This window comes from Neopelma chrysocephalum, unplaced genomic scaffold (assembly GCF_003984885.1).
Source record: "Neopelma chrysocephalum unplaced genomic scaffold, ASM398488v2 Primary Assembly neopelma1_69, whole genome shotgun sequence".
NCBI lineage: Eukaryota > Metazoa > Chordata > Aves > Passeriformes > Pipridae > Neopelma > Neopelma chrysocephalum.
In genome coordinates, this window is record NW_020897729.1 from 7,156,919 (window position 1) to 7,228,190 (window position 71,272).

The 71,272-nt window shown below is 42.6% G+C and overlaps 4 protein-coding genes across 9 annotated transcripts in view; 3 read left to right on the forward strand and 1 right to left on the reverse strand.

The window, feature by feature from the left end:
* The window catches only part of NCEH1 (neutral cholesterol ester hydrolase 1), a 20,006-nt gene extending 6,707 nt beyond the window's left edge, over nucleotides 1-13,299 (forward strand). Inside the window, exons 2-5 of the mRNA XM_027685476.1 lie at nucleotides 2,396-2,630; nucleotides 4,512-4,581; nucleotides 6,984-7,155; nucleotides 8,576-13,299. Coding sequence (XP_027541277.1) covers nucleotides 2,396-2,630; nucleotides 4,512-4,581; nucleotides 6,984-7,155; nucleotides 8,576-9,193 — 1,095 coding nt within the window. The 3' untranslated portion in view covers nucleotides 9,194-13,299. The remainder of the gene's footprint in view (nucleotides 1-2,395; nucleotides 2,631-4,511; nucleotides 4,582-6,983; nucleotides 7,156-8,575) is intronic.
* A 22,229-nt stretch (nucleotides 13,300-35,528) lies between these two features.
* On the forward strand, nucleotides 35,529-43,134 carry TNFSF10 (TNF superfamily member 10). Of its 2 annotated transcripts, none has more exons than XM_027685575.1 (5): nucleotides 35,529-35,673; nucleotides 39,503-39,655; nucleotides 41,136-41,178; nucleotides 41,871-41,987; nucleotides 42,685-43,134. In XM_027685575.1, exons 1-5 carry the CDS (start codon nucleotides 35,551-35,553, stop codon nucleotides 43,128-43,130), a joined length of 882 nt encoding a protein of 293 aa, XP_027541376.1. In that variant the 5' UTR covers nucleotides 35,529-35,550; the 3' UTR covers nucleotides 43,131-43,134. The 2 variants fall into 2 exon arrangements, with proteins under 2 accessions (XP_027541376.1, XP_027541377.1); XM_027685576.1 differs by having other exon boundaries at nucleotides 35,530-35,673; nucleotides 42,688-43,134.
* Nucleotides 43,135-49,984: 6,850 nt separating this feature from the next.
* GHSR (growth hormone secretagogue receptor) lies at nucleotides 49,985-55,265 on the forward strand. Of its 2 annotated transcripts, none has more exons than XM_027685577.1 (2): nucleotides 49,985-50,788; nucleotides 53,708-55,265. In XM_027685577.1, the coding sequence occupies exons 1-2, from the start codon at nucleotides 50,035-50,037 to the stop codon at nucleotides 54,010-54,012; spliced, it is 1,059 nt and encodes a 352-aa protein (XP_027541378.1). In that variant the 5' UTR covers nucleotides 49,985-50,034; the 3' UTR covers nucleotides 54,013-55,265. The 2 variants fall into 2 exon arrangements, with proteins under 2 accessions (XP_027541378.1, XP_027541379.1); XM_027685578.1 differs by having other exon boundaries at nucleotides 53,756-55,265.
* Nucleotides 55,266-64,362: 9,097 nt separating this feature from the next.
* The window catches only part of FNDC3B (fibronectin type III domain containing 3B), a 191,468-nt gene continuing 184,558 nt past the window's right edge, over nucleotides 64,363-71,272 (reverse strand). For all 4 annotated transcript variants that reach the window (XM_027685560.1, XM_027685563.1, XM_027685562.1 and 1 more), the window contains exon 26: nucleotides 64,363-67,899. In XM_027685560.1, the coding sequence (XP_027541361.1) occupies nucleotides 67,588-67,899 (312 nt within the window). In that variant the 3' untranslated portion in view covers nucleotides 64,363-67,587. The remainder of the gene's footprint in view (nucleotides 67,900-71,272) is intronic.

Genomic DNA, 71,272 nt, shown 5'->3' on the forward strand with positions numbered 1-71,272 from the left:
AAATAGACATGAAAGAGTGTGGTAACCTGCAGAGGGCCGGGGTGCTCTGAGATTTGAAGAGCAGGGCAAAACACTTCCCGGTAAACACCACTAAATAGCCTTGAAAACAAAACATTCCTGATTCCAGGGAACATGTGGTAATCTTGTCTACAAAGAATGTGAACTAAAGTGGGAGAAAGCAAAAATGAGACATCTACTGCAGCACAGTCAGCCTGAAAAAAAAAAATCTACTAAAACGTTGTTTTCTCTGGCAGTATTTCTAAAACTGCTTCCCAGTGTTTACCTTCCCTGGGAACCTCCATAGGGCACAGGGAGGATCAGACCTTTATCTGGTTACATCGGTGGCAGCCCAACAAATGGTGTGCCAAATTATTAATAGATGTATTGCTCTTCAGATTTCAAACTAGAACTGGGGTTTCCTGTGGGAATTTTAAGTAATGATGGGAGAAAAGCACGGGCTGAAACTCATGAGATACAAACAGCCTTGTGAATTCAGGATTTCTTCCTGCCAGGTGGATACTTTGTGTTTCTTCTCCCAGAGAAAAGCCTTGCAGTATGAAGAAATGATATACCATCTAAAAAGCAGCAAACATTTTAAAATTTGGATTCCCACCAAACCGTCTCAGCAGGGTGACATTACCACAAGTTAAAGCAAGAAAATAAAGTAGTTTTTGCAAATTCTGGTTTTGGGAGTGGATTCCTCTCCCAGCTCACATAACAGCCCATTGTATTTGGCATAGTTTTAAAAACAAATAAATATCAAAGCTCGTCTTTTTTCTACAGCAATGTAGAAAGTGGAAGTGGGGCTGTGCAGGGCCTTTTCTGAAAGCAAATATTTCAATTTTTTTACATTCAAACTAATTAGGACAGAAAAAAAAAATTCCATGTAAGAGGTTGTGGCTGTAGGAGATGGATCTGCTTTGGCAGGGATGCTGATGAGTGCTTCAAAACTTGCTTTTCCTCTGGAGGTGGGGGTGTGTGCACAGTTTTTGTGCATGTTAAACTATGGCAACTATCTGTTCTTCACCTTGTGAATGTGGTCAGACCGGTACCTGGGTGACCCCATCGATCAAGTGTCAGCATCTTTAATTCATTGGAGCAGTTGCAGTGCAGTAGTGGGACTGGCAGAATTAAAACAGCAAAGTGGTTGTGTGTAGGAATGCTCTATATAACAGTACAGCTCTTGTTCCAAGTATTTGGCATCTGTTCATGAAATAAAAGGTCCCAGCTGGCAGTTTTCCTCATGGTAGTGTTCCTACAGGTGTACATTAGATATATATTACTTTTAACTCCCAGCTCCATTGCCTTGACTGAGAAAGTTGCACAAAAGGCTTAGCTGATTATACAGTTTCTGAGCTTCCTCACTAGGACAGAGATTAACTTTTCAAAAGGGGAAACCCCCCCACTACTTTTTCTTTTTAATGGCCTGTCTGGACATTGTAGTCCCCGGGGTCCTTTGGCTCACCTTTTGCCACCCCTTCTGCACCATCCAGGGAATGGGAACAAGTGTGCACCACAAATACTGTGCAGGTCATATGTGGGGAGCAGGTCGTGACCATTTCAGCTGGAGAAGTGCCTTGAATGGTTCGCTGAGAGAAACAGGTTTCTAAACCGTTCAGGGCAAGATTTTAAAAATAAACATGAAAATAAAAGTACTGAGTAGCTAAAGGGGATAAAATCTGTCTCCTTCTACTGTAAGGGGAAAGAAAGATCAGATCATTCTTCATTTTCATGGTGTTTTACCCCCACAAAAAAGTAACACACTTGAGTCTCTGGGGTTGGAAAAAAGTATCATTAACCTGCTGTTGTTCTTGGATAGTGTTTCAGATCCTTCCCAATTCAGCAGGAAAACAGAGGATAAGACAATAAACACCCTTATATTCCTTTAAGACTATTGCTGTTTTCAAATTGCTTTGCAGTCTTTGGGAACTTTCTTAATTTGGAAGTAGAAAGACTTATGCTTTGGGGTGGAACAACCGAAATGCTCTGCACCTTTCCACCAAAAAACATTGCCTGTGTGGTATTGCCCTCTGCTGGCACCGGTCTGTGGAGCTTCACAGGTCCCACAGTGGAACATGCTGGTGAGGTTTGTCCTCTTCCAAGGTGTCTTTCAGAGGGCCTGAGTGCTCCTTCACAGTTGTGGTCCACGAAGTGCTCATGGCTTGATTTTTTCTGACAACAGAAAATCTTGTATGGGCAGCTTTTTGTTTCAATAAAGCTTTAGAAGCACTAAAGGTCCTTGATAATAACTCATTTTCCAGTGAATATTCTAAGAATCCATATTCAGTTTCATGTAGGACCTGCCCTTTGAAGACAGCTACATTAAACATCAATGTGGTATCATACGATATGCTCTGAAGTAACAGAAATTTTTCTTCTTCTTTTTCCCCCCTAGGGCCACCTGATTCACTATCTGAGATTCAGCCATCACTTGATAGTTCTGAATTATTTGATTTCTACCTTTGATTTGTACCAGCTGGAGTCTGTCTCCTCTGAAGACATTAAAGTCACAGATACTGTTTTTGACGGTGTGGAAGTCAGAGTGTTTGAACCTCCTGCCAGGGGAGATGAAAGCCTCAAGCGCGGCGTTGTTTACATCCATGGAGGAGGCTGGGCCTTGGCAAGTGCAAGTAGGTATCTGCCAGTAATTAAATAGGGTTCTGGTCTGCTTTTCTCCTAGCAGAAAAAGCCAAAAGCTCTTTTTCCTGCCAGGAATGACAAATATGCTGAATACCTGAATTCAGTAGTAACTGTCTCCACTCTGGTAGATCAGTTCTAAGGAGAGAGGGAGAAAAACATCATGAACACAGAGTAAAATATCTTATCTGCACATAAGCTGTAAAAGGACAAAAAGGTTAATTTTGTTACATCCTGAGAGGACAAAATAGCTTATTGTTTAAATTCCTGGGATGCCTGAATGGGCTTCTTGGGCCAGTTCCCCACTTTCTGTGGTCATGTGCACAAGTCAATCCTTGGTGATCAGGATCCAGTGACTATCCAGTGTAAGGGGTTTGCCCCATTTTCACAGCATAATTAGCAGAAGAGTGAGCTGATCAACACTGCGTGTAACAGCCTTGCTAATGTTTGGTTCTTCAATAACACATATCTGGGAATACAGACTGCTGAGCACAGACAATGGGCAGCAGAAGGGAAACACGTAAAGGTTGGTTCCTGTCCCGTGGTCTGGCCTCCTGCCTTAGGGAACCACAGCCACCACGACATAATTACCTTGAAAATTAATGCTGTTTACTGCAATTAACTTGGTAACCACAAATATGATCTGAGAAATTAAGGTACAGCTATAGGCAAGGATAAGGTAATCACTGATCCCTTCCACATCCTACCAGAGGAAAACAGCCTTGGGAGGAAAACGGGCAATGTGGTTCCTGTGGCTGCTCTGAGATCCAGATCTGATAGGATTCTTCTCCCTTTTCCTTCCCCATTGCTCCTGTGACATCCTGAATTCCATACAGCCCTGATGCCTTCTGTGGCTTCCTTTATAGGAAAAGAATATTTTAGGTGTTTTCTGAAGTGATCCAAAATGCAGACTATATTGACTGCATTTGAACTATGCATGTACAAGTCATTTAGACCATGATTTAAGTGAAATTTAGGTTCCTGAATAACTTTAAAATCTGGCCTTTACTTGCCTTTGGAAATCCCAGTCTCTTTGTCCTATAGTTCTGTAGCAGTTAAACATTTTAATCCTCTTCCTACGGAGGAATTGTGCTTTGAGATGGGCTTTCTTAGCCCTGCCTAAGCAATGTTTGTTAACCTCCTGCCTGCCTCACTTGTTCTTTAACAGTTTGCATATGACTTTTGTGCAAAAAGTTCATATTAAATTGCAGTGCTTTGTCTGAGTGATTATAACTTGGCTATGTCAGATGTATCCTGAGTCCAAGGCACAGAAGTTAATGACACAATTGCTACACCTAAATATTAAATTCTCAGTCTAGATGCTTTAGGAAACATTTAGTGTCTCAGTGTATTTTATAGTACCAGGAACCAATGATTAAGTAACTGGAAAGGAACAAAATTAAAGATAATCAATCCTCTGATAAATAGGATAGCTGTGATTAATCCTCCCTTAAATGAGTAGCTCAGTCGACATTAATAGGGAGACTCATTTGAATCAAAACAATGCATGCTATAATAAAATGAACCACAAGCAGTGACTCATACAGTGATAACTGCCTCTGGATGCTAATGCCCCCAAAGCACTGAGTACCTTAAATTTTGCCCAACTGAGAGAATTGTGATAGGTGGGTGAAATGAGGTGCCTCAAGTCACCAAGAAACAGATGAAGAAGGAAACATTAGGCTGCAGGGCTTCTGAAGACATGAATTATGTTCCCTCTGCTACAGTATGCATTTGGCACTTGATCATTTGCAAGCTGATCTCATTTACTTTGCTTATATTTGTGTGATGTTTGTATATTTTCTGGGAAGGCTCAGGTGCAGCTTTGTGACTATTGACTCTTGTGTCCCTAACACCATGTCCTTTCATGCCAGGAACAAGCCTTTACATCAACCTCTGCAGAATCATGGCTGACTCTCTCAACGCTGTGGTTGTCTCTATTGAGTGAGTAATCTAATGCTAATCAATTAATTTTAAGGTATTAGAAATATGTAACATAGTTCTTTTAGCTTTTGCCTTGTCACTGGCTTGTGTATAAGGCTTTAACTGGGACAATAATTCTCTACACCAGTCTGATATTCTTATCCTTTCAAAATTGCAACAAAATGGCATGGTATAAAAAAAAATCATTTGGGTTCCTAATTATTTTAGAGGTCATTTCAGAAGACAGAAGTGTGGGAAAAGAAAGTAGCACTGAATTCAGTTGGACAAATACTAAAAAGCAATGTTAGTGCATCTTGCAGTTTTACCTGCATGTAAAGAGTGTAGCTAAAACCTAAGATCACTCAAGTACCAAGTTATGATTCTGTAAATACTTGTGAACTTTAAAAACAATCAAATAAAATCAAACTCATTTGGACATGATGTGTACCTGAAAGAGGGCTGAACCACATCTCTGTGCCTCCTCATGTAGAAAGAGGGACTTTTCCCATCCTCAATGGCCACCCCCACTGCTGCAAAGTATATTATTAATATTATATTTAATGTTTATATATGTATCGTACTAAATACATCCATATTAAATCCCCCACAAATCTGTCTATAACCCACAGTTTCTAAGCCATATTGAGGAAGGGTCAATATAAAAATTAGCAAATCATTTTACCCCTGGTCATTAACCAGAATACACTCTGGGGTCTGGCAGTTTTCTGTTGCTTTCTCAATCTCCCACTGTCCCAGTCACCTCTTTTAAGCCTTTGCTTCCCTCAAGATCAGAAAACTGCCAGACAACAGAGAAGCAGGGGTGCTTTTTTAACACCCTGAACAATTCCAAGGTAAACAAACCTCTCACTAGCTAACTGCATTACCTAGATGACTCCAGCTTGATTGGTACTGTTCCCATCTTTATTGTCACCTTCAATATTTTCTTTTGCAAACCCAATCACTTAATATAATTCTCAAGTTTCCCACCTGCAATTCGTTACATACCAAGCTTTGTGATCTAATTGCGACTTAATTATATGGAGTTGATGTTACTCATTTAATACTCATTATAGTGTACTTTAAAGGGTTGCCTTTTCTTTTCTTTTTTTTTTACTGCTTTGTTTTTTATTAGTAGAGACAATGAAAACTAAAAAAATCAGTTGTTGGTTATTCCAGACGAGCGGCGATCACAGTATTGAAGAGTTCCTTATTGTTCCTTTTCTGATTTATGCTGATATAATTCTGCCTATTGCTCTGAGTTACTATTTACCTCCTGTCTTTAACCATTATATCCTTCAGTCAAGGTGTTTGTTCTCAATTAGTCAAGTCTAATTAGATTTCTCATTGGTTTAATTGCTCATCTCACTTTCACAATCTAAGCACAGTCCGTTACACAGTTTTGCAAGGAGCTCCCAAAGGACACTCTCACATTCCTATATATGCAAGATATAGATTGCTTTCCAAAGGCAGGTCACAATTGGAGTGTGAAAGTTGTAATCTAAGTTTAAAATTTATTCTGCATATGAAACTTCTTTAGCTTACAGTCTAAAATTAGCTTAAAATCAGAAAACTGAATTTTGGTTTGCTCGGCTCTGCTGAGAATGTGTAAAAGCTGTTGTTTGAAAAGCTACAAACAGAAGACGTGCTTTGTAGCATAAGGCCTGGTTACAACTCTGAGATTTCAAGTTATTCAGTAAATACAAAGAGACCTCTTCTGCACTGTTATTTAGAAGCTGAGAAAACCTCATACCTGGGATTCAGCTGCTGGCTCCTCCTGGCAGAGTGTTTGCTCTCTCTGTGCCTCAGTCTACCCACCTGCCCAGTGGGTATATTTCTGCTCCTCTCCTTGACAAAGGAAAGGAATTATCAGATCTGTTGCATTGGAGCAAAGTGGTATTACTCAATTTTTTGGCTCTTGTTCATTTCATGGCACAGAGGTGTATACAAGGTTTGTTTTCTCCTGAGCAGAGGTAAAAATTTGGGGAACAGAACTGCTTAGGTGTTTGACTCAGCGGAGTCTGTTGGGTGAATATGATTTACTCTTCTTTGTACTCATGAAGGTGGGAATTTGGATCAAAACCAGACTGAGTGTAGTGACTCCCTTGCCAAGGGTCTTTTAAGTATTAATTTTTATAATGCATGATGAAGTCTTCTATTGGGAAATCCTAGGAAAGTGCTGCACAGTTTTATACTATCTTGGTGTTATTTATATCTAGTAGGTTCATTTTAATCTTTCTGAATAGTTATAATTAATCTAACATTAATTATAAGATTAAGTTTTACATAAGTATTACATACCTCCTACTTTTTATTTATCCTAATAAAATAGTCATTTCCAGTAAGGATTACCTGATATCACCTGTTAATCCTGAAGGAGAGGTACAGTGATGGTAATTATTGTCTCTCACCCCTTTGTTTTGTAGATACAGGTTGATTCCAAAGGCGTGCTTCCCCGAGCAATACCACGATGCTCTTCGTGCTACAAAGCATTTCTTGCAGCCTGATGTCTTAGCTGAGTATTCAGTTGACCCGAGTCGAATTGCAATCTCCGGTGACAGCGCAGGAGGAAATTTGGCAGCTGCTGTGTGTCAGCAGGTAACATCCAGTGTCTGTTCTGTGTTACAGTACAACAGCCCAGGTCAGCCATGCAGAGACACTGACGGATTCTTTGTGCTGCATCAACACAAGGTGATGTGCCAACCCTAAAAGCAGGATGGTACAAAGCCAGCAGCTCACAATGTGAATCACTTAGGGTCCCTTCTACCTCAGAGTATTCTGAGAAATTTCTGTCTTACTACAGTTACGAGTTGTTATGGACCAGATTTTAAGAGCAAGTAGCTAAACAACTTTTTTTTTTACCCACTTTGCTGGTTAACTCTTTATTTTTCTAAGTAGGCATAATTTATCAATATAGCTTCCTATTTTTAGATAATTGTCTCTGAAAATATGTTTTTATTTCTTTCAGATACAAAGGAAGGACAGAAAGTACAATACATGAAGCTTAATTCTTCTGCTAAATTGTCTTCCTGTAGCATTTTGCAATTTTAAGGAAATTTTTTTTATATATCTGCAGTTTAAATGTAAATTAAATCTGAATTTGATCTAGTAAAGATTTTAAAGGCAGCCTGGGGCAAGTAATAATATTTTTCATGGTTGAGTGAAATATTATTATTACTAACTTTCCCATTGCCATAACCCTTAGTGATAAGAAACCAGATACCATGTCCAGACAATTAATTATCATGACAAGCTTGCAATATTGAATTAGGGTGAAAAAATTAATATGAGACAATTACAATAAAAGTTTCATTATTGAGGACTGATAAACATGATAATACCATGTTTTGGAAAAAGCATTCCTAATTCAATTTTCTGATGCATACTTCTTTTTAAACAAGATAAGATAGAGAATTGAGTATCTTGTGTAGAAGATGAAACAAAGAGCTTGCTGACTCTTCCAGAAAGACAACTGGGGGCACCAAATGAATAATTGGTAGACTCAAATCAAATGCAGGTGGCAGGGTCAATTCAGACACAAAGAGGTACTTCTGCGCCTGGTGAGCCTTTGCTAGAGTAAACTGTGGATGCCAGCAATCTGCATTTGCTGAAAAAAAAAACAGTTGGATCAATTCATGGAAGAAAAATCCATGAAAAGCTGTTAAGAGCATGAGCAGCTCCTTTAATTCAGGAAATCCTTCAGCTGCCACTTGTTAAACTGGGCACTGTGTTAGAGAAATGCCACTTTACACTCTTTTTTTTTTTAATCTTGTTACACCCTTCAATAAACTTCTGTCACTGATTTCTGTTGGGAACAGGATACTGGGTCTGCCTGATGGCCACGTTACAAGAGGAGAGGAGGTTAAGGCTGCTGATATTTCAGACCAAAGAGCCACATTACATGTGTAAGGGCAGAATTCAGCCTGAAAATTGTCAAATGAACGTTCGCTTGTATGAAATTCTACACTGATATATGTTTATTTATAATCCCAATTCTGTGCTGTGTTTTTCCCCACAGCTTAGCAAAGAGGAGGACTTGACCGTCAGACCGAAACTGCAGGCCTTAATTTATCCAGTCCTTCAGGCATTTGACTTCAATACACCCTCTTACCAGCAGAACAGGAATATGCCCGTCCTTCCTCGCCACGTCATGATCAACTACTGGCTGTATTATTTCAACGGTAACCACGAGCTGGCTCACGCGCTGCTCATCAACAACCACACCGCCCTGGACGTCGGCCAAGCTCTCTCCTTCAGGGGACGCCTCAACTGGACGTCTCTGCTGCCGCCGTCGTTCAAGAAGGACTACAAGCCCGTGGTGCAGACCACGGGCACGGCCGAAATCATCCGGAAGATGCCGGCGCTGCTGGACGTGCGGGCGGTGCCGCTGCTGGCGGACAACGAGACGCTGCAGCTGCAGCCCAAGACGTACGTGCTGACGTGCGAGAACGACGTGCTGCGGGACGACGGCGCCATGTACGCCAAGCGCCTGGAGAACGCGGGCGTGGACGTCACGCTCGACCACTTCCACAACTGCTTCCACGGCTGCATGATCTTCACCCTCTGGCCCACTGACTTCTCTGCGGCCTTCCAGACCAGGAGCAGCTACATCAAATGGCTGGATGAAAACCTCTGAAGAGAGAGGGTCCCTCTGGAAGGCACGGGGGGGCGTGAGGCTCTGGAGTCTGTTCCTGCGGGAGAGCAAACAGTGAAAAAGTGCACTTTTCCAAATTTTGACTTCATCGTTCAGCTACAGCTGCTGGGGGTGCAGACCACTAACTGCAGCGTTTACTAGCTCCATTGGCCTTGACCAGAAAAGTGTTTTGAGAAATATTTTTTCAAACTTCGATTTTTTTTCCACCTTGTTTCAGATGACTATTGCCCAACATAAACAAATTTTGAGCAGGGAGATCAGCATTCCTGTAGGATTCTTAACTGGCTGCAACTTTCAAGCTTGGACTCTTAATTAGGCACAAAGGCTGGGGTTTTCAAGTGATGTGAGATAAAGCCAAACACCTTCATCTACATCTCAATATGTAAAAATTCGAGCTAGTTTGCAGCAATGCTGAGCATCTGATGTTACAGTGTGAGCACTCACCTTTGACAGCAGAGCCATGCATTTGAATGACAAGCATGGATTTAGGTGTTGGCTTTTAGGCACATAGACAAATGGGTCATTTAAATTAGAAAAAAAAAAAAGCTCTTCTAGGCAGTTGAGATGATGCTGGGTAAGTCCCTTAGCCAAGCAGGTAATTCAGCTTTGGAATTTGGTCTTTACTACCTTTTAGTTATTTATATTTTTAAAAAGGACTAAATATATTTTCAATAAAAAGTATGATAGAATACACACAAATATGTAGGGTAAAATAATATGTGTAGCAGCAGAATCCAGATTTCTTAGGTGAGTGACCTTCAAAGCTGCTACTTATTTGGCTAAAGAATGTGACTTCATCTGTGTTTAAAGCCTCAGTTGTACGACTCCTTACAGAAAATACTGAGCTTACAAATAATCTGCTGTGTGGTTTGCACTAATGTTTGTAATTATTAGTAGAAGTTTTTGTTCATTAACTTTTTCTTTGTGCTTGTAGTCTTAACTTCCTGCTTACTGGAAGGAGGGAAGCAAGCAAATAGAAGTGGGCTCCAATATATAGGGAAGATTTAAACCTGAGCTTTGCAGCTGAGCTTTGTCTGTCTTGTAGACTGACCCAAAACACTTGATAAGCTAATCTTGCTATTGAGCAGCAAATCTCTACAGTTTGAGTCAATCTGTAAAGTTCAGACGGGCAGGACAGGGGAGAGAGCCCATTTGTGTCAGTATATATTGTCCAGGGTGCAGCAGCAATGATAGTTGTGTCAAAAGCCCAGTGTTCCTGGGCAAAGAAGAGAGAAGGGTAGATTAAATTCATCCTCAGCTTTATCACAGACTCCCTGTGGGACCCCAGGAGAACAAAAGCAATCTCTTTATGCTCCACTTCTGCAAGGGAGGGAGTAGTAATTTCCTACCTCACAAAGGAGCTGTGAAGCTGAATTCACCGGTGTGTGGTAAGCACAGGGATGTGAATGTAACTGGCAGGCAACAACTCCCATAGCTTTTGACTTTCCATTCTTCTCCAAGATCGGGCTTGGAGCAGCCTGTCCCACAGCTGGAGTGCTGCTGGGCTGTGTGTCCTCCTGGGCAGTTGGCTCATCCCTGTCTTGGCTCCTGTCTAAGTACCCCAAGGTGAGGCTTCTTGGCCCTTGGAGATCATAGCAAATTTCGTCAGAGCACTTCTTATGGTAGGATTCTGAAAAGTTCTTTCTAAAAAATCCAGACTGGGTACTGGTAGATCAAACTGCCTTCTGACATTTAAAATATATAGAACAGACCTTTTTCACTGGGATTTAAAATAAGAAAATGGCTTTGCTGAATCACTACTTCCTAGAAACATCAGGTTATTAATGTGGTTGTATGTGTTAAGAAAGGCTATTAAGGAGGCAAGGCCTGGATGTCAGCTCAGTCATGCAGGCCAAAACTCATTCCCAGCATAGGTTCACACGGAGATCACAAGGCAAAGCTTTTTCAACAGTGGCCCAGATTCTTCTTCCATTTAGCTCGTTACAAAGACTTGGTGGAATTAGAGCAGCCAAGTGACAGTCTGAATTAGAATAAATTTTGATCAAGATATCCAATTAACACTGCAGAAGAATTCAAGCTTTTTATCTGGACTCAAACCCTCTTTCCTCCTTTTCCCCATGAACACAACTAACATAGATAGAATTTATGCTTAAAACAGACAGCAACCAAAGTTACGTCTATTCAAAAGACAAATTACTGCCCCAGAGTCCTTTTCCATTATATGGAGACAGCTACATTTGCCTGACTTTAAACTATCACTAAAATAGTAAAAAAAAATACTGACAACAGGCTTCTTCCTGAATTTCCCACTTGAAGAGTAGACAAAGTCAGAAAATATGTAATTTATATCTACTTGCTGTCATTAAAAGATAGTATAACTGTAGTACTGGAAAATAAATGGTTAGTATTCCTATAAATCCTATAATAATTAAGTTTTCCTGAGAGCTGTCTGCAAAGCTTTAGCTCAGCATTTGTTTATAGCTAAGTTATGAATATCTGCTATGAACTTATAATATAATTGCTGCTGGTTTTTTAAACTGAAATGAAAGGGAGAGCTGGAATATATATGTTCATGGAGTCGGTTGTAAATTTCCTTCATGCACTGAAGCACAATTAAGTCCTGGCACAAGAAATGGTAGTAAGTTTATAACTGGAGTGAACGTGTTTACTGAGTCATCACCAGCCTGGTGCGACACCCGAGATCGCAGCACAGCGTGGATGGGATGTTACAGTATCAACTACTTCTGTCAAAGTATCTTGACTACTTTTATCTTGCAGCCATGTGGTTTAATACATGACAGCTGCGAAGATAAGTGATGGATCCTACAACATAGAAAAAGAGGTCTGAGTTCCAGCTCTGAAAAGACCTTTAGTATACAGCTGCACAAGACACTTGATCACATTCAGTGTAAACCTTGAAGTGTTAGTCCGAACTCGGCTTTCCTCCTCCTTTGCTTTGTTCTCCTTTGCACACAGTCCCCGTGCCCGAAACTGAAAGTTTAGGGTTGTTTCCAGCCGTGCTGCTGCAAGCTCCTAGAAACAGCACTAACTCAGGATTAGGGAAAGCTGATGCCCGATAGCAAGGGATTAAGGTTAATCCATGTTGCAACATCTCGATTTGTTCATGTGTTTTCCTCCTTCTCCAAGTGTTTCCTCAGGCGTAACCAGCACCTTCATCCCTTGGTTGTTTCACAAAGCGGTTTAGGGCACCTTGCACGTTGTAGGATCAGACCAAGTGTTTGTGACAATATTTCACCTGTGCATGGTAGAGTCAGTCTTGTAAAAGGAGATACTCTGTAAGTTTGTCTGCTTATCCTTTCCTTAAATCAATCAGTATGGCTAGCTACAATTTTAAGATAGCTTTTCTTCCCATCCTACAATTAGACTTTATCTCTCTATTGCAAGAAAGCTTTAAAAAAATAATAAAAAAAGCAAAGACAACTTGCATAACAACCTGTAGTCATTCATATCCTGCTTTCATGGACCTGAGCACTATTTAGTAGGTTCCCGGTATTTTGGCCAATATTTGAGACATAAATTGAGGTTTTGTCTCCCTAATTTAAGACCTCTTAAAGTATTGGTGTTCAGCATTTCTGGAAGCTCTGACCTGTTTAAAGATGTTTCATAATGCATAAAAATCACAAATAAGTTGAATTTCCTAACCTTAATCTAAATAATTCTAAAATTGCATCCCCAGCCAAAGCAGAAAGGCCATTGTGGGTTTTAAGCCCTACAAATAAAAAGAAATGCTTTTTCTTTAAAATGTTGTTTTGTAGCATTTGGGCCTCTGTATTTTTTTAATCTCTTACCAAACTTTATTAGAAACTTTTTAAAATAAAATAAAAACATTAGAAGTAGATAAACTTGAGTTAAACCTTTTAAGCTGCTATGATCTGTAACAATGATGTTAAAAAAAAACCCAGCTGGTTTAATGTTCTCATATTTATGATGTTCAAAACCCCAAAGTACAACATACTTGATGTGAATGCATTCAATACCTTATGCATGACTGATTTTTGCCTTTTTTCCCAGAGCAGGGGAAAAATTTGTAAGATCTAATTACCAGTGTGATTTGAGATGTGCTATCAAAATGAAGAACAAATAAATAAAGTGAAATATGTCTGTGACTTATGTCTTTTTCACAGGACCACTGATTTTGTATTTCTGAACATTTCCGTTTTGATTTCTGGTTGTTTTCAAGGCAGGAAAACTTGCCTGTGTGTCTGTGGGCTGCAAGGGTTACTTCCTCCTTCTTTATTTCTGCCAGATGATTAATGGTGACCACATCTGCTGGTGCTGAAAAGTGCATTGTACCTGCTCTAGTGCTGTTGTTCTCTTTCCAGATAAACAGCAGAGCTCATGTTCTCCATTCTGATGTATAATCACATTTTTATATGAATAGGTTATGCATATGTTTTAGCCAGTGAAAGTCCAGGTTCCTTTTTCATTCCTATTTGCTTTCCTTTCACATTCTTTCTTTCTGAACTGTAACCCATCTTCTGTCCCTGCTCTCTCATTTATTGATGATCACAGGAGCATTGCTCTTGAAATATCCTAATGTGGGAGTTTGCCATTTTGTCCAGCAGGCTCCTGTGACGTTCACAGACTATAAAGCTTTCCACCTGCTGAAAAAAGTGGTAGTGGGGAAAAAAAGCTTCAAAGGACTTATAACCCTATTTTTTAAGCCAGCAGGAGTCATACTCCTGCTTGCATTAAATTGAATGCATTAAAAATAGCCAGGGCCTCATAGAACATTTTTTTCCAGTTGTGTTTTCTTAGATGTCATAAAACATCTGACTGTGCAATGCTTGGCAAGCCCAGGGCAGTGCCTCCCACAGCCGGGTGCGGCCGTGCAGCGCATCCCGTGCCTTGGTGGTGCTGGAGCTGGATGTCCCTGTTCCTATGGCAGCACTCTATTTCCCACCTCCCACCCTCACCCGGAGCAGCAGAAGGTGCCTGGTGAGGCTGTGACTGACCCAGGTGTCCCTCCAGCCCACAGAGCCTCGTGCCTCTGCATCCAGAAATCCCAACCTTCTCCTGCATCCCACCTGGCTGGGCACTGCTCCTTGCCTCACACTTAGAAAACTCTTTGGAGCTGGGCTAGTGTTTTGTTTTGTTCATCCTCAGGGGAGGCACACATTTTCTCCTTGCTCTTACTCCCAGTTTTTCTAGCATTAATCCAATGGCATTTATTTGTTTTATAAATGTTGTCCAAATAGCTGCCAGCACATCATTAATATAAGACTAAATTTACCCCTAAGGCAAATTTAGTATTTTTTCCCAATGATTTTCTAAAGCATTTTTAAGTGTTTATCAACTATTCAGCAGGAACAAAAACCCAATAAATCCTGCAATCACTACTTTAAAACTATTTCTACAGAAATTTTATTTTAAATAACTTTTTCTGACTTTATATAATCTAGAGAACACTAAATATTTCCATTACAACTCCTTTTTCTTTTTTGAAACAGAATGTCTACAAACAACAGCACTTCCCATTGTAAGACATTCTAGGGGTACAGGAGAGGCAGAGTTTGTTAAAGGAGAGAATATATTGAGAGACCTAAACCAGTGAAAATAATTGGTGCTATAGAAAACTACCTCTCTCACAAACATTGTGCCAGTATCAGGACAGGTGCAGTGCACTCAGTGCCATTGAGATGTGGGATTCAGGGTGTGGTGGAGGAATAAAGGGAATTCTTACTGTTAACCTAGGAATTTCATTACCATCCAATTTCAGTCTGAGGATTTTAATTAAGAGATAATAATTCACACTTATAGCCAGCAGAGGGAGTGTTTAAAGCAAAGACTGGTTTGAAAAGGTGCAGCACGTTTCTAAAACCACACTATAACACCGAAAATGTTATTTGTGGGAACCGCACCAAAACATTTGTGGCAGCCCAGCCGTGACTTGTGAATTCATGCACGGACAAGGCAGAACAGTCACACTAATGGGAAATTACTCAGATTTCTTGCAGAAAAACTCAAACAAACAACGTCCTCATAACCACTCCATGCCAGGGATGCCCCATCCCTAGAAGTGTTCAAAGCCATGTTGGACAGGGCTTGGAGCAACCTGGTCTACTGGAATGTGTCCCTGCCCATGGCAGGGAGTTGGAAGGAGATGAGCTTTAAGGTCTCTTCCAACCTGAACCATTCTGTGACCCTGGGATTCCGTGATTCCTCAGCATGAATCATTCAGCCCTTGGGATGCCCTAAGGGTTTTTTTTAGGTAATCTGGCTGTTAGTTCAGATTCAGTGACCCAGCTGGGGTGTGTGTGGTTATCTAGGTCTCACCACCGCAGCTGCCCGTGCATGTCTCCCGTCTGCAGAGCTGAAAGGCTGGGGGAGTGCACCAAGGGGAAGTCTGCTTCTCTGTGCCCAAGGAATGGCTACGTGGTTGTGGAGGGCTGTATTTGCAGGGTTATCTCCACTGCCTTCGTAGATACTTGGCTGTGTCAGTGAGGGATGCACAGAGGCATAGCAGCATCTCCAAAAACCTACAGAGAGCTGTTAGTGCCCCTGGAAATGGTGCATTTCAGCCCCCAAGAGTAATACCTGGAAAAGTGGAGCTATTTCTGCCCTTATGCCATGGCATTTCTGCTCTTTTACTGGTGCATAAGGCAACTCATTGAAAAAAAGCAATTTTACAGCCCTTGTACACCCTGCTGCTGATCCTGTGGGGAGGAGAGGGCCCCTCCGAGAGCCCCAGCAGCAAAGCAGCTCTGATGCTCTGCTCTGTGGCCTGTGAGAGCCTGGGTTACTTGGCACAGCCAGCAGCTGTTTGGGTTATTTTAGCTGTCAGATGAGTTCCCTTTGATGTTTTCCACACTCAGCCATGTGCAAACACTCCATGCTGCCTTACCTGCCATCGCATCCTCTGCTCCAGCGCTTTCCTCCTCCCTGTGCCGCAAACACGCTGTCGGTTATGGAGCACTGCAAAGGCAGAACAGCTCAGTAAAGCAGCAGCATGCATTTAGTATGACTGTATCTACTTATAAAGGTCTTTTTCCTCCCCAAAAAATCCCATGCTGAGCAGCATGCAGAGGCAGGAGCCAGACACACTGCCTCACCCCCCTGTGCAGCCAGATAGGCTGGGCGTGAGGGGTCAGGGCCTGCGCCCAGCCCCGGCGCTCCAAAAACCTCTGAGTTTCCTTTTGCATTCCTATTTTTCATCACAATTTCCTCTGCAAAAGTGAAACAGATCTTACCAACCTTCCCCTTGTTACATTGCAAATCCTGCTTTTGGTCATCTGTGTGGACAGTCAAAAGAGGGAAGATGCCAGCTGTTATTTTACAGTCACAAAGAGCCAAGTAGTTAGTTCAGGTCCTGTGTGATCTACTAAGATGTCAGGCAAATAGTCAGAGATCATACTGTGGATTTGTATTTCATGTTAAACACCAGAGTGGTTGCATACAAACAGGGTATCTGGTATGTTAGGAATTTCTTTGGACACAGACTTCATTGGGGGTTGGCCAACTCTACAATAGAATTATGAAAATCAAAGACAGGGCCACAAATGTGAAAAAGGCCTATGGTCCTTTAAGTCAGGCTAAAATGATGCTATTGGCATGAATTTGGGCTCAGGCCTTCTAGATTAATGAGGATCATCATGTTGACCTCTTGGGCTGGTGATCTTCTCACCTGACTGAGCTTCCAAGGGAGTGTCTGAGTTTAAGCAAGATCTAAAAAGGTCTGCAGTCCTGTCACCTTGAGGCAGATACATATGCTTACTTACATCAGCCACCCATCCCATCTCTTTGGGCCTTCGCTTGAAAATGTAAATCCCAATTCTAACAATTTTCAGTGTCACTTTGAAATGCAACTTTAGCTTGAGTAGAGTTTATTTTTACTGTGTCACCTCTCCTATGCCTGCCAAGAACAGTATCTCCTGAGCTGTAAAAAGTCATTTAAGGTTTACATGTTAACCCAGCAGAGCCAACACACCTGGGTGCTCTTCCTCCTAAAACTTCCTCAACAGACTTGTTTGCAAACCTGCATTTGGGTAAGGGTAGCAGGGTTAACTCAGCACCTCTTTGTCTCAGGTGATCGAAGTGACCACACTTTTCTTGCAGGCATCCAAGCAACTCAGCCCAACCCAGTCTCAGTTCCTGGAGCCAGGGCTGGGAGCAAAACCGACTATCTTTCAACGTCCAAATCAATCAGGGCACGGGAATCATTAAAAGCTAATCTGTGCCAGGATCCATAATGAAATTCTGAAGTCATTTATTCTCCAGAAGAAAAACAAGTTACAGCAGAAGGTGCTTTTCCTGTTAATACTTCATCCTTTCCAGAAGGGATGCCTCAGGATCCAGGGGATCTTTACTGTGTGGGAAGGAGGGCATTGGGGAGAGGAAAGTTTGAAAAGCAATGAAGCTGGCAAGGGTTGAAGATCAGCTAGGCTAAACTTTCATATGCCCGTTAGCCCTGGGAGCAGCAGCGCTCCCGTGGGCAGAGCCAGTCCCAGCGGGGCAGGGGCAGCTGTTCACCCCAGGTGGGGCAGAGGGGAATTCCACCCCTGGTGCCACTGCTTGCTTTTCTCCTGAGCGGCCCTGGACACTTGCCAGCTCTCCATAAACGGTGAGGTGAAACAATGAAGGCGTTTCCTCATTTAGATTCTCAGGAAGAGATTGTGAATTTAATCAAAACAGATAGCTGGGCAGCCTGGGGAGCTCCTCTTCTGCTCCCAGATGAAGCCAGAGCAGCCAGAGGCTGGGATTCATGACTAGCCCTGTGCTCAGCCACATGTGTGGCACTTACACCTTACGATTTCTATAGCCTGTGCAAGGCATTGCAAAATCCACCAGTTCACCAGAGTGTCAGCACTGTTTACTCAGGCAAGGATTCTAGCAGAAAAACACACCATCATGAGCTGGCACTTGCCCTAACTGAGCAGTTTTGCTACTTTTTTCCTTGACAATGCTCCTACAAAACCAAGCTGCTGCAGGCTTGGGAGCATGGAGATACCTCTGAAAACATTATACTCCTCACAGCAGCTGAAGAGACTTAGCTATTCAGTAAGGAAGAAATTAGATCACTGACACACTGGCATTTTAGGAGGTTAACTGCAGTCTGCTGAATCCAACAGAGTGACATTGTCCTGAGCAGCTCTGAACCCACAACTGATAGAGAGGGAGCTCCAAGAGCCCAGCAGGGAGCTGCTGCCCCAGCCATGAGGATCTGTGAGAACCCAGTATCTCCTGAGCTTTGTCACAGTGAGGTTTGAATAGGGATACAGCTAACTCAGATTCTAAAAGCCCACGTTATTTGTAGTTGCTTCATCTAATGTACTAGTGAAGGAAACTGCTGACATAACAGCAAGGAGAGCAGTGTCTGGAGCAAACAAACAGGGCATAGATGCAATTTTACTGTACTCTTCCAAAAAGGCAAACTACCATGCAGGTAAGTAAGGTCAAAGCTTTCAGACCTGGTGCTTTCCACAAAATAATAAATGAATCAGCCAAGGAGAGAAGAACACAGGATCACTGGCCCTTATCTGCTCCACCCGGCCATTCAGTTTGTTTCCCTTTCCCTGAAATGTTTGAAAATAAATGAGCCTGTGTGGTTTCAGTAGAGTACTTCAAATATTAAACAAGCCTGCTGCTCATAGCTAATAAGGAAGGAGGCTGGCCAAAACGCCCTGCCTGTTTACTGACTCAGCCGTGCCCTTCTGGAGCTGCTGGAACTGCGAGGTCGGCAGCGCCCTGGCAAGGGCATTAAACAGAAATCTTGGGAAATGTCAGGGGCTTGTGCAAATCACGACAGTTTTGCCCCTCATCAAAGCCTTTTTAGTGGCATCCAGATCTCATCAGCCAAAACCAAACCCCTGACAATTAAGTAAAAGAGCACTTTCACGTGCTTTGAAGTATTCCATGTATCTGAAGTTTTGTTTGCCTGCCCTGAGTGTAGAAAGTTTCGTTTATGTTTTCTCTCCGGTCTACCTTGAGCAATAATCATTAAACGAAATAAGTCCAGCTGGGCAAACTTGCCTGGTTTACACACTCATTTATAACCTTTATCAGAACTAACAAGAAATGGTAAAATGTTGCAAACAGCCCACAGTCAGAGATATCACCTCTCCTGGCACTACCATTCTTAAAAATGCTGTTCTTCCACTATATGCCTCTAATTACAGCTTTTTGTTATTGTTGGGATTTAATGTCCCAGGTATTTCGCATGTTTGCATGCAGCACAGCATGCAGGGCTGGAAATGTAGGCCCTGGGTAAGGAAAAGTCACCTTTTTCCAGCCTGATCTGTTTTAACTCTGCAGAGGTGCCAGCCTGTCTGTATTCCATCACCTAACTGGAGATGCAGACATGTCACCACAGAGCTGGACTTCTCCAGATTCATCTTTCTCACCCTTTTTTTTCCTCCTGCCTGTACCTCTTTGTTCTTTAAACATTTGCTTTCTGTGGAAACACTTTCTTGGTGGCAGCCCCAGGTAGAGAGAAAGTTTACACTGAAGGTGACAGGGATTTCTGTGAGGTCTTTGCAGTAATATCTGTCTTGCAATAGTGCATTTCTACTAGAGGTTAAGAGATATATTTTTACAGCGTTTTGTGAACAAGTTCCACGACTCTAATATATATTCTCACCATAAAGAAGGCCATAAAACTCAGGGGATGTAAAGTCACTAGCATTAGGCATCCTTGGATTCTCAGTTTCACTGATAAGGCAAATAACCTGAGTTTACAATGTTAATGTTGATACCATTTCGGGCTTTCTTATCTTTCCCTCCCCCCATCCCCGAAATATTTTCACAGGGAAAGAACCGCAGGAATTTGCTCCTTGCAGGATATCCTCACCATGGCTCTCAAGCCTGTGCTCCCTGCTGAGGTGTGTAGGTAGGAAGGATCTGCCCAGGTCCCCATCACCTGAGCTTCCTCTTTCTGCTTTTCATCACAGTTGAAGCCAACTTTGTTTACACACAAAACTGTGTTTACACACAAACATTTTCCAGGGTGTGGCAAGCCAAACACATTACCTATTGACATTTTCTAGGTCTCTGCAAAGGTTTTCAAGCTTGAATAATATTTGCTCAATTCAAGTTCAGACCATACTCACCAAGAAAAGTCAGGTGAGGTTTTCCACCAGGGTGACATCTTCCTTTTCTTTCCTTACACAATCAGAAATGCAACTTGTTCATTCTAATCAATGTAGTCTTCTGAGAAAAATAAAATCTTTATATGAAATCTAATAGCACAGGTAGATCTGCAGGGAATAACAATATGAAGGAGAACATTGTCAAGCATATAATGATTTTTTTTTGTATGTTTGCTACAGCTAATGATTTTAATTGCATTTTCCAGTTTAATTCTAGTAGCCAAAGGCTCAATGCACAAGGCAAATGAAAGGCAGGATAATTGACATGCCCAAGTGCTTCTTTTCAACATAAATCAGGCAGAGAGCAAATATGAGTTGAGCAAGGAGATCACTGTGTTGCAGTTTAATTCACTCAAGATTTTGTCGAAATTAATTTTACACTGCAGGATGGAAAAACAGGCATGGGAAATGCATTGAAAATGTCAGGAAGGACTGGAGCCACAGTAACCCCTTCCACATTACCGTTTCACACAAGTGTGAGAAAGATTTGGAAGCAGACTGACTGGGGAGGAAGCGGATCAGACAGAGCACCTTGGCTGGGTGCACCTCTCCAGCCCTGCATGTTTGAGGTGATTGCAGGTGCAGTTACAAAAGGCTTTTGAAACAAAAAGTCATTCCTACAAACCTGACAGCAGCAACTGATTTAATTATCCACGCCCAGCTGTTCTTTTCAAGACATCAGCCCTGCTAGTACACGAAGGTGAACTATCACACCACTTCCACGAGTGCTGCACAGCTGGTTTTATGTACCCAAGGAGCTGCAAGGAAATGATTTTGACTGTAAGTCCTTGAGGGCTAAGATTATCTTTATGGGCTTGGACAAATACACAAACACATTACCAGAGCTTTGTTTTTAAGTCCATCAGAGCCGCAAGGTGAAATAAGTAAAAAGACAAGTACTTTTCCTTGAGTTTTAAGTCAAGGTGGGTTTTCTGCTGTTTGATCTACAAGTCCAGCCAGAGTAAATAATTTCTAAACTGCAGATATTCACTAAGGGTAATAATTCACTCATTTAAGTCCTATGTGCTTATTGTTTGAAGATAGAATGAATAGGTATTTTTTGCTTATCAACACTGCAGAGCTCACATGGTTTCTTTCCAGAGAAGAAAAAGCTTTCTTTGGAAAGCTCTGATTCTCTAGTGCTTTGCATGACAGCAGCTGAAACACAGCTGGGAAAATTCCTTGCTGGTGTTACCTGACATATTTCTATGAACTTTGAAAGAGTTTCACCTCTTTATGCCAGTAGGCAGTTGACTCTACTGCACGTGCATTATGTTCAGAGTTCCAAAAATTTTGCAACTCTTCACCGGGGTTTTTTTAGCATTTTTTACTAACTATGAAGAAAAGCATGTCTGTGTTTGGCTTCTCTACAGGTTATTTGGCCTCTCTACAGATTATTTGGCCATCTAACCTAACAAAACACTGCAGCGATGCTGTTGATCACATCCAGTTTTGGAAAGCCACGCTGTGTTGAGTACAGTATTTCCAGGCTGTAAGCCATAAAACAAGCCTGTTCCTGCTGCAGTTCATGTGGCTTTTGCTGTGAACTGGAACGACGGCAGGCCCAAAGACACGGTCCCAAAGACACTCACACGTATTTCAAAACTAAAAATCATCAGCTGTAAAAACAAAACATTTGGGGAAACTCCAATCAGGGAGAAAACTGCCAAAAAGAAATCACTCTGTGTTTACGCACAGTTGTTTTTATTTCTGCTCTGTGGGCTGGCCCAGGGCAGGGACAGGTGAGTGCTAGTTCACAGGAGACAGTAGGAGCAAGAAGCTGAGTGACAGGACAGTCCCTTTTCAGTGTCAACAAGCCATTCCTTTGTCTTGGCTGCAACGTCAGGTTGCAACCTGACATTGCAGTGCTTGTTCCAATAGATCCCTCGTTGTATGCTCCTGAAGGCCATGACATTTCTCCTGGCTTGAGGATAATCCCATTAGCTGGGTGAGTCTTCAGCACAAATCCTGCCTCTGTGATTTCTGCAGGGATCACTCCTGTACCTGAGTCTCAGTGCATTTACCTGCTGATGTCTCAGTGCAGAGGTCTGTAGTATCTTTACTCACTTGTATATTTACTTTCAGTTCAGATCAGTATTGCTGCGAGCACTTATTTACAGTCAAAAAGATGGTGTTAGAAAGGATTAAAAAGCCAGATGTTCCATGTTTATCCAGTATCAGTGATTTCATAACACTTAGTTTGCAAGTCATGACTAGATTATTTCAGCTGCCAACAGCACAGCCCAAGCATCAAGCTCTGTTCCCTCTGCTCGGTGCACTCACAGCTCTGAACTGAGTGGCAGGAATGTTAAATTGCCATGACTGGGAAGGAATTCTTCAGAAATATATATATTTTGCCTTTTGAAAACTGGGGTTCACAAATAGGTAGCACACACTTTAAAAACACTCCTTGGGGCACCAGGGTTCAGCCTGTGGAACCATTCAACTTTGTGCTGAGTGGAGCCTGATGCTGACCACTGGCTGACCTTTTTGCTGATGCTGCCTCTGTCAGGACAAAGCACACATCCTTCTGCAGCTACACAGATCTGGCAGCATTGATACTGCTAGATTAATTAATAGTGTCTTAAGCTGAACACAACATAAGGCTTTTATATTTACTTGAGCTAATGCTTGCTGCACCTTAAATTTCTGTTCAGAAGATACATATCTTGTCCCTTATCACCCAACACACCCTGCTAACTTTCTCTTACCTTTACAAGACTTTTGTACTCTGCTGTAACAGCTGAGATTCCACCAAAATTCAGAAATTAGGTGAGAAACTTTGGAAGCCAGGTCGAATATTATGCCTTCTACCTACATAAAACTGGGAAAAAGAAAGAGGTGACTACAATAGATTTTGCAAGAACTGCAAAGTCTACAGGTCAGTGTAAATACACACTAAACATACACCAAGCCTCTGCTCCAGGCTGTCAGAAACACCAAAGTGACCCAGGAGGAATTTTGGAGAGCTACATGCTTACCAAATAGTGCACTGCATTTGCTTCAAAAATTAACAGTCTCCAAGTTAAGAAACTGTAATAGCAGGTGTCTTCCATACAAAACAGATAATTGGCTCAGCTACAGTAGTACTCCATCTGGGGATGAACGTCATCCAGACTATTTAAAGCACAATAAATCAAAATTTTGTTAAAAGCACCACACCAGGATTACTGTACACTGGGAGGAATTACATCTGTAATATATTTGTATATTTTAATATCTGTGAGCAGGTTTAGATAGTAGTGTGCATTCATTCATAGAATAGACCTCTATATCTATGTAGACATGTAGACTTTAAGTCTGGAGCAGCACCATGTTCAAGGATTATCTGATTAGTAGAGGTTTTAAGTAATCTGTTTCTCATGATATTCCTTTCCTCTGCAAAGAAAGCAGAGGTTTGTTGAGGCATCAATAATTCAGACATAAAAGTCAATTCCCACAAAGTGCTTTTCAGGCATGAATTCTTTATAATCTGCCTGTGGTGGCAATGGGTGCTGGGATTTCTTCCACCTGATGGTCCCCTTGAAGACAGGGACACACTGTGGTAGAAAAGCTGAATAATCTGGCTAAAGATTTCAGAGAAGAAATCTGACAAAGAGCCCAGTGTAGCTCCCAGGAGCTCTGGGCTGGCAGATGTCTCCATGGACCACACATATCCATCAGTCTGATGCAGTTCACTGCCTACAGCAACACCTCCTCATAGAAATAGGTGAATAATCAAGCATCTATTCATAAATGTGTATTTCTTAAAGAAAACTAAAGTAAGTTCCCAGCCCTAAAACCTACAGTAAGAAGTTCAGAGCTCAGAAAAACCCAAAGGCAAGGGAAGGGAACACCAGATGCTTTCTCTTCAGACCTCTGGGGACCTGTCAGCCTGTCACTCCAAGGAAGGTGCAGCCATTCAGCCTTCAGCCAGATTTAGCCAAGAAATCATGAGGTCAGAGGGAATATTTTCCTCTGTCCATGCCCTCCATCATGGGCATTGACAAGAGCTGTGGGCCTCTGGAGGCTGTGACACCTGGACAGGCTCTAAGGAGGGGAATGAAGAGAACCAATAACTCACAGACTCACATCTCGTGGGATGCAGGCGAGCACCAGCACTTTAAAAGTCACACTGGAGACATGCTGCCCACTTGTTGTATGTTTGCAAGTCATGCCTACAATGTAGAGCAGCACTGAAGTGCTTTGCTCACATAAAAGTCTGGAGATAAAACTGTTACGTGGCCAGGAGGATCAGACACATCCTGAGTCAGACCCAGAGCAAACCAGGATAACAAACTAGGAATGCAACTTACCCTTCAGGCTCTTGTTTTGATTTGAATATGCAAAAGAAGCAGAAGTGATTGCTTTTTCCTACAGATCTTGCCTCTGGAACATTTTTTAAATTCTGGGGATTTCCTGTGTTGCATTTTAAGCACCATTCTCTGGAGCCCCCGGCAGTCGGCTGGCTGGCAGTATCGCCTCTCTCTGGTTGAAGCAGAGACTTTTGAAAGAAAAGAGGTTGTTAAACCTATCCTGATGTGCAACAGGTTCTTTTCTGAGTAAGGCAATGATGCCTCTGTGAATTACTGCCTCCAGCCTTCAAAAAGATCCAGTGTTGAAGAAAACTGATTCACTTTTAGCACAAAGAAACTTAAAATCCAAAGCAACTTGCTGAGTGGTTGCACTAAAATCTCCCAGCTCTTTCTCCTTGTGGCAGACTCAGCATTAAAATTCCCAAAGGCAACAGAATCGACCTGATTCCTGCCACTCTGGTGTTACTCTTGTTCTTTCTGCAAAGCTGTTTTTGATGCTGGGGATCAGAGACCAGCCTCAGGGACATGTTTAGCAGAGATGCAGCATTGCTAATCTACACTGGGACTTTAATCTGGGCTGGCATCTGCACTGGTCCAGTTTGGATTGGAGCCTGTTCCTACACAGCTCTCAGCAGAGGCAGGAAAGGTTGCACTTGTTTGATGGAGAGAAGGGGATTCCTCTCTGTGCTTAACCAGATGAAGCATCAAAACCCAGCTCAGGAGCTTCAATGCTTTAATACTGGGACTTAGCTCTTTCAAAACAAAACAGTGCCTTGTCAGCAGGCAGGAAGCAGTGCTTGAAAAGGGAGTTTGAACAAACACTGTGCTCACATCTTTCCCTCTTACCAAAACTTTACTGCCTGCCAGCTTCCATCTCCTGCTGCCCCCATCCTCCTCCAGACTCAGACCCCAGTCCTGAATTCTTTGTGGGAAACTTCAAAGGGGTTTAGTGAATTGTCCTGCTAATTATTTGTAGGCATATTATCTGCAATCTCTGCTATCCCCATCCACCTATTGTGTTCCCTGTGCAATAAAAGCCTATGCAGCCATAGGAGGCAAGCACAAGAAAACAAACAGATAACTTTTTTTAAGGACCTGTCTGATTTGTCATACAGCAGTTTGTATACAGCAGTTTTCAGGAATGTGTGTGTAATTCTTTCAAAAAAAAATTTGATTCATTCTGAGTGTGGGCATAGGTGGCAAATCTGAGATTGCTGCAGGCATGGCAGCCTGGGGAGAGCTGCTGTGCATCTTCAGTTACAGCCTCAAGTGGTCCTGAAAAAATTTCAGAACATATAAAGAGGGTATGGCTATAAAAAAATAGCCTATGTATGGGATAATTATAAAATATTTCTAACTTCCACCCTATTAATGTCTTGCAAAGACGAGGAAATTGCATTTTAATAATACATTCCACAGACCAGCTGCAATAAAAAAGGATTCTCTAAACAAGCATCTCTTGCTTATAAACAGTGGATCAGTTTTAAGTGATACAAACTAAACAGCACCTCTTCCTTTTGACAGAGAGGCAGTGGTGGTAAATGTGTCTTAAGAAGACACATTGAATAAAAGAAAATAAAGTTATGTACAGAGCTGAGCACTCTTTGGGTGCTCACTCCCAGCATCTCCTCTTGGGCAATCCTGATGGAGACAACACTGATAACCCTCCTGTCTAGATTTGTAACAGCACCTCATTGTCTTCTGCTATCCTGTAATTTAAATAAAATCTGCATATCTGTCAGCAATCAGGAGAACAGTAGCACCGGCAAACTGTGGTGAGTTCTACAGCAGTCTCACTGCTCACATTAAGATTGCAATTTCACACTCCATTCTCCTGTTTCAGTTGATAACAATGAATTCTAAGGTCCCATGTTTTCTGTTTTAAGAGCTAAGCTGCACTCTCAGAAGATCTCTGTTTAAAATGCACATCTACCTCATTCTCAGCTCAGACGGGGGATATGCCTCCCCAGCCCCACTTTGCACCTCTCCAAAAGATGTTATATGGAAAAAGGACCTGCATTTCCCTGAAAGGGCAGATGTCCTTTACACAGCTGGGCATTGGCAGGAGTGATATCAGCACAATTTACATCTGGTAGGAAGTGTTGGTGGAAGGAGGTGTGTTCATGACTGACCCATTGCCCAGCCTCTGTTCACTTAAGGGCAGCTCAGGCCACAGCCTTGGATGGAGGCCTCTCACCCTGCCCTGCACCTCCTCTGCCCTTCAACAGATCAGCAAAACTCTCTGTGTCACCACACCATAAACCAGTTGGGGGAACTGAATTTTCCTTTCAAACCCAGTGAAAAGAAGCTGGGAGCTATAAATTGATATTGCCAGTGGGATGGTTAAACCACCAACTCAGAGAAGGTGTTGGTGATGTCTCCCAAGCTTTGTCTGACCAACCCCTCACCTGGCCCTAGGTGAGACCTCCCAGAGGCACCATGGCATGGACATACTCTCCATGGAAAGCACCTCAAAATGTAGAGGGTTGTAGAAACAGAAAGTGGGTTCAACTGAGGCTTTGTCTGCAACTTCCTTCAGAGAATCCTGAAGCTGAACATGAAACTGCTGGTAACAAAGAAATTGAAAGTAAAACCAACGAAAATCTCACTCGAGGAAATAAGTATTGTTTTTCTCATAAATAGCGGTACTTTTCCAAAATGAGTGTTACACAACAGGTAAGATCTTTCTCACTAATCTCTTTGACAGGAGAGTTTCAACAGCCTGAAAGTATTCAATGTAAATACAAAGCAGGGGTGACTAGAAAGTCATTCACTGAGACTTCTTTTTTTTTTTTCTAACCTATCAACTTAAAAGAAACCAGAGCCTGGAGATGAGCCTAATCCAACCTCTGCACTGACAAAACCACACTGTAGTGGCAAAGTGTGAGCAAACTGTGATGGAGCGTGGCAAAGGCTGATGCTGGATGGGCAGCTGAGCTCTTCTCATGGCCAGGAAAGGGTCCTCCTCACCCTGGCACTGGCTCCCATTTCTCCTTGCACTGCCCTGGACTTTCTGGGCTCTTTACTGAGCCAGTCCTTGCTAGCCCAGATGAGAACTATCTGACATTTTGCTGCATTAATGAGCTGTAGTGGCTCTGATGAGCATCAGAGCCAAGGTAAACTGCAAGATCATGGAGCCTGGAACAAGAAGGGAAGAAGTCAGAAGCAGAGCCTTTTTCCTTTGAGAAGAAGTGAACACATCTAACACCTCGCTGCCTGTCTTATAATCATCATTCACCATTTCTGTTTTGTGTGGATAGATGAGTATCATATCCTATCCAATTATCACATCCTGCTCCTACCACTGACACCAACAGCAGTTGGTTGAGGGGGAGCAGTTATTTTTGTCATGCCATATCATCATCTCCTGGTGTTTTTATTTCACTAAATTGCATCTGCAACATTAAGTCCCATTTTTCTTAAATTAGGCCCTCGAGTCAATCTTTAGCATCTGGCCACTCTGCTTCAGTGCTGCTGTCTGACACTGCAACTCTGTGCTGGGAATGGCTCTCTGCAGCCAGGTGAGCTCCTATGGAAAGATATTTCTTCTAAAGTGATTAAGGACCTATTTGTCTCAAATATATTACTGGACTGGGGCCTTACAGAAAATAAGGAAATCAAGTTCACCTGCCTCCAAAAGTCATAGAAAAGGACATATTATTTTTAGCCAAGGCAAGCCCCCTGGTAATTGCTTTAATTGTCAGTCATGGAGGTAGTTTTATAATCCAGCTGTTCTGAAGAACTATTTTAGTGGCTGATTGCAGTTATCAGTTATTTTTCAAGTGCCTTTTGTTGATAATCCTTCCTAGTTATAAAGAAATTACTTTTGCATTTTTTTTTTTATTGTAAACATTCTGTTGCAATGTTTCCAATTTTTTCTCATCTCAAACCACACAAATCCTTAACCAGCTTAACCACTATATGCCCACAAACCAAAATTATGCAGAAGACTAAAGGAGTGCAAAATTTTACCCAGTCAGGTAATATTGGCATGCAACATAGACTTCAAGCTGTGCTTCACCACATCTATCTATGTATGTCTATGTATCTTTAATAAGGACACAAACATCCTCCTCCCCAGCCCTCTCCACGGCAATCTTATCCACTGATTCTGCCAACACAAGTTTCCAACACTCATCAGCAAAATTTTTGAAATGGTTTTACTATTGCAAAATATTTCACAGGCAATTCTGGATTCCTTTGATATCTGGTGTTATGTTTGAACCTCAGGACATATCTTTGCTCTACTTCCAGTCTTTCCTCCTTCACTGTAAAATCTGAAAAATTAATCTTTTCCTTTCCATATTACATCTACAAATCTTTATAAAGGAGGTGGGCCTTTAAAAAGGTCAACTATATCAAGATGATGTTATCATATGGATGCTTTCTTTGGCACAAAAACTGTTTTAAGTGTTTCCTCCCATTCTTTGCAGCCCTTATGCAGTTTGCCATGCTTTTAGCTGTGCCCCTGCAATGGTTTGGTGTCACTGCTGTGAAACAGCTCCCAGAACACACAGAATCAACACAAACCTTTTAAAAAGTAGCGGGATTAACCTTCTTCTGTGATCTGTCTTTGCTTGGTGGCCTCCAGACCCTACCCACTTTAGGGCCCTTGTGCACACCCTACCTGCTACCTCTCACAGCCTCTCCCTCCCATGGAATGGCCTGGTCATCTCTCCTTTTCCCAAATCAGAAATGGTGCCTACACTAAGGAAAGAGCAGAATTTGAGGGGCTTGTATTTTCAGCTGTAGAAAGACCCAACAACCTTAAAAATCCTCTTGGAAGCTCCACCTGAAATGGCAGGGGTTCCTGAATCCTGTACACTCTGGTCTGAGGAGACAGCTGGAACAAGGAAAGATGAGGCTTTGATGGGCTCAAAGCACCTCTGTGCAATCTGAATCCTTCTAAGTGCTGACATCTTACATTTTGTTTCAGACGGCCTTTATTTGCATTCCCTGAATTGCCTTTCTGGTTAATAAATCACATAACAATTCTGTGTAACCAGAACAGTAGTTAATCTGCTGATACTGTTGTGGTGTTCAGACAAATAAGAGTAACGACCAAACAAAGCTGAAAGCACAGGTTGGGAATGTTTTGCTTGCTAAGATATGAAAACGTCTGCAGGGTTTGTTTGGTGGAGTACTCCAGTATTAACTTACATCTCAGGGCTAGCTAAAGTCAATGGGAAAACACAAGTTCTGTAGGTTGCCCAGAACAAGCAATTTGGTTGTGTGTAGCAATAAGTAGCTCTAAACCACTGTGGGGTTTTTTTAAAAAATGCTATGTTTTCCACTTTAAGATTTTTTGCATTATCTATTTATTGTCAGAAATCTTTTCCAGCTTCCTTCCCAAGTAAATAAGGAAATCCTGCTTTGAAGAAGCCAGGGAAGTGTTTGTTATGAGTTTTATTCCCAGACACTCAAGTACTTGTTTTGCAAATCGATGTCAGCTTGAGTTTAACTTGAAAATTTGAGTGAGGAAAAGCAAAAACCTTAGCCCCAAGAGTAAATATACTGTAGCTCGATGAAGCACACTGCAGTTTGCTTTTAGTTAAATATTGTAACAGTTATAAATATTTTTTTCAGTTAAATATTACACAACTTTCGAGTAGGAATGATGAAACTAAAACACATTGACCCGAGAGACTGCTTCACTTTCTATTCTTCCTTGGACCCTTTCTGTTTACCGAGTTTCAGTGTTGTACAGGCCCAAGGAAACATCTTGCACCTGGCAAAATTTGCCCTCTATAATCAATACCAGATCTATTCAGACTCTGTTCTTGTGGCAATCTGCCCACAGAGCTGTCTTAATACTCTCTTTGGCAGCAGGTATGGGGAATTTCTGCTGCCTGCTCTATAATGACCCATTTTGCAGGACATAAGGCAAATAAATGCCTTTGCAGTTAGTTGTCACTGAAAATACAAACTGGCCACCAAAGACCCAGATACACAAAATTGACAATATGCAATATACAATATACACTATATAACGTTTGCATGACATTCATGCAATACCTTCTATAACATAAAGCACGTGTATTTTTGATTACCACCGTGATATGACTCACATATTCGCCAAGGTTTCCTTTCAGCTTTGCTTCAACTAACTGATAACCCAGCAATCTGCATAAGTAATTCAAGTTCTTCCAGTCCTGCATGGACTTTACTCTCACATGTTTCTTGCTTACTAACCTCTGGACAGTGTGGCTAACCCTGACTAACCTGGCTACTCCCTGAGCTCTCTCAGACCCCCCCCTGAATTCCCAGCTGTTAATCTGAAAAGAAACACATTCAAGATGGTGCAGGTACCACCAAACTGAAGGATTTAAGAGTGTTTCCTGAGTGACAGTCGTTACACCCCACTCCCAGAAAGTCCTCTCATGTCCCTCACTCAGGGCTAAATAGCTACAATATCTGTGGCCATATTCTCTTCTTGTTATTCCCTGTTTTTTATACTAATCACACAGCATGAAAGACCAAGCAGATGAGTCTTTCTAGCTACTGCCATGAAGTCTTTCAATAAGCATAAAAGAAACAGCAGAAAAACCTTTGTCTCTTAAAATAATTAGTATGTAGACTGAAATATGCAGCACTTCATCAATCATACAAGAGCCATATTAACAGGCAAATTGTTAAGCACTTTTTTAGTAAAAATGAGAGATCCAAAGTTAGATCTGGAGCGCTATTGCTACAGCATTATTGGACATGAGTGTGGCATGCACAGGCATATATATTCCCAGCTCTATTTATCAAATCCACTGCTTGAATTTCGGGCATTAGGTCTGAATAAATTATTTCATAGGTGTGTCTTGGGCCAGGCAGACCGTTGCTGTTGTTTATGTAACACCATAGGCCAAAAGGGTATTGCACTGACAAATAGATCCTCATCCTGATCCCATGACAGCATAAATCACAACAAACTCATGGATACGAGATGGTTGCAACTGACAGCAAAACATAACGTCAGAATCTGGCCCATGGACCACAAAGGAATGAACAATCCCTAGCAGCCAAAATGTGATCTGTCCAGCACATGTGCAGGGATGAGGACCACAGTGCAAAGTTAACTCTGTGCTGGGTGGAGGCTTCTTGTGCCTCGGGAGGCTTGGCAGGATGAGGCTGTTCATGACCCACCTCCTGAAGCAGAGAATGGCAGTGTCCCACAGATTTACTGGGAGGCTGCAGAGGTGGGCAGGGACTTCCCTTTCCCTTCAGGAAGGGGAGAGGACACAGCAATCGCTTACTGTGCTCTCCCAGTCAATTAATCAGCTGGAGTAGCAAAGCCCAAACCAACAGCATTCAAGTGTCTTCTAGTGGGAGTCTGGTACCTAAGACAGGTGTTAGATTGTGAAGGAACATTTAAGTGATCATAGCATCTTTGGTGACAAAAAGCTCAGTCAGAGCCATGCTCCAAGAGGGTGGAAAACTACACCTGGAAAGCACAGCCACAGGGCTGCTCTCCTCTCTGGAACAGCTACATGCCCTCTGCACAATTACACCTCTGCAATTACATGCCATGATACCTGTGATGAAAAACATGACCTTTGCTACTCAGCAGAGAAATCTATCTTGAGAACTGCTGCTTACCAGAAAGTCAATTCTGCTTTCTCTTACATGGAAAACAAGCCCAGCCCTGCAGTGCCAGTGCTGGCAGGGAGTGATGGCAGTGGTAACAAAAGCCATGTGAGTCACCAGGAGAAGGACATACAAAAACACGTGTCAACCCCTGTCCTCCTCTGAAATCATCTTCATCTCCCACATCACTGCAATAGGTAAGGAATTAGAACTAAAAACCTTAACAAGACACTCTTCCCTTCATTCTTACACATTTTCAGAGCCATTACAGATTCCTAACTAGTCACACTGCTGGGGGACAAGTGTGGCGGGTCCCCTGCCAGGCGTTTCCTTGTCATGCCAAGTGACACATCCTAAATCCACAGGACAGATTAAGGTTTATCTCCAATTAAATGGTTCACTGAGTAAGCTATAATAGGATGAAGGAGCCAGTAAGAATGAGAGGTTTTTGTGGGGAGCTGCCTTGGTCTAGCACTACACAAACATCCAGGACTTGGTTCTGTTTAAACACGCACTAACACCATTCCTTCCCACTGGTGTCATAATCCCAGCTTTACTGCAGTAAAATTTCATCACAGCACTAATTTTAAACTCTTGAAACTTTAGAACATATTATTTTCAGTATAAGTTTACACTTGCTAGAGACAAAAATTGATTGTGGAAAAGTGAGCATTGACAGTAACAAAGATTTTCAAGTGCATTCAATGGGGGAAATGTTTGGATATTTACTCTCAGAGTCTGTGTCAGTGTGAAAACCCATAAATATTTTATAATTGTGCAATAAAATTTTCAGATCTTAAAACTTCAGAAAGATAGTAAAGCAATACTTTTTGAAGAGATGAATTTAAGTGTGTTTTGTTCTTTATAACATTGTTCTTTTCAAATCACACTTCATTAATTTTGCCTTACAATACTGGCATTAACACACCAAGTATTAAATCAGAGACATGAGAAACATCTGTGGAGGATTTAAAATGATGGGCTGGGGGAACACAGACCATGTCTGGTAGGGAGCTCCAAGCAGAGTATATGGCTCTTGAAAAAACCATTCAAGAATTGGTACGTTTACCCACAAAATAGTTCTGTTACAAATTGTAGGGTGGGGACAAATTCACGAAGAGGTTGGAAAAACACAGAATAAAGACCAACCCCTAACTGTGAGCAACAAGAGTGCTCAGTAGTGCCCTAACTCCCTTTCACTTTTGTTTCTATTCTCCTTCAAATGAGGTAGGACTTCCCTAAACATCTAGAAAGAATATCTGCACAAACTTGCTTCAGCAGCAGGAGTCTTCAGTCAAGTTAGTTTGCCGCCTTTTAATTAACTCTTTGCATGGCTCCCTCAGATGAAATTTCTTTCTTAGAAATTTATGAACCATGATAAACAAAGTAAGAGGCAGGGTGTTGGTTTTTGCTTGGGGTTTTTTTTTTTTGCTTTTTGGGTTTTTTTGGTAAGATTCTGTTTGTGCATGTGCTAAAAATCTGTAAGAGACTCCTGTTCTGGAGCTGATGCAGAGACCTACTTTGCATTAAGTAAGAGTGAACAGAGCCCTGCTCAGAAAGGGGCCGTGATACTGTGAAGCAGAAGGAACCCAAAATGTCACGCTGACTTTGCTGAGAAGTCATAGGAGGGGATCATGAGCTCACTTTTGAGAAAACGTTAATCTTCTCCGTCTGACATAAGCATTGGAATCACACAGATCTGAACTGTTTTGGCACACAGATCGACTGCCTCAAAGAGCCAGAAAAATAAACTGCCTGCTGCCACGTTGAACAGGGATTCAGGGATTATTTTGCTACACTATGATGGAAGAAAAAACTATTAATTTTCCTGTAAATGGTTGACTAGAATGCAGTTACGCCTTCTAAAGATGATCTCAATAGTCAGGAGAGATGAAGAGATCTTGATTTTAATTTTTCCCTGTAATTATACTGACAACTCCCACCTGCATCCTGGCAGTCGGGTTTGGATGTTGAGCAGGAGTCAAGATTTCATCCTGTCCTGCAGCAACATCATGAAAGTGAACTAACTCAAATCTCTGCACTTGGATCCCAGTTTTCCATGGCTGCACTGTCAGCAGACCATACTGGTGCTACCTGTGCTGATTTAAAAGCATCAGCAGATAATTATGGAGTTGCTTATAATCCAGTCTGTGTGAGGTGAAGGTGTCAAAACCTCATTGAAAGTCAGAGGACACACTCTAAAGCATGGACCTGCCTTTGCAAAACTGCTATCTGGGTATAACAGTTTGGAGAAAAGCTTGCAAGAAGAAGTCTTAGAGGTTTGAAAAACCAACCAAACCCCAAAGTGCCTTCAGATAAAGAAAGTCCAAAATGTACCTGGCATCCATGTTCTGTGACATCAGGCATGTCATGACTGGGGAGCAGAAGCGATGGGCTGGAGCTCGTGGCACAGGTACAGGTTATTGGCTCACCATTACAGGTTATCAGCTCCCAGGCACCTTTCTGTGATGTACCAGCTCCACAGGAGAAGTTGCAAAGGACAGGACATGGATAAGGACAGCACACAAAGGACAAGGAGCAAGTCCAGAAGATGCTCAAAGGACCGGAGCACCTCTTCTATGGAGAAAGGCTGAGAGAAGTGGGGTTGTTCAGCTGGAGAAGGTTCTGAAGGAGACCTGAATGTAGCCTTTCAGAACTTGAGGGCGGTTTATAACAAATATGGGGACAGACTTTTTAGCAGGCCCTGTTGCCATAGGGCAAGGGATAATGATTTTAAACTGAAGCAGTCGATTAAGGTTAGATATAAGAAAGTTATTTACAATGAGGAGAAGTTTTTTACAATTAGGGTGATGAGGCCCTGGCACAGGTTGCCCAGCGAAGCTGTGGCTGCCCCATCTCTGGAAGTGTTCAAGGCCAGGTTGGATGGGGCTTGGAGCAACCTGGGGTAGCAGAAGGGGTCCCTGCCCATGGCACGGAGGGTTGGAACGAGATGACCTTTAAAGTCCCTTCCAACCCAAACCAATCTGTGATTCGATGATCCCATAACACAGCTTGGAGTGGGGAAACTCTGGGCCTCTCTGTGCTCTTAACCAAGAGCCTTAATGTCTCAAAAAAAATCCGGTTTCCATCATTCCCTGGTGGTGAGCGCTCAGAAATGCTCTGCAGCGCGACGGCTCTGCAATGACCCTCCCACATCTTAGCAATGACCCCGCACTTCGGGGCGACAGAGAAGCGCCCGCACCCGCCCGTCCCGGCGGGGCGGAGGGAAGCCGGGGATGGGAGGGAGGGTCCCGCCCGCCCCGCTCCGCCCCGTCCATCCCCCGGCGGGGCGGGATGAGCACCGGGCACTGCCGGGGGCTGCACTCCATCCCGGGACAGCGGCGTGAGCCTCGAGCCCCCAGCCCGGCCCGGCCCCGCTCCCCCGTCCCGAGCGAGCCCCGCGATGCTGGCGCCGGGCGGGCCCAGCCCCGCGCAGACCTGCGGGGCCGTGGTGGTGGCCGCCGTGCTCCTGCAGTCCGTCTGCGTGGCCGTCACCTTCCTCTACTTCACCAGCGAGCTCAAACAGGTCGGTGCGGGGGGACGGCGGCGGGGGGGACCCCGCGCTCCGCCTTCTGTCCCCGCAGGACGGACCGACCCCCGGGGGGCCGCGGGCTCGCGTGGGCGGTGGGCGATGCGAGCGGCATCCGCGGCCGGGGGCTGAGCCCCCCGTGGCCTGAGCCCCCCCTGGGCCGGGGCTGAGCCCCCCCTGGGCCGGGGTTTATCCCCCACCCCGCTCCCCGCAGATAAAGAGCTCCGCTCCCCGCGCCCGTTCCTTTGTCTGGACTCGCCGTGGGTGTGCGCGGGGAAGGGAGTTCAAAGCAACAACGGCTGCAAAGTTTTCTTGCCTTAAAAAAAAAAAAAGCAAATCAACAAACAACAAAGTTATGCATTTTTTCAGCGAAGAGGCAAATGTGTTTTTCATTAGCGCGCAAATTCGCCGTCTCATCGTTTTGCGCTGCCCGCCGGCGCTGCAGGAGCGCCAGGAGCGCTGGGAGGGCTGGACAGTCGGACGGGCACCGGGGGAAAGGACTGAGGAAAGCTGAGGTGCCTTTTAGACGTATCCTGTAGGACAATACATAGTTCTAAGGAGTGACTAATGCCAAAGGAACTGCACCAGACAGCAAACACCACTGAATTCCCCAGAATAACTTGTAAAATAGTAATTGTATAGTCTAGATGTTTTGGTCTTCTTGCAGCCACCCCTCAGGCCTCCTAGCGGCTGCTTAACTCTTTCCTCTCCCTGCTGCTTAGCTCTTTCTCCTTCTGGCTGCTTAACTCTTCTTGCAAAAGACCACTTACACTCATTTAACAAGAAAGTTACATTTAGTTGATAGTCCCAGGAGCCTTTATATGTGTGGCCCTTCTTTCCATGGACCCACTAGTACTCGGGATTTCCATTAGTGTCTTACCCAAAATTTACTGCCCTGCTGTAAGTTGTATCAGTATGTTGCTCTTCCTGGCACAAAGGTAAAACTAACTGCAGGTAAGCAGTTCTGTACATATGCAACTTCAGAAAGTATTGCAGAAATGTAAGTTACTGTGCATTCAATAATGCATAATTACATGATTATTAATAATGTATGGTATGCATGCATTTGTTCCACATCAAATTTAATACACAGAGTCTTCTGAGATGTCAGAGTTCTCTGTGAGGCAAAGGGTTTGCAGTATTGTACATATGAGTCAGTGTTCATACTTTGGAAATGTATAAAACAGATTTCACTGCTGTGACTGTCCCATGTTTGGTCAAATGGGGGAGTCACAGAAATGTGTTGACTTTATGAAATCAGGCTACATGATGCTGCTAATGAAGAAAAATATATAAAAGTATCCTCATTCCTTCATGCATACAGTTCAGAGTCCTTTGCTCACAAGCTTGCTAATCTAAGTAATTAGTAACCACACTTATCTTTCCTTTCCTTTTATTCAGACATGTACACCTGAGACACAACCACATCTTGTGGTACTTGCCCAAAATACAACTCAGTGCTTCTGAAGAATAACAAGCCTGCATTTGGGGTGCAGGGCTAAATCTGTCCACACTAAAGTTCTGCTGGACTAAAAGCTAAGGTTGCTGCCTCTGGAGGGGGTACCTTAAGCACACATTCCTGCATGTGCCATTTGGTGCACAATAAACAAGGAAAAAGCTTATCTGTAAGCACAGTCTGCTACCCCACATCCACGTGGTGCTCGTGGAATAAATCTCAAAAGATAAGCTGTGATTTCGGTCTGCCCATTTTTCTTCCCTTTGTTGTTCACAATACCTGCATTGCTACACCTTCACAAAATTACTGTGGCAGCACAGACTGCAGAAATTTCTAGCTTTGCAAAAAGCATGCTGAATAACTAGGAGGGTTTTTCCTCTACAGCTGTAGTGGCCTGAGTAGGTCTAGGAGTATGACCATTTGTTTAACAGTTTTGCTTTAGGAGGAAGTGCTGAGACAATAAAGTTCACTATGCTTCAGGATATAGGGCTGCAAGGACAATATCCTCAGGCTTCCTTCTATTTCGAAAACAGTCTACCAACCACTCCTAGCATAGGAGAGGCTTTACAGGATTCCTGCAGGACTTGAGTTCTCACAGGCTTCAGTACTACAGTTAAACCTCATTTGAGTAAGTCTTACAACAGAAATAATAATGTGCTGCTGCAAGGTTGCATTCCACGAGGATTTCAAACTGCATGCAAGATACTGTTCCACTGCCAGGATAGTGAAGTTGTTTTGGGGAAAAGTGAGCAGGTAAGGAGGAGGCAGAAGCACAGGACTGTTTGCTTCCAGATGGAAGGGCAAAGCCGAGAGCTGGGCTGTAACAGATCTGCCAAGAGAATAAACAGAAACTTCACAACTGCTTACGTTTTGCTTTTTTTAAGTACTCATCAAACTACTATGTTATAGAAGCTTGTATAGTTAAATCTGTCAGAGCCCTTAGTTTTAAGTGCAGCTTTACCTTAACGAGCACATAAAATTAATGGTTTTCAGATCTTGAAACCTGATTTAAGAACGTCCATACTCCTTGGCAAAGACACAGAAACCTTCACAAACACTCATAGTGGTGGCCCCTTTTCCTTCTGCTGCCTACAAAATACAAGTACAGGCTAAAGCTCAGTGGAGTCTGCTGCTGCAAACTGAAAGTGGGACTTTAAGGAGGTGAATTCTCCTCTTCCTCCTCCTGGAGTGGGAAAAATCTCTTCCTAAATGCCTTGTTTTCTAACAGCCAGGAAAAGCGTGGAGTATGAAGGAGGAGGTGACTCAGATCTGTTTCTTTCAATACCCCGTCTCAAGGACAACTGAAACTTGTAGAATAAATGTATCTGTTTAGCAAACCAAACCAGGCTTCTTTAACACAACAAAAGTGAAATTTAAATGCATCTAGCAGACCAGAATTCCAGCTGAATGCTCTGCATGTTTGTTGCTGTTTCTCCCAAAGTCCCCGTAGTGCTTTGCTGGCTCAAGAAGCCTGACCAGTCCTTAGCTGATGCAGCAGGAGCCCAGTTCCAGGGAAACAGGGGCTGGATGCTGGAGCCAGCGCAGGTTCTGTGCTCCCACATTAACCAACAGCGCCAGCTGGAGTCCTGTGTGTCGCATCCGCAGGGAGCTTGGGAAGAGCTTTCCACTAGGGTATCAGCTCTCCCAGTCAGATCCCCTTGGAGCCAAGCAGAGTTTTGCCAATCTGTTAAAAACTCATTTCTCTTTATCAGAAAATAAACGTGTTTTCTCTATGACTAGACAATATAGACATGGGTCCATGTCATGAGTGTCCAGCATTATAATTATATTTGGACTCAAATGTCATTTCAGTTGTCTGGACTTTGTCCTGGACTATTAGGACAAGTGCAGTTATGGAGAGACCCCAGACTGGATATGGGGAGGATTTGATATGGATATATAATAGCAAAGGTCTGGATTATAAATGGCATTGGCTGAAAAGACAGCATTGAAAATACCTTTAAGGTCTGGTATTTGATTTCATCCTCAATAATTTGCGGGAAAAAAAATCCCTTGTGCAAAAAAAAATGTTTTTAATACAGAACTAGAGCAACTAAAGAGTTCACAATGTTAGGGATTTGGGTATTGAATTTTCACAAAGCCTGTTTAATTGAGTACTGGATATCAAGTTTATGCCCATGGAGATACCTAATATACAAAAATATGCTTATGTTATGCCATCATAGTTAAATATGTCAAATCAGGATGAATTACTCATGTTGTTTATATAGTTCTACTTGCACCATACTAGGAAATGCTTTAAAGAAAGGGAAGTGTCTTCCTAAGCATAGTGAATATAGTGACATACCACAGCTGAACATCTGCAGACACATCATGGGTGAAAAATCCTGGCTTTCCCTTCTGCTGCAGCTCCAGGACACGTACTCCAAGAGCGGCATCGCTTGTCTCACCGGGGAGGAAATCGGAAATTCCATCCAAAACTTGGATGAAATTGAAGGCGAAGACAGAGAAGCTGATCCCTGCTGGCAAGTGAAGTGGCACCTGGGAAAGTTAATTAAAAAGGTATTTGGGAACACTGTGCTTGATGATATTACAGTTGAAAGAATCCTAATAGCAGAATACAGGAGGCTCTCAGATTGTTTTATTGCAAAGCAATAGTCAGACCACAGCTTCAGCTGCAAAGCACTTGCACTGAAGACAAAAAAACCCCATAACAGTGGTTTCACTACATTCAGTAAATAATAAAGCAAAGACAGTCAGCTTTTACTAAGCAGATTTCAGCGATAGATGGGCTTGTCTGAAATACATTAGGGTGGAAGTGTTTGACTTGAGTTTGCTTTCAACCTGACCATACAGATCATGATTCTAGCAGAGCTGTCACTGCCCTTTTGGAAACACAGGGAGATTGGGATGAGAAAATGAGATTAAATGTAACACAGGGGGAGGTACAGAGGTGCCTGAGGAATGGTCTAGTCATGAGTTGTGTAATGTAGTGGGAAAGAGCAAGTGAGCACAACAGCATCAGGCACAGCACCTTCCCAGCACAGCATTCAGAGAGCATCTCCTGCATGACTTGCACACAATATGTAGAATTTTTGGCTACAGAGAAGAAAATCATTCTGGCTGTAAAAATCAGAAAGGCTAAAATCTTCTGGAATGGTTTTCAAAATCCCATCTCCAGCACATAAAGCTCATCCATAAAATTTCACTTCTGGCTGAAACTTACCTGGCAAATCTTGCAGCCCAAAACTGATCTGTTTGTGTTCAGAGTTCTTGGCTCCTTTGGTGGAAGTTCTGCCAGTGAAGTCCCTAAACTTCTTCATAGAGAAAATGTTTTATTTGGTGGACATTTACACATCTAATATACCTACTAGCTCCCTGATTGCTTAAAAAAAAAAGGTAGCCTGGGTGCCAGAGATAATAAATTACTGCAATTATAATTATGATAATAGTAATAATAATAGGATAGTTAGATAAACAAAATCAGGCAGGGCAGAACCCATCAGTAAGTGGCAATACAGGGCCTGTGTTAGTCACCCAGGTAAATAATCTCCAACCATCACCACATTTGCTGCAGCTCCACCACCATTTGTAACCAAGCTGGTTTGTTTCAGCAGTCAGCAAACAGTTATAAAGGAGGGGAATGCACAAAGTAAGATGTGCTGCCTAACAGCTTAGATAGATGGGCAGAGCTTTAAAAATGAATTTAATTTCTCACAGCTAAGACCCCACAAAAGTGCACACTGCAAGTGTTCTCCAAATGGAAGTTGGTGCTCGTACAGTATTTCTTGTTTGAGAGGTCAAATTTTCCAATAGACTTATGCCTGAGCTCTCTTGTAAATGTTTTCCCATTTATTTCATTACATAAAAGATGTAAATGTAGAAATGCTTTATTACAAGAAATTAATAGGCTTTGCTTAGTTTGCTTGTTGATCAAATCGAGAATACACTTTATTCATGAGCTTATAAGAAGAGTGTCTTTATCCTGCACCTGTCACCTTCAGCTGATAAACTAATTTCTTTTTTGTGTGTGTTTTGGCAGATTATGTCGAAAAGCTACGAGGAAAACATATCTGCAATCAACGGTATAATAATTTTATTATCTGTGACAAAAAGAAGCTGCTAGTGGTACCTGATGTGTAGCAACTCAAATTATTTTTAAGTGCAGAAACTGACTAAAATCTTGTACTGGCATCAAGTCATTAAAAAATGATTACTTATGTCTAGAAGGTAAATTTTCAGGAGCCAAAAATATGGTCAAGTGGTTAGAGCAAGGTAACCAAGGTGGATACAAAGGACTCAGCCTCTAGGCCTCAGTCCCATGGAGTTGTGGGGACATTTAAATAGTCTTCCCAGTATCCCAGCTCCTGGAACAAGCAGCACAGAGCTGCTGGATGCAGAGATCAGTTAAGGGATAGCTCTGCTGAAGCTCATACAGCTCTAAAGATGCTGGGCAAAAGCATTAAAACATACAAGTGGAAGTTCAGAGTGAAAGGTAGGAATAATTAACCCTAAAATACAGTACTATGGGTTGTCCCTTGATAACTTGAAGATGGGAGAAGGAGAAAAAGAAGAACAAAGAGGCATATAAAGACATTTCAAGGAGAGCAAGAGCAAAAGAGGAATTTGAGCCTTATTAGCCAATATATAGCATTCACTGTGATTTAGTTAGTTAAAAAAATGGCATACCTGTTCCTTAAAATCAAGTCATGTGGGACAGATGTGCTTCTAATGTTCTTGCTTTTGATGTGGGGTTTCTTTTCTTGCCTTCCCTCAGCTGAAAGAACTCTGGCACTGTCACACACCGACAGGCAGCAGCCACGTGGTCCCATCCACGGGGCCGCAGCTCATCTGACGGGCAGCAACAACAGGAGGAGTTCCCTGTTCACACGCTGTAAGGAAAAACCTCTAAAACACCTTAAAGAACACAGAAATTACTCTCCCATTGCTAGCCTCATGCTTACATACACTTTTTAATACTTGTATTGAGTTAAGTGTAGGAAACAAATCATAAAAAGGTCATCTTGTCCCAGACATTGTTTTTTTCTGCTGATTCTCAATCAACAGGGAGAGAGCCCGTTTCCTCTGGGTGCCTCCCTAATTTTTCTTTTGGAACCTTCATTAGGGGAAAAAAATTAAATGTCCTTCTTGCTAATATTAAGTTTTTCTCTTTCATTCCACTTCCTTCTGTTAGTTGGAGTCCCAGCTGCTATGGTGACAGACCTATTAGAAATGCAACACAGACAGGAGAGATGACATTCAGGCCATGTTAATGAAGGATTTGGTAGGGTTTCTGCAGCTTCAGAGGGTATCAGACACTAATGGCTATTTCAACTTTGTCACTAAGTAATAACATTTTTTTCTCTTATTTGGGGGCACAAAAATTAAAAAAAAAAAAAGGCAGTTCATGTTAATTCTTACATAAATCTCAGAGCTCACTTATGGACCGTCAGTTTGTTGTGAGAATGGATGTAATGAACCACTGCGAAGAGCAGATTTCCTTACTCTGTTATAATCCTCAACCAGCACACACCTGGCTTCACTATCTAGTTTTTAAGTTAACATTTCTCTCTTTTTCCTTTTTCCCCAAGTAGATTTCTTGCCCAGAAAAGGGTTCGGTCATAAAATAAACTGGGAATCGTCGAGGAAGACCCACTCTTTCCTTTACAATGTGGAGCTGAGAAATGGCGAGTTAGTGATACCCCAGACGGGCCTTTATTACATCTACTCACAAATTTACTTTCGCTTCCGTGAAAACGAGAACGAGGATTCAGATTCGCTGGGACAAATCAGGAACCCCAAACAGCTTGTCCAATACATTTACAGACTGACCAATTACCCTGAGCCCATTTTGCTCATGAAAAGTGCAAGAACAAGCTGCTGGTCTAAAAAGGCGGAGTATGGACTTTATTCCACCTACCAAGGTGGCGTGTTTCAGCTGAAAAGAGAGGACAGGATTTTTGTCTCTGTCAGTAACAGCGACTTAGTTGACATGGAGAAAGAAGCAAGTTTTTTTGGAGCCTTCATGATCGGCTAAAAGATGAAAATCATGCTTCCAAAGGACCCAATTTTCCTATTCAGGACCAGCTTAAAATTCCTGTAAAATAGGGGATAATAAGCAAAAACTGTATCAATACCAGCAGCAGCAGACTCCCCTTTTTCAGCTCACTCATCGCAAGGTCCGAGCGTGCCGAGTTCTTCCCCCACCAGCCGGGAAGAGCAGCAGCAGCTGGCTGTGGGTGGCACTGATTTGTGCAGGCACAGGCACCACTGCCCCACCAGGCTGGGGATGTGAGAGGGCTTCACACCCCACAGATGATACCTTTGGCCACAACCCCAGGCAGGTAAGCGCCCACCACCAGCAGAGATGCTCCAGCTGGTGGATGTTCTGGATCCGCTTGCTCAAGGCTGAGACTGGATATCAAATTTTACTTGTGGTCTCCATTGGGACCCTGTCTTGAATATCTCAGCTCCTGTAAGGAGCCTTTGTATGTACTGCTTCCCAAGTGCCCGTGGAATTTCTCTGCAAGTTTTTGTTTGAATACAAGTTTTACAGAAGTTAAAAGGCGCATCAGAAAATCAAGCTGCACATCTTCATCTCATCTTACAAAACACTTGAGCTCCTAATTAATTTTAAGCACATGAACAGCCTGACTACGGGTATCCACATGCTTGAAATTAAGTATTTGCTTAAGTGGTTTTTTTAGGATCGTGTCTTGAGTAAACACATTAGTCTTGTCTTATTTGCGATATTGTACATAAAAACAGCTGCTGAAATGGCACAGAAGAGCTTTTGAAATCAATCTGTGTTTTGATCAATGTATTATAACAGTGCCTATTTACTTAATTACTGTGCTGCAAACATTTCACCAGGCTTCCAGTAAGTTCAGTAAGATAGTTGCTGTTACACTTGTTAACAGCAAGTACTCGATCCAGAAAAAAAAGTGGGTTTTTTGTAAATACTGAATTCTGTGAGAAATTTGCCACAAATTAAGGATGACGTGGTTCTTCCATGTTTATTTGTACTGGCCTTGTTTGGTAGGATGTAATGCAGAATAACACACCCCAATGACTAACATTTTTAGGAAAACAGGCACAACTATCCATACTTAAACAAATGCTGCTTTTTTTAGGTAATGCTGTTATGCTTTGATTTGAATTTTTTTTTTTTTAGGAATGGGTAAAATTTTTTCATAGTTTTGTTAAATAATTTTTTTTAAAAATGGCCACTATGTTTTTTAACTCTTCAAGAAGAACTATTTTATATTAAGAAGATTTGAAAGTTCAAGTTCTAGGGGCTGGATTCACAGCATAACTAGTGTAATCAGCGTATCTGCAGCATTGTCAGTGGAGCGACAGCGATTTGCACCATGAACACATTTTGCCCAGATTCAGAGAAAAAAAGGGGGGAAGAGAAGGTGAAAGTGAAAAAAAATAAAATTGGAGGAAAAGGAAGACAGTTCTGCAAATACTACTTTACATCAACAGAGTGATGCCAGTAGGAAGTCTGGTTGTCTGTTTTCAATGCACCAAGGTTGCCGTGGGAACCCTCACATTCGCCTGCACGTTCTGGTAATTAAATCCCTGAGCAGCCCCTGCACATGGGCCTCACGAGTAAAGATGCTCCTTCATCTTACTACTCAGTCAACAAGAGGAAATTAATAGACACGAGCCCCTGCATTTATTTTGCCATTCAGAAAAGAAGGTGTTTTGGTTGACTTAAATACCTGTGTTGGAGCAGCAAGAGAGAGAATTTCAGGAATACCCTCTTTTAGACAGGTTAGGGCAAAGAAACACACCACTATAAGCCTGAAATAAAGAGTTGTAACTTTTACCTGCTGGTTTAACAGTGTCTCACACACTGTTTTCAGTGGTAATCAAATATGTGAAATTCTTCGCCATTTACTGAAACACTTTGGTTTGCCTCCTTCTGAAATCATCTGTTTCGACAGAGAACAGAAAATATTTTTGCAGTTTTCTTTCTGATTTCAGTATTTAATTCAGGAATTTTCTGCCTGCCAGAAAAGGCTGGGAGAACAGAGCCATTCCCTGCGTAGCTGTGTGTCTGCTGTCTTGGAGAAATGACTTTTGTAAGTTCTCCTTGCAAATGGACAGAGCCTTCCAATCTCGGCACCGGACTGGCCCACGTTGTCAGGTTTGAGGTGTTTTTTTAGAAATTTGCTATATTAATAATTTTTAATTTTTTTTAAAGAAATGCTTTTTTAGGAACTCATTTGAATGAAAATTTATTTGCACTGTGAAAAAGTATTTCAGATTTACTGGTGGCAGCTTAGAGTCAGAAACCCTACTCATGTCTAAGAACCAATTTGTGTAATGTGGAGTCATGGCTGCTAAGAGGGACTGGAAGGAATCCATAGAGGACTCCACAAACCTGCAGCTGATGCTAAGACAAACTATTACAAACAGATTTTCTTGCTCCATGTACTGTCCTTAACTCTGAATTAACACTATGCCCGTTGTCACTGGGGGAATGCTCCCTTGCTTTACCTTCCTTTGTTACCTAAATGTACATATTCGTGGTCTCTACATGCAGAGCATAACACAACAGGAAATACAGATAATCATTTCTGAATAATCCAAAACCATGCTTGACTGATATTATCTCGATGGGTCTTTATCAGGGAACATAAGACAAGACACGTCTGAAGAAGTTTGGAAAAACATAGTAAGTTCTGTTTCTATCATATCCTGAGTCATACCTTTCATCTCATTTTATGTCGAATAGCAAATGTAGCAAATTTTTATTTGTGGATGTGGGTTCCTATAATGTGTGAATATTGTAAATTTTTCTATATGCTTTTTATATAAAATGTTTTTACTAAATAGTTATTTAGTCTTGCAGTGATTATTGGTGTTTCTTATCCTATGGCTTCCACAACAACCCTGTCGTAAATAATTTCCCTGACATTGATTGGTATCAGATATAGTCCATTAAATGCCACAAACGGTTGCAATGCAAAGGACAAAATTGCAAACCATTGAGCAATGCCATGTTGTGTAATCCCATCTAACTGGCTTCCAGACCTCAATTAGTGAACAACATCTGGAAGCAGTGTGCTGAAGAAGTCCCTGAAAATGATCTTGTGACCAGAGCGTACAAAATTTTGAGCACTTCCCTTTAGGTTCTTCTCATATTTCTGGGCTTTAGCAATTATTTAAGCACTGGAAATTCTTATTTAGTAGGGAAATACCTGATCTTCACCCATACCAAACTACAGTAGAAGATATTTGTTCATCCTGGAGAAGAGAAGGCTCAGGGAGACCCGAAAGCATCTTCCAGGGCCTATGGTGGGCTACAAGAAAGCTGAAGGGGGACTTTGGACAAAGGCTTGTAGTGACAGGACAAGGGAGAATGGCTTCACACTGACAGAGGGCAGGGTTAGATTAGAGATTGGGAAGCAACTCTGCCCTGTGAGTGTGGGGAGGCCCTGGCACAGGGTGCCCAGAGAAGCTGTGGCTGCCCCATCCCTGGAAGTGTCCAAGGCCAGGTTGGACAGGGCTTGGAGCAACCTGGTCTAGTGGAAGGTGTCCCTGCCTATGGCAGGGGAGTTGGAACCACTACACCAAGGGACCCTGTTCTCTCTCCAGTTGGTGAATGAGTCTAATAAAGAGGGACAGGAATGCCCAGGGTGTGACGTGGTGACACAGTGAGCTGAAGCACAGCAAAAAACTGAGACTAAAACAGCTGCCTCTGAATTAGTGACCTGAGAGCACAGCTTTGCTGATAATAAACCAGCACTGTTTTGAAGTCTGCTTGCAGATATATACTGCCATATAAACAACTGTAAAGTAATTTGAACCCATTCTGGGTTTTACATTATTAAGCTGGATTACCACTATTTCATCACTGCTCCTCACAGATGATGGTTGCTAAACCGTAACCTTTGAAAGCATACACCAGGTGCTACCTTCTGTTCTAAAACACAATTATAATAGCAGGCAAAACACCCTTTGTCCCTGGATATAATAAAAAAACTGCATTTGCTCTTCTATGGAGTTGTTGAACGTGCATCATTTTAAAATGAATCTCTACCTCGGAGTCTGTTTTCCAGTTTCTTCTTCTCTCCACAATGAACACATAATCATTCTATATTCAAAGCTTTCGGACATTTCCATGACAACAAACAATGATATAAACAAGAATTAGAACTTTAGTGGATGGGGAGGTAATGGAAAGAATGGAACATAGGAGAGAGGCCTCAAAACTCCATAAATAGAAACTCCCTTCTACCTCATCTCCAGTACTCAATACAGCTTTGAAGCTACTGAAGAGAAATGCCAATATTTTAAGGTTCCATGAAAGGTAAATGTCCAGTATAATATGGGTTTTTAAATTATTTTTTTAATATCTGGTTTGTTCATACATCCAGCTAGTGGATAAAACTGAATAAAAAAGTACTTAACTTCTACCTCTGTCTCTCCATTTCTCTCATTCCAATAAGACCAGTGACTTCACTCTTATCTTGCTGGCAACGTAAAACTGATGTTCTTGCAGCTGAGGGCTAGCAGACAATTTTTGGGAGCCTAAAGCCATCTTCTCTCACAGCTCTTACCTCTTCTATCACCACTGTCTGCACCACTGTCCTTTAGCATATGCAAAGCAGAGGCAGCAATCCATTATCATGGAAAGTTTGTGGGATGATAGTTCTTTATATTTCATCCAAATTTGGCCTGCAATTGCCAAAGAAATCATAAAGAATCAGAAAACTAAAGCTGCTTTTCTTCTCTCTCAGATGACATTTTTTTTTTGCTACTGTCCCCATGCAGGAAAAGCAGCCAGAGAAGCCCTTGACTCATGATACCCTTAAAAGAAGGAAATCGATGTTGCTGGATTCAAAACACAACTGCCAGGTCTTATCCAAGTGGCTCATCACTCAACACACCAGGAATTAAGTGTTAAATCATTGCATTACAAGCTCAAGTTGTCTGGAGTACACAAACCTGGTGCTACCTCACTTTTGAACTCGATTTTGACACATGCACCATAGTTCATATTCCTTTTAATAAGGAATAAACGATTTTCCTAAAAAAAAAAAAAAGGAAATTACCATTTTTGACAAGATACAGCTCAGCAAAAACTGGAAGCATTTCATGAGAACGAAGGATGGTCTCTATATAGAAAAGTCACATTTATAGCATCAGGCCATTTGCTCTGGCAAATATGAACATCCTGCAGCTGAAACCACTGGTCAGGGAAAAGAAATAAAAAAAAAAAAGAAAAAGAGAAATAATTATTTATAACATTGCAAAGTATTTGGCATCCTAACTACAGAGGTACTCATTATCTCCATAATATAATGCAATGTCATGTAAATTAGATTGGGGACACAATTCTAATATGAACTAACTGTATGTTGGTGGCATAAAGCCCATGATTTTTTTTTCAGAAACATATAACACAACTATATAGGCAGCTGGATAGACAAAGTGAGAAGTACATTAGGCTCTTTCTCCTTTTCAACTGCAATTAATCTGTAGCCATCCCTCATAAAATTTAGCAACCGTTGAGTAACTTGCTACAAAACTGTCTCACAGTTTAAGAGCAGTAATGATGAATACTGATTCCAGTGAAACTGCAAAAATATATCATCTAAATTAGGCTATGGACAAGGCACTAAGGCTAATGCTTGCACGATTATGGAAAGCAAATTACAGAGAACAGGCATGTGCAGAGGCACAGGCAGAGTAACTCCGTGTTGTGTCACAGCACACTTGAGATCTGTCTACCCTTAAATAAAGCTCTGCAGCTAGGAATGCTAGAGGAGGTGTTCACATGTGTGTGAGTGCACCTGGAAAAACACCATAAACCTCTTTCTTGGCTGAATTGGATGGGGCTTGGAGCAACCTGGTCTAGTGGAAGGTGTCCCTGCCCATGGCAGGGGGTTGGAACGAGACGAGCTTTAAGGTCTCTTCCAACCCAAACCATTCTGTGATTCTGTGGTCAGTCTAGATACCAACAGGGATTCAGAGCACTGGTTGCCACCTCAGAGATGGGGTGTGAGGAATACAGCCCCTGTGGATAGACAGAAGTGAAAATTGATTGTGCCACAGTGCAGACTCCCTGACAATTTGTGGGGACAGGTTGGAAAGGGGGAGAGATACACCCTATACAGATGTGCAGGGGGTCGCTTTACTGCCCCGATCTCACCTTGTACTGCTTCCATTTTACTTCCTTTTGGGTACAACATTGTCCTTTGAGTCTGCAGCTGGGGAAACACACGGTGTGTCTGATGTCTGTGTCTGCAAAGGGCAGCAGCCACACGCTGAATCGAAATTTAATTGCAGGTAAATCATATGGAAGCGGGTGACTACTGCAGCTTCACTGAACTGGAGCCTCGCCGGGCTCCTGCCAAGACCCAAGGGCAGAGCAAAGATACGGAGCGAGGAGGCAGCGATCGCACCCATCGCCGCGGTCCCGCTGGGATGTGCGGTGAGGGGATGCGCGGCTGAGGAAATGCGCGGCTGAGCGGCGCGGGGGGACGTGCGCGGGGACAGAGCCCTGAGAACGGCGGACAAGGGACGGTCCCGCCTCTCCGAGAGCACCGACAGGCGGGACCAGGAGGGAACCCGCACCTGCCCGGGCGGGGCAGGCACCGGGGGCGGACCGAGAGCGCCGGACCCGCCGGGGCGGGTGAGTCCTCCCGCGCCGGGGGCTCGGGAAGAAAGTTTAAATGCCGGTACCGGCGCGGGTGGAGCGGCCGCCCGGGGGTCGCGGGGCCGCCCCACGTCTCGTGTGACGCGCGGCGAGCGCCCGCCCGCCCCGGGCCGGGGGGAGCGACAGTGCCCGGCAGAGGCGGAGCGGGGCCGCCCGTCCCTCCCCGCCCCCGGCCCCGCACCTGCTCGGGCGCGCAGCGGCGCGGGGACCGCGCGGGGCCGGGCCGCGCCGCGCCGGGCGGGGATGCGCATCCCTCGGCGGCAGGATGCCGGAGGGGAGCGCGGGCGGCCGCGGCGCGGAGAACCGGACGGGCGCCGAGGCCCCGCAGCACCTGTTCCCCGTGCCCGTGCTCACCGGCATCACCATCGCCTGCGTCCTGCTCTTCGTCATCGGGATCGTCGGCAACCTCATGACCATGCTGGTGGTGTCGCGGTTCCGGGACATGAGGACCACCACCAACTTCTACCTGTCCAGCATGGCCTTCTCCGACCTGCTCATCTTCCTCTGCATGCCCCTGGACCTCTTCCGCCTCTGGCAGTACCGGCCCTGGAACTTTGGGGACCTCCTCTGCAAGCTCTTCCAGTTCATCAGCGAGAGCTGCACCTACTCCACCATCCTCAACATCACGGCGCTCAGCGTGGAGCGGTACGTCGCCATCTGCTTCCCCCTCCGAGCTAAAGTCATCATCACCAAGGGGAAGGTCAAGCTGGTCATCCTCTTCCTCTGGGCTGTCTCCTTCATTAGCGCCGGACCCATCTTCATCCTGGTGGGGGTCGAGCACGAGAACGGCACGAACCCCCTGAGCACCAACGAGTGTCGAGCCACCGAGTACGCCATCCGCTCGGGGCTCCTCACCATCATGGTCTGGATCTCCAGCATCTTCTTTTTCCTGCCCGTGTTCTGCCTGACCGTGCTGTACAGCCTCATCGGGAGGAAGCTCTGGAGGAGGAAGAGAAAGAACATCGGTCTGAACACTGTCATCAGGGACAAGAACAACAAGCAAACTGTGAAAATGTTAGGTACGAGTCTTCTTGCTCTGTTTTTCCAAAGGGTGTGTGTGCTGGTGTGTGTGTGAAAGAGAGAAAGACCGAGAGCTCTCTGGTAGTTTACTATAGTTGCTTCCAAAGGAAAGCATTTATGAAAAATGTTTCATGCAAAGGGATAGAACTCCAGGAATCCGTAGAGTAACTCTCCCCCTCCCTTAGATTTATTTCTAACTGATTTGAGCTGGGGACTCCCAAACAGTTAAACAAATGTTAATAACAATCCCTGACAAGGACAAATACTACAGTTATAATTAGCTTGTGCCCTGGAGATTTTTGAGAATTTTTGCTCTTTGGTTGTGGATACCGATGTTATTTACAGAAGAACAGTTTATTTGATTTTTAAACAGAACTAAACCCTTCTGAAACCATGAAGTTGAGCTGCAGACTAAGTAGGCAGGGCATGATGTGCACTTGAAGATTTATATGAGAAGAGTATCAAGGTTTTAGCAAATTGGGATTATTTTCTACCATGGCTGTATAAACTTATGAAAATTAATCCAAATTTTTACATTAGCAAAACACCAGGATGTGCTGAACCCGGAGCCTTGTGTCTCCTTTGAGCTCTGTGGTGCTGTAAAATCTCACTGACTGTAAAAAAACAGTTGTTAAAAAAGGATCACGACAACAGACACTGTTATGCCTAACTCTGTATATTGACATTGCTGAATGCTTTAAACAACAGTTCTGGCTGGCACATGGAAACACAAATTTTAACATACTAAGTCAGTGCATGTGGTGGGAGTTTGATAAACAAAACCAAAAAAGTTGTTCTGAAAACTGCAGAATCCTGCTGCTGCTGCATACTTTTATTCAAGCCAAAAGTCCTCTGCAGTGCAAGTCATCCCGTGGATTTCAGGGGGGATGAGATGCTCTGCAGGAAGAAGGTTTCATGGGCAGCAGCTCTGCTGGGCTGGTTTCAGTGGGGTTGAAGTGGTGGGCTTATGAGCCAGACAGGAGGTGGCAGTGAGTCCTAAGGACTTTAATTATCAAACGGGAGCCTAACTGATTTTCTGTTCACGTCCTAATTTATTGCTATGCTATAGCAGGAAGAATAATAGATCCCACAGCATTCTTTGTGCTCTTTCAACTACATTTTATGATCAATAGAATTACTTCAGTCTGCTAAGCGTGACCTTGGAAGTAATTAATCATTTACACTCCTGAGGTTCGGGATTATGAATCTCCACTTACTATAAGTAAATTACACATATTACTACAGTGTTTATATTTCCATATACTTAACCATAAAGATCTTGAAATAATTACAACTGTTTATTCCTATCCCGATGTAATGCCACAAGCATTGCAATATTTCAATCACCTTTTTTTTTTTCCTTTTACAAGGTCTGAGAACAGCAAGCAGTGGCAAGACTGTCCTCTGACAGAGAGCCAATATTCCCTAAATGATAACAGTCTGATGCCTGATGGAAAGAAGTTAGTGAGGGCTCAGTAGCAGCAGATGCTCATTGCAGTCTAATCTCATTGGTGTTAATGTTCTGCTTAAAATTTAGAAGGCACTTTCTAAGCCTTTAGCAAGTCATGGAACATCAAGTAAATGGGATTAGCATCAACACTTCTTTAAACTGTACAGAAAGGTTATGCTTGTGGGTCTTCAATTAAACACCTAAATGTATAGCCCAGCTTGAAAAGGAGCTATCATATCCCATTCCTATTGAAATCCATGGGATTCTTTCTGCATGAATGAAGATCAAACTGTGAAATCCTGACTAGGCATATGGCAAGCCTACATGTGCTTAAAATTCTACTCGTAATAGACTGTGCTTAAAACACTCTTCATAATGACCATCACAGTAACATTCATTACATGGATTGAAGTCCTCAAGTGAGCTGGGGAAACATGAGAACACAAGGCCAGGTTGGACAGGGCTTGGAGCAGCCTGGTCTAGTGGAAGGTGTCCCTGCCCATGGCAAGGGGTTGGAATGAGATGATCTTTAAGGTCTCCTCCAACCCAAATCATTCTGTGACTCTATGAACAGGTTAACTGTAAAAACTGCTTAAGAATGTCAAAAACCCTTGCCCGAGTTTTCTGGTTTTTATCTCTTTAGTATATTAATAGATACACTCAAAGAAATATGAAAAATAATAAAGGTCAAAGGCACACAGGAAATGAACAGAAAAAGTTTCCCTTTCTCTTGGATGAAAATTCAAATGGGCCACTGTTCAGAGATACACACATTCCTATCACTCTACAGACATTATATTTACATGTAAATGCAACCACAGTGGTAGTGTTATATTACAGATACACTGTATAACTATGATTATGCAGTTATATACTATATATTTAGTTTTACTCTTCTCAGGAGTAACTCATGTTCTAAAAAATGTACAAACTGGAGGGGTGCACCACTCTCTTGTTCTTACCTTAGCACATGTGCTCTACAAGTCCACATTCTGGTGGGTTGTTTTATTTTGAGGCCTTTGCCTTAAACAATTTTGCTTTGCCTTAAATAATTTTGCTTCCCAGCGATTACATTCCTCATTATAAACCTCAGTGTTGAGTCTGTCACATATCATTTGCTTTTGTTAAACACTGTGGATGATAGATTGTTAAGCTTTTTGTTGTCACCATTTGGATTCTTTAATTCTCTGTTGATGCAAACATCTGTATTACAGGTCAGAAGTTTGCTACATCAGATGACCTGGGCAATATTCAGGCAGCCTGTTTAGATATGATCAATATGTATTAAGTATCACTAATTTATACTCCCAGAGAATGTATTGAGAGACACACAACTAAAACCTTAGGGGATGAATTTTCACACTTTGTGACTAATTTGCTAAAGGAATAGAACTGTAAAAGAGAATGTTAATGACCTGTTTGTTAATACTCACACTTAACACAATTTCTTCTGCTGTTTTTATTTTAGTTGTGGTGGTATTTGCTTTCATACTCTGCTGGTTGCCTTTTCACGTAGGACGATATTTATTTTCCAAATCCTTTGAAGCTGGATCCTGGGAGATAGCAGTGATCAGCCAGTACTGCAACCTGGTGTCCTTTGTCCTCTTCTACCTTAGTGCAGCCATCAACCCCATCCTCTACAACATCATGTCCAAGAAGTACCGCGTGGCCGCCTGCCGCCTGTTCGGACTCAAACCCCTCCCAAGGAAAAGACTCTCCAGCACAAAGTTGGAAAGTTCCCGTGTGTGGACAGAGTCGAGTGTCATCACATGACACATGGTTTCCAGGGCTGGTGCATCACTCACTGCATTTCCCAGAAAGCCATAACAGAAGGGAAAGAGGGCAAGAAATGGGAATCGGAACGTTGAAGCCGTACTCTTGTCACCGTCTGGATCTGCTGAAAGTTGTAATGCAGGCAGTTAAAGATTCAAGAAAACAACAAGCTAAACTTTGAGACTATAAAAGGAGACAAATGGTCACATAATTTGGAAACACTCAAGTATTATTTGTCTGCTGCTTTTGCCCATATGAATTTTTAATGCTGACTTTAGCCCAAATCTAGGCTGTGCCCTCCTGACCAAGCAAATGTGGCCCCACTTGTACAACTTCAGTAGCAGCTAATTCGAGCTGAATGTTTCCAGAGTTAGCTTTAGTTTTGCTAAGAATTTTGCTTCCATATGACTAGACCCTAGAGAGAGAAAACTGAATTGCCTTTTTGGAGTAGTAAATGTGAAATTTGATACACTTTTCATAATCTTGATTTTTAAATAAGCTCATATTTTTCTCAGAAGGAGGAAAATGATTTCTTAAAAACAAAAAAAAAAAAAAGGAGAGGTAAAATGGGTAATTTTTAAACATGTTAAAAATAAATGACCTTCATGTCACGTCCAAGTAGAAAGGAAACAAAAAATGCCTTCACAAAAGTGGCTTACAACATGACTGTACTGAAATATTTTTTTAAAATATATATCAGTGGGACAAGGACAGGGCTGACTTCAGGACTGCAGTGATGCTATAAAAATGTGGCATGCAATCTCCCACCAAAGTCTCTTTTTTTTTTATACTAGCTAAATCATCTGTACTTGTTTTGTTCGGTGTGACTGTGAATGACACGATGTGGTTGAACTTGGAAGCTTTTAGTTGTTTTGGTATTTGTAACGAGTTTGTGGCTACCTGTCCCTAACTGCGCCCCTCCATACCCCAAAGTCTGCTGAGGACAGGTCTCCTGCTTGTAAACCCCCTCCACATTTCTGTTTGAAGACTATCAGCCAGTTCCCAGTCCCACATCCCCCCGTAAAGCCCAGTGTGCAATTGTACTCGTTTGCTGCAGTATTGAATTGAGAACATTTTCATTTTTTAACCAACGTGACCTGAGAAAATAATAGAAAAATCTGCATTAAAAGACACAGGCAGACACATTCTCATACTTGATTCATAAAAATCTTAAATTAGATTTCAGTATGCCATTTCAAGGCAAACCAGAAAACGTTCCATCCGCTGTGCTAATAAATATGTCTTATATTGTCTCACCAACACGTGGAACATAGAGCTTCAGAGCATGCATGTGTGATAGCAGCTTTCAGTTCACTTGGTTCTAGTATTCATTCTCCATAATGAATTTAAATTCTCCATAATGAATTTGCTGTCAGCAGAAGCTTTCCTGCCTTCAAACCCACGTTCACACTGGGCCACTTTACATCTGTTACACCTCAGCTGGCGGTGCTGCTCAGGTAAAACTCACAAGAGAATTTGGCCTCTTCTCTACATACCACATCTTTCCTAGCACCTGGCGCTTTGCTGGAGTCAGGGGCTGGTTGCTGCTCCTTGGTGGGACCTGAGCCTGTGCCCTCCCCATTCCATGCTCGCAGGAGCGCAGGTTTGATGTACACACACTATACACTACGGTACTGCAGAGCTATGGGATCATCTCCCCCTTCACCTCTAACCACATCCACCTCACCGCCCATTTTGTTCTCTCACTCGTTGACTGACAAGCAGATCTGATGGCAGATGTCATGCAACTCAGGGAAACAAGACACTGGGGAATCTCAAAAGGATTGTGAAGATGTGAGCTCACTAATGACCCGTCTGTGTAAATGAACCCATCACATGCACCCGGCATCACATCAGTGTTTCGAGTCTCAGCTGTGTCTGTGGTATTAAATGTGAACAGAAAAAGAAATAAAGTGATAAGACCCTTTATAACCCTACTGGCTCAGTGTTGGTGGAGGATTTAGTGTGATTCACACAGGCTGGAGGAGCTGGTCTCTGTTGGGTTGGCTCAGCACTGCCACGCCCCCTCCTCGCCCATGGGAGCCCTGTGTAGACACATTTAATTTCTGCACATAAACTACAAACACACTAATTACTTCATTTAGCCCGAACACTTCATCAGGAGAGACTGTAAAGTTTAGCTATATACTGAAACAGTGTGAAATTGCCACAACTTTGTGTATAGAATGAAATTTAAACATTTAACCTGGGGTCACAAAAGTCAAAAAGAAAGGGAATGGCTGTTTCTTGGGAGGGAGGACGGGACTTTTTCCTTCCTTCTCACCAAGGAAATAGATTTGTTTCTGCAAGTTATTGGACATTTGGCCAAACCTAGCAAAATATACGCATTTTTATTAAAGAAGAGTAGCCACTTTCATATGACTCTTGCACGAGCAGGAAAATATTTCATATCTAGCAGGGAACACTTAAACATTTAACACACCCTGTAGCTGTCACGGGCAAGACACCAGCCATTAGTTTTGCTTCCCTCAGTACTAAAACTTTTCTATATAAAACTTTTTTATATGCTAAAGCCAGTGGAGTAACACGCACATGCTGACTGCAGGTGGTGAATAGGGACCACTGCTTCAAACTGGTACCAGTGGATAATGAACTCCTTTTATATGGAAAGCAAGGAAAAAACCCCAAAACCTAGATAACCTTCACTTTTGCACCATAAAATCAACTCCAGAAAGATACACACGTCCCCATGAGCACTGATGGATGAATCCAGCATTGCTTGTCTTGAGGGTTATTCATAGAATCACAGAACAGTTTAGGTTAAAAGGGACCTTAAAGATCTTTTAGTTGCAACCCCCTGTCATGGGCAGGTTGCCACCCACTAGATCAGGTTGCTCAGGGCCCCATCCAACCTGGCCTTGCCCAAGTTGTAAGAAATCACTGGAAAAAAAAAGTGTGAGCGAGATTTCAAGAGCATTTTTTACTGAAGAACAGCAAAGTCAGGTCAAGGTAGGTATCATCGATCTGTCTCGGGTAGTAACACGGGTAAAGGTTCCTCCTGCCTTGTGTCTGGCAGGTTGTACAGGGGCAGAGGGGATGCTGCAGGCAGAGAGGGCAGTGGCAAGCAACCTGTGCTGGCAAAGCAGTGCTGGCACTGGTCTCATCTGTTCTCACCCACCACAGTTCTCAGCATGGACTGGCAAACACTTTCCAGCAGAGACAAAGCTTTTCTCCTCTGCTTCCCAGGGTATTCCCACAGCACCTGATGTTCCTGGCATCTTCTCCCCAAAGCCTTCCCTACATGAAAGAGCACAGGTGTGCCCCCATCCTATTTAGGGTCTGGACGTGGCTTTTAAGATCCACTTTTCATGCAGGGAAGACAAGAGCCCTTGCAAGCACAGGGATGTTCATCAATGTGACAAACAGGGTAGCTCTGCAGGAAGAGTTCTTTCAGAATCTTCAACTTTCCATTTCTGGAAACTCTTCCCTGTCGGAAAGAACTTTAACAGTTTTGACTGAAAAAAAACAAAAACCATATAGAGACTTTAAAAGAGTCAAAATTTTGCTGTGTTCTTACTGACTTGTATGTCAGTAGCCCATAGAGAAAATAACTGGAGTTTCATTCATTAAACAGTTCCAGTTTTAAAAGCTTTTCTACCTCTACATTTTGTATCACAGCTTCACAAATAAACGAGAACAATTTGGCTGCATTTTATTTCTTGTGTTAAATTGATGATGAAACAGGTCAAAAGGACTTTACCAGAAATCTTCATTCATTTTAGAAAAGTACCTTTGATGGAGGCAGGCACAGATAGAAAATCATGTCCTATTGTATTTTTGCCAAAAATAAAATATACTGGAAAAATAGCACCTACATGTCAAAATTTGAGATGATAGATATTCAGCAGTTATGTAAGTTTGTGTCAAATGGCATTTGCATAAACCCTATTTAAAGCAGCAATTGTTAGACACCTAAACAGTCAGGAGAACCCCCTCTCTGTTATGGATTCTGCTGGTTTTGGGGTACTGCTGCTCTGAGCCCAGTCAGCGTTTCCAGATGGGATTCCATACAATTTGTATCCTTTGCAAAAACCTCGTGGCCTTGAAGAGGTAAATTGCATCTTGAGAAAAAAATTCAAATTTGGAACAAAAGAAATCCATCTAACTCATCTCCCAGCGATGTCCATGTTGTTTCTCCCCCACACCCTGAACCACCCTCCTCCCACCGCAGCTGAAAGCCCAGTAAGTGGATTTCATTCTCATAACTCCTAATAAACAATACCAGCCAAATTTCACAAATTTTTAAACACTATTTGGGAAATAAATAACCTCTGGCTGACACTGCAGCCTGCAGAGAGCTCAACCAGTGGGAGCTGAACACAGGAAGCACTGGCTGTGCTTCCAGAGCCCTGCTTTGCAACCCGGCGGTCCCCAACAACCAGAGAACAGGTACCAGTGGCCAAGGCAACACCTCCACCTGCAGTGGGATTTGTATCTGCTCATGAATCCTGACACCAGGCCCTGGGCTTGTGCACACACAGGAGCTGCCTCAAAAATGCTCCAGGTGATCCAGATGGACGTATATCCATAGATGCCGTTGCAGGAGTTGGCATGTCCTGGGACTACAAGGCACTTCACAGTTTTACACCATTTGCTGTCAGGCACGTGTAGCTGGAGTTACACACTGCCCAGTAGAACTCCAGCAGCACCTGGAGAGCTGGAAGCTTGCAGGACATTAGTGTGAATTGTCTCTGCTCATTTAGGCAGCTCCATCACCCACCTAGGGCAGTGGTACACCCTTCTCCACCCCCACATCCCAGCCATCTCCTCCCACCTGTGCATTCCCACCTGATGTACCACAGCAGACTCCTTCCCAGCTCCACACACAGATCAGGAACTTCACAGGAGCAAAATAACTTCCTCACACAGACATGCTTGCCAATGGCTTTTCACCCTGAAACACGATTTCTGGTGCGAAACAGGTAAAACCTGCAGGGGTTTAGCTTTGTGCCTCATGTTCGTGGCCAAACTTTAGCCCAAAGCAGTTTGTTAAATGATGGGGTCCCACTGTGCCAGCTCTATTAGATCATAAAACCAGTTTTCAGAGCCCAGCTTGCTGCTGTTTACAAAAGAAACAGAAAAGCTAATGTTAGATCAGGATTTGTCTCTCACCTTTGAATTGTGATTATGCAAATACATCAGAAGAGGATGAAGAAAAGGACAAATTTGATCTGCCTTCTATTAATGCAGGTTTACAGGCTTCTGTAGTCAAGCCATAGTCCAGTTTTCATTCCAGCACACAATACAGTACATCAGCATTACCCAATGTAACTGACACACTTGGTGGGCATTTAACAGGCTTCCTCAGTGCTCTTCCCAGCAGAAGGTCTCCATTCCTTTCCAAGTCCAGCACTTGTGTGTTATGGCCCTTCCCAACCTCAGCTACAGACTGACTGCATGCCCTGACTTCTACAATAAGAACAGAACTCAGAACCTCTCATTAACTCTAATACCCAGATCTAAAAAAGCGCCTCTGCCTCATCTTGGAGCTGACCTGGTGATGCTGACTGCACGTTTGTCTGAGACCTGAAAACACACTGGCTTGGTTTTGGCTCAGCAAGAAGAGGGTGGCTCTGCAGCACAGTTTTGGAGAGCAAACACCTCCAGAGCCGTGGTGCACACTGATGTGCAGTGTCACCTGGATCCCATCCCCAAAACAGTGCCAAGCTCTCACACTGCCGGCTGGGAGAGGCTCGAGGAGCAAACACACTGTGAGTGGAGGACCATAAGCACTGTGCAGTATCCCAGAAAACCACCAGAGTGGTAGTCTTTCCTGGGGATTTGGGCATTCATGGACAAGTCCCTATGCCCTTCACACGTGGGGTTGGCTCCAAACAGACATCAATGGTGGACCACTGCCTGGCTCCCAGGACTGCTCCTCACAAGGAGGGTACCAGGTCCTAAATCAGGACCTAAACCCCGTGGCCAATCTCTGGTCTCTTGTTCTGTGCACAAATACACCCTTCTGAGAGCTACAGGGTGCTCCTCTAGTTGTACTTGGAGATAAACCACTCTGTGTTTTGCCAAATGAAGGCATTTTATGGCTCTCCACGCCTGCTTTGATTCTTTCACTGGGAGCAAAATGAAGCTTTGGTGACGTGTGTGAGCCCATAAGGCAAAATTGCTCTCAGAAATAAAGCACCCCACTCTTACCTTCAGGGGCTGCTCTGAGGGCTCAGGACATGCTCTCCCAGCATTTGCCCCCACTTGAATGGTGCTGGATCAAAAGAGAGAGCATTACTCCCTTTGCTTTTTTCTCGTTTTCTGATTGATTTTCTCATGATTGCGGTGCTGTCCATGAGAGAAAAGGCATGGCTATTTCCAAGCCTTTATCCACATTGTTCTTCCCTGCACAGCCTCCTTCCACTAATAACCTGGTGCTGCAAATCATCCCTCATTAGGGTGGGCAGGCAGGGACTCTAACACCACAAGCCTGTTCTGCAATGAGGCTGCAGCACGATGAGCACTGGGGTGCAGGGATTTAAATAGCTTTAGCACGGCAGTGTGACAAAAAGGCAGCAAAAACTCATACTACCAATTCTCACCAAAGTTAAGGCAATATTCTTGATTGCACACGGGCAGGCACCCTGCCCAGCAGACAGCACTTGGGTGTTTTTATCAAATGTTGACAATGCTTTTTCTAAAATTCGCTGTGCTGTGCTGGGTGCACGAGTGTGGGGCCGTGGAAGGTGCAACTGCCTGAGCCAGTTTTGATGGAACACGTAGCTTTGAACCCACTGCACTACTCGGTTTGTGAAGAGGGAAGTGGGTACCCAGCCCAATGGTTTCCATGTGCCTGGGCTGTACCTCAGCCCCCAGGAGAGAAGTGCTGGTGTGGGGCTCATCCCTGAGATGAGCAGCTGCCTTGGGCTCTGCCCTGAGCACCTCTGGTCTAATGTTGGTAATACAGAATCATGGAATGGTTTGGGTTGAAAGGGACTTTAAGGACCATCTAGTCCCAAACCCCTGCCATGGGCAGGGACACCTTCCACTAAACCAGGTTGGTCCAAGCCCGGTCCAACCTGCCCTGGAACATTCCCAGGGATGGGGCAGCCACAACTTCTCTGTGCCAACTGCGCCAGGGCCTCACCACCCTCACAGGGAAATCACCCTGGACCAGCTACTCTTGCTGCAGTGTCAAAAACCATGAGAGATTCATACTGACCTGCTTTCTTTCAGTCTTTGCTGGGGGCTCATGCCTGATCTCCCACACCAGAGTGCAATCTGGAGTCTGCCACAGAGTCAGAGGAGTGCCATTGCCACGGGCTGTGGCAGGATCTGTATCAAATCTCTCATCCTGCAAGACAGGCTGCTGTGAGCCAGAGGAAGGGGCTTGCACATCACTGCCCAGGCAGGGCTCATTGAGGGAGTAACCAGAGGTTTGTATGGCTGTGATGTTTTTGATTTCAGAACAATGAAGTCAATCACCCCACACTTTAAACAAGGACATGGGACAGAGCCCTAAAGCACTGAAGAAACTCTGAACCCCCACACTGGAAAGAAGGTAAAGGCAGGAGCAGCACCAGCTTAAGCACCGTGATCCAGAGCAATCACTAACCCAGAGCTACACCCAACACCATACAAAGTCCATACAGCAGCATCCCAGGGAACATTCAGCCCTACTGAGTGCAAAGACCCAATTTCCTCAGTGTGCCAAACCCCATTGTGCTGCAGTGATGGCTGGGCAGGCACCAACCTGCATCCTGGGGACACCAATGTGTAAGGCAGAGGCTCTGAGCAGAGGACACCATACCCAGGTCACAAGCATTTTATGGGAAGAAAGGGCATTTGAGCTATAAATTAATAAAGACAATATTTGCACTGGATTAGGGTGAATTTGTCAACCCTATTCACAAATTAATCCTCATAAGACTTCTGCATCCCTACTGTTTGCTCTATTTTATTTGTGGAGAGCAATAGCTTTCATATGACAGAAAGTGAGAGAGATGAGCTAATAAAATTACCAAGAAATGACATCCACTGAGCACAATGACCCAAGCAGTTATTTATTAACCATGTGAGGAGACCTAAAAATAGTTTTGATTGCATGCAAGACCATCTATGTCACCAATTAGTACAATAAATGTAACTACTCAAACTAATAACAGCACATTCACTTAAATAACAGCAGATCCCAGGCTAATCCACTGTGTTTGAAAGCATCTTGTGAAACCTCTTTTTATTTCACCCAGCCAAGAATCTGGGCATTGTGAGAGCAATTGCCAAGAGCAGAAACAGATGTAATTGTTCAGAATTTATTAAATGCAGTACCGATGAAATTGCCCTTTCAGGGGATCTCAGCTGGCTTTTCTGCTCAGCCATAAAAACACTGAAACAGAATATCCATATTCCCCTCTCTACTTACTTGTTGTTCTCATCCTCAGAATAAGAGACACAACATTTACATCTTTACTCCAAGCCAGGTTAAGGACAGAGAATATAATTCTACACCACTACAATAACTCACATCATGAATTCTGCAACAATTCTAGAAAAATTTTTAGAGCAAATATAATTTCGACTTTTCCAGGCTAATGTCTTTGTAATTCGCCTCTAATACCTTTGGGTGCAGACAGGTCTAACAGAACCATCCTGCTGGGGGGAGGGGGGAAATCACCCCACCTTCCTAGTCCATAAATTCATAGAATGGAATCATAGCACAGTTTGGATTAGAAGGGACCTTAATGATCGTCTAGTTCCAACCCCCCTGCCACGGGCTAGGATTGCCCAAGTATTTAATTTTCAGGGGTATTTTAAATACCTCAGCCATGCTTCAAAACAGCAGGGACAGGCAGAAGAGCCTCAGTCCTCCAGCACAAAGGCTGGAGTTAAGATCCACCTCCCTTCAGCAAGTGCTGTTTATTTACAGCAGGCTGGATTTGAGCATCTCCTAAAACTCAAAGACACAGGTGAGCCCGGCAGGTAACGCTCCACATGAGATGAACAACACGGACTGATGCCACCTCCAGACCCTGTTTGCTGGATCCTCCTCCTCACGGGGAGCGAGGGGCTCCGTTCCTGCCGCACGTGGCTTTGACACACGGGTTTCTCACGGAGACCCCCCTTTAAACGGGGCTCAGCTCCGCTCCACCAAACCAGACGTGCTCTGAGCTCGCAACAGCGACTCAAGTCAAGAGCAAAACAAATTCTACCCGCTCGTTTCCGAGCAGGCCCCGCGATTACCGAGGGCAGAGAATCGCTGCTGCCATAGAAACGGCGGCCGCCGGCCCGGGGACCACGGGCTGCTGCGGGCGGACCTGAGACTGCTCGGACTGCGCCAGGGTCAACATCCCACTGCTGGACCACCCCAAAGGCTAGTGGGAAGGCCACAAAAACATCCCAAAATATGAGCCTCTGCTCTTAGACTTTTTCGAAGCTGGTACTTTTCTTGACAACAGGCAAGAGCTGCTGGTGAACACGGCTATCGCCCAAGCCCGGTTACAACTTGCTCTGTACTTCCTTGTAAAACAAAAATCCATCGTGAAGTTAGTGCTACTTACCCAGCTCTGCCTAGTCTGGATGTGGGAAAGGGACCCAGCACCTCTGCACAAACCTGTGGGTGGTGACACCACAAGGGAACATCCCGAGCTCAAACAGCAAATGCCTAAATCCTCCTTTGCTCCCTTGGGCTCTCACTGCCCTCCAGCACCTCTGCAGACACCTGAGGCAATAAATCAGGGACCACTAAAAAGAAAAGATCTCTTCAGATACCAAAAGGCTGATTACTATTCTACAGACATATTTCAAAGGTTTCCTTAAAGAGATTGTTTTGGTAAGCACTGTTTAAATAAAAAGGCTGAGCAACCAAGTGAAAAATATTACTGTATTTCCCCAGGAAAACCCCTCTCATGTTGTGAACTGCAGTAATTAAAAAAGCAAACAAATGAAATCTTATATTTATGCAGTGATTTGAAGAAGAAAAGCATTTAAAAAATAAACATTATTGAGTTTGGTAAGAACCATGTATATATACTAGATTAATTTGTTATGATGAGTAATTGAATTCATTGTACATAATTAATAAATTAAAAGCTCTAATATTTCAAGTGTTTAATTACTAAGAGATATAAAAATCTAGGTATATTTTTATAATCCTTAATTTTTCATGCAAAGTATTTAAAAGAAGTTATTAGAACACCTGACTTCAAGGTTATTCCTATAAACTTATGCTTCACAAGTAACACAAAATCACTCCAATTACAAACCAGAAGCATTCTGAGGTAAATCTGGGGCTCCCAACCCTGCTCCAGGCTGCACAACAGCACTGACCTGCCAGAAGGATCCACGTAGACCCAAAGGGGTGTGTTCAATTAAAGTAACTCCTGGTAATATCAGAAAGAATTAAAACATTTATTGGGCATAAATATATTACATATACACTACAGATACAGTTAAGTCTTACATACATAGTGTAGTATTTGCAAAATCTATACATTAAAATTGATATGGCAGTTTTAATATAATGCATATGAAATAGTCTAAAATTTACAATACAAGAAAACTTATGATTATTTTTTTTTTTAAAGTTGAAAAGCTTGGAATGTATGTTCCCATAGTGAGGTAAAAACATTTTATTTTTTTTTTTTCAGTTTAAAGAACTGTGCAAGGATAAGGTTCATACACATTCAGTTAGGGCACTTCTCAATTGTGACACTGAATACTGAGCTACTGGAGCCAACAAACAGGATTAGAAAACACTTCAAGTTCATAAAGAAAAAGGCAGAACAATACAAAAACATCTCTCTCCTTCCTTAAGGGTTTTAAATATTTAGTGTTTCATTCTACCTTTGTTGTTGTTGGTGATTTCCATGAGAGCAGAGAGCCCCGGGGTGGGATCCAACACCTGCTATTGCTGGATCAAGGGCATGAGGATGTTTGGGAAGGGACAAGGCATCAGCAGTTGGGAGGGTCTGACATCTGTGATCCTCTACTTTGTCATTATTATATGAATGACAATCATATGACAATCACTGTGGCAGAATATACAGACTAAGAGAAAGTCAAATTAACTCTTCCAGGGCCTGTCCCAGCTCCTCCAGTGCACGGCCTCCAACAACCTCAGGCTTGGGCTGGGTTTTCTGGTTTGTGTGGTTAGAAGGGACCAAACATATCAGCAATGACAGAAATGCTTTGAGTGTAACTGATTGCTCTTCCTGACACTTCTGCCCACTGCTTTTAGTATCATTTGTATTTCAACCTTTCAAAATTGCTCATCTAAAACAAGGTGGGTTTTTATCCCTAATCGTTATTAAAGCAGGTTGTTTTTTTTTTAATTTCTTAAAAAGGTGTCCAGCTCGGATTTCATAGCAGCACTGCTCAAACAATAATCCAAAAATAAAAAAAAAAAAGGGAATCTATTCAAATTTCTGGGTTTCCAAACTAGCGGTCTTTTCATTTTTTTAAAAAATACACTCTTCTCCCCTCCACTGAAAACAGCTGTATATGCTTTGCTCACAAAATACAGATGCAAGGTCACAAAGTTTCATATCACAAATAAATTTAAATAAGATGTAAATAAATTTGACAAGCCATGACTTTGGCAAAAAAACCCAAAAAAATATATATATTTAGCTCAATGCCATTAGTTTGCAAGGCTAAATTAAACTAATTATAGTCAATAACAAAATACAGAACATTTCTAATATTTGCTACATCTAGAGAGGCACACAGAATAATTCATTGATCTTAGCACTTTCTTTCCAGAGATGATTATGTTTTTGGATACATGTAAACGTTTGAATCACTGATAATGGGTTTTTTTGGCATTTAATGTACTAGATGCTCCCATCTTCAAAAACACAAGAAAATGTAAGAAGATTAATAATACTAGGAATGCTGCCAGGTAAAAAGTTGACCTAAAGTACAACAGTATAAAACAGACAAAATGTAACATGCTACGGGGTGGGTTGGGAGGGGGATTAGTACATAAGTACACTTTTTATTTTTTATTTTTTTACAATAAATAAAAAGATTGCACTGTAATTGGTATTTAAAGTACTGTATGCAGTATATAGTATAAATAAACCTAAAAACAAAAATAATGTTGTTTTTTCCCCATTACTTTGGTTAAGGGAATATAATGCTAGTACAGGACACTGAATCTTAGACGATGGAGACAGAGCACAAAAAAAGCTAGGACAAAAGCAAAACCAAGTAGCAAAAATATACAAAAACAAAAGGCAGGGAAATACACTGTGTCTGTTGCACCCTTTTGGAATCTATTTGCACCTCCAGCTCATTTATGTCCCTGAGGTACTCGCACAATGTTGACTTAATATAAATAACCCCATGACTCGAGAGTTAAAAATCTAGTGTCTCGGTGGATTAAAATGTGTCTGGGAAGGGGCAGGCAGGAGGGGAGACGCTGCCATCAGAGCAGGCACCACTCCTCTGCAGGACTCTCATCTCAGTTTTGCCAGGTACCAAGTTATTTCAATTAGCCCCATGGTAAGAACAGCAATGACACCCATTTTAAGGTATTTAAAACGAACAGATGTGATTTCTGATACCTCCAAGAAAGTTCCATAAAATGGATACCCCTCCAAAAAATAATAATAATAATAATAATAATAAAAGATAACTGACAGTAAAGTTTGCTTCCATTGAGTGTAAATCTCACCTAATTCAGTAGAGGCAGTAAGCTGCCACCAGCTTGAATCATATAAATCAGGCTGAACATAATAGAATAATATCTAGTATTAGATTAGGAATAGTTATATACAGTGACAAACAGACAAGTTAAAGCAGCTTTTAAATAGCTGAACATGGGAATAACTAACTATTGCACAATGCCCTCTTAAAATTACTGCTAGGAATCAAAATGGTAAAAAAAAAATCTATAATGCTTCATAATTTATATGCAGTTTGGTTATTTGATTTCTTATACAGGCAGTTTATAGTGTTGTAATTGTAAAAACAACAGATAACTAAAAAGGTTTTTTGACTGCAGGATACCGTTCCAATTTAAATGCACTAAACAGTTAAAACAACAACTTAAGTTTTATCTTGAAAAACTGGGGCAAATGTAGTGAATAATTCTTAGGCAACATTGCTAATACTGTTCAAGGAAAAACTGGTACTTGACTAACACTGTATTCTAGCCTCATCACTATACATACTTGTGACTAATGTTTAGAAGGAAAAAGAAGAGACAAAAAAAGTGACTCATGATTAAAATTTCCTAAATAGTAAGATAAAATAAAAGACTGTACGAACTTCAGTGAAAAAACCCAAAACAATGTTGAAAAGGCAAATTTGTGACAATTTTGAAATTGTGAAGGAAAAAAGAAAAAATCTTGCTTTTGGTATCTGGTTTGCTTGTTTCTCCAGTTTGACCACTTCCTAGTTTTGAATTTCAAAAAGGTGCATCAAAACACTGATTTATCTTTCTTCAAGCTAGAACTGTAAAAACAAGAGAAGTATATAAAATGTATGGTAGAACAAAAGGATTTAAAAAAAAAAAAAACAAAACAAACAAGGAATATCTGAATAAATGTGTGGATTATAATGCGTAGCATTAGTTAAATTTGTATCTCAAAACTCCCGTTGAATTCTCTACTTCATAAAGAAGTATTGTAATATACAGGCGAATATAATCGACAAACTCGCGAAGCCAAGGACGATGAGGGCTGCGAACTGTTCATCAGTAGGAATCATGCTCTTCATCTTGGGGTCATCCACGCTTCCCATTTCTCCCGCGAGCACGATGTCGTTCCGCTGGAGCGCGAAGGCAACGGAGGGGCTGAAAGGTCCACTGAGCTCCTGTGAGGTATCCAAGCACCGGCGGCAGACGCAGACGCGAAACCGATAGTCTGTGTTGACTTGAAGGCCTGAGATGTGGAATGTGGTCTCTTCTCCCTTGTACACCTTCAAAACAGAACAGGGAGCCCGGTCAAACACGCAGAGCAAGACAACCTCCTGCTTCCGTAGCATCAAACAACTTAAAAAAAAGTAATAACGTAGAATTTTGCAAGGATGTGAGCCAGGAAGTTCAGTCAAGTCTCCAAGGAAACACTTGGGGAGCTCTCAAGGGAAGGAATTCACCAGGTCAATGCAGGTTTTGGAAAAACAGAGGCATGGGGAGGACTATGTGAGAGATGTCAAGCCATGGGAGATCTCAGTACAGAGTGTTCAACAATATCAGTGCACACAGGGACAGACAACACTTCAGACAACACATCAATCATAAGACACACTCATCTTCTGTGGGTGTGGTAATAAACATATTTCTGTACTCCTAAAATGTGATTTTATGCCTAAAACATGTCTAAGACTTAATAACCATGTCTGGTCCCAAAAGAAAGGGTTATTGCAAAAAAGGTTATTGCAAGTCATTCAATGTGTAATTGTAAAATTGCTTACAGACATTATTTTAATGTATTTTCCCTTACATTTCTCTCAAAAAACAGCAATCTGACCACAAATTACACTTTCAGAATGGTGGAAATAATAAAATATTATTAAGGTATGGAAAAGCTTCTCTTGATTGCGTTTTATTTGGTTCTTTACTAATCCAAACCCATCACATATTTAGGTTAATCAAACGTAGGTACTGCACGACTCAGAGCACAAGTCACAGAATGAGAAGGGAGAGAGAACTGAGTATCTGAGACAGTCTTGTGACGTAAATGGAAAAAGACCACTGGAAACATTCATAAACGCTGAAAACAAATTATTCATATAACAGAGGGTTGTTGAAACTGGTACTTGATGAAATGAAAAATGTGTCATAAAGCGCCTGTGTCTGCTGGGAAAAAACTACCTTGAACTTCAGATACTTCTTCCACTGCTCATTTTCCCTTCTTCTCACTGCAGGAGCAGACGGCTGAGAGCATCTCTGCCCTCCCAGAGGCAAGAACTCATTTTAGAAGAGGGTAGCAAGTGGGAAATTAGACCTGACTTCCTGTGCATTACTCTGGACTAAAAAAAGCCAAGGAGCCGAGCTTTCCTGCCCCGCTTGTCCCTGAGACTCATCCCTCAGTTAAACAGCCGGTTGCTGATTTCTTGAGAAGGTCTGGGACAAAGTTAAGGTTTTTCTTTCATTTGTTCTTCCCATTCCTTTTAAACTTTTGCAGCTTTTCCTAACACAGTTTGAATGATGGTGACTGTGGGTTTCCAGACGAAGCAGAAGTCCTCAAACTGGCTCATGTTTCTTGGCCCCCAGGCACCAATCAAGAAACAATGTTTAAATAAATGTTATGTTCCTCAAGTACCCTCAGTATCTTCAGGAATTTCCCTCTAGGTCAAGTGATAGGAATACAACAAATTCATACCATAAATCCCTGCGAGTAGCCACACCTATGCACTGCTGCCTTTCTTGTTGTCTTTGTTTGGCTTTCCAATGCCAAGGAGAACTGAGTCAGTAAGTCAAAGTAAATGCAGGGAAAACAAAACTGAAAGTGCTGTAGCAGTTCACAGAAAAAATGTGAGGGTTGGGACACCTATTTGCAAAGCACACCTCATCCCAAGAACATTTCTGCCACTCTGTTTTCCAATGGCAACTCCATTTCTAACACCCGCCTGTTGAGGGCAAGTGTCCTCCACCTACTCCATCACCACTGCTGCACCTTATAGGTGGTTAACTCTTAGTTTATTCCTAAATATGTAATTATTAACTTCATTTCCAAACATATAATCAGAGAAGCTCTACCTGCCTTTGCCAATAAATAAGCCTTTTCAACCAATATGACCACTTCTAAACCAAAATAAAAATCCAATTAAATACAAATAATGATATTTAATAAAAAAAAATTTAGAATTTAATCTTGATAAATTACATTTTAACCAATACTAGGGATGGGATATACATAAGCTGTCTTTGCACTGAAAAAACCCTTTCCAGTTAATTGTTTTTTTACTTGTTTTGTTCTGTGAAGATAGTGAATACCAGTGTAACTGGAGGCCAAGTTTGGCTAAATCAAAGACCTGTATCTTCATTACAGTCTAACAAGCACAGATGACCAAGTTCACTTCAGCCAGCTACTCAACAGCACTTCTCAGAAAAAGACCAGACAGCCAAGTGAGAGAAGAGTGTACCTTTAAGGGAAGTCTGAAATATAGTTGAAAGTGCATAGAATACATGAATATTCACTAATGATGAAGACAAAACATTTCCCTCATTAGTGCTAGGAAGGTGGTGGATTTTGTCCTGCTTCCAGTGGTTTGATGAGTACTCTGCACCAGTGAACCTATGTCCTTTCTCAGTGACAAGTGAAAAATTGTTGTGCTTAATTGTCATCCACTTCTGACAGCAGCCTCTGTATCCTCTGTCACCAGCTGCAGCAGCACCCTGGAGCCACGACAGGGTGCCCTCAGCACAGACACATGTTTGGTTGTGAACACTGTTACACTCCGTGAATGGACTTCACATACACAACAGAATAAAAAAATTGACAATTATGAAAAAGTTCTTTAAATCTGCCAAACAAATATGACATCAAACATAACTCTAAAAGTATGATAGTATTTTATATGTAGCACATTATGCTCTGGTGGCCAACAAGCCAAAGTGAAGTGCCTATCCAATTTATCACTATCAGTTCCTAAAAACAGCTTTTTTGTTTAGGCACTTGAGAATATAATAAAAACGTGATGAGCTTTTTGCCTGGCTCCCTCAATGAAAATATCATCACAAGTAATAAACTGCTGCTGAAGCCTCTTATGGCATTTGATCCTACTGATCCAAGCTAAACAGCTCAGAGAATTCCTGCAGGCAAGTGTTTCTCAATTTCACTGATCTCATTAAATAATTCCAACCTTCCCTCCATCTTTTCCAAATAATAACAATGACAGTCATAATTGCCCTATAAGCAACACAATGAAAAGTGTAAGATAATCTCACCTGGTTGTTGCATCCCACTGCAATGACCAGTGTATTTAATAATTAATAAAAGCCTATTTTGTATGGTGATAAGAAGACAAATAATCATAGAATGGTTTGTGTTGGAAGGGACCTTAAAGCTCATCTTGTTCCAACCCCCTGCTGTGGGCAGGGACACCTTCCACTAGACCAGGTTGCTCCAAGCTCTGTCCAATCTGGCCTTAAATACTTCCAGGGATGGGTTTCAATCTATGTTGAAAGCATGTCCACTTGATAGGTTTAACTTCTTCTAAAGTCACCTGACAGATTTCTCTTTAAGAAACTGGTTTATTATTTCATCCAAACTCAACATCAGCTTCACTCACTCCACTGCTGAGATGCTCATAAAACCCTTCAGAGCTGTGTGGACAGCTTTGTCTC

Bases quoted from the DNA above. Each gene is read 5' to 3' on its own strand.
- TNFSF10 (XM_027685575.1), top strand. From the start codon at position 35,551: ATGCTGGCGCCGGGCGGGCCCAGCCCCGCGCAGACCTGCGGGGCCGTG. The intron at 39,656-41,135 runs GTATTTGGGAAC...GTGTTTTGGCAG, and splicing joins TGGGAAAGTTAATTAAAAAG to ATTATGTCGAAAAGCTACGA. The intron at 41,988-42,684 runs GTAAGGAAAAAC...TTTTTCCCCAAG, and splicing joins GAGTTCCCTGTTCACACGCT to TAGATTTCTTGCCCAGAAAA.
- GHSR (XM_027685577.1), top strand. From the start codon at position 50,035: ATGCCGGAGGGGAGCGCGGGCGGCCGCGGCGCGGAGAACCGGACGGGC. The intron at 50,789-53,707 runs GTACGAGTCTTC...TTTTTATTTTAG, and splicing joins GCAAACTGTGAAAATGTTAG to TTGTGGTGGTATTTGCTTTC.